This window comes from Panthera pardus, unplaced genomic scaffold, assembly GCF_024362965.1.
Source record: "Panthera pardus isolate Hobbes unplaced genomic scaffold, ASM2436296v1 HiC_scaffold_16, whole genome shotgun sequence".
In the NCBI taxonomy this organism is placed as follows: domain Eukaryota; kingdom Metazoa; phylum Chordata; class Mammalia; order Carnivora; family Felidae; genus Panthera; species Panthera pardus.
The window spans coordinates 136,732,369-136,804,457 of NW_026526721.1; positions in this window are offsets into that span (position 1 = coordinate 136,732,369).

The window sequence follows — 72,089 nt, forward strand, 5'->3', positions numbered from 1 at the left end:
CGGGGGAGATGGCGCTGGCGCCTTTGTTCCCGCCAAGCTGAGCTCTGCCGTCCGGGGACTCAGCAGCTCTCCCTCCCTTTGTCCTCCAACCTTCCCGCTTTCCGAGCAGAGCTGTTAACTTATGACCTCCCAGATGCTAAGTCGCGCTTGCTGTTGGAACACAGTCTGTCCGGCCCCTCCGCTTTTGCCAGCCAGACTCGGGGGCTCTGCTTGGCCGGCGAGCCGCCCCTCCGCCCCGGCTCCCTCCCGCCAGTCCATGGAGCGCGCACCGCCTCGCCGCCCTTCCTACCCTCTTCCGTGGGCCTCTAGTCTGCGCTTGACTCCGGAGACTCCCTTCTGCTAATCCTCTGGCGGTTTTCTGGGTTCTTTAGGCAGGTGTAGGTGGAATCTAAGTGATCGGCAGGACGCGCTGTGAGCCCCGCGTCCTCCTACCACTCTGCATCTTTCATAGTTACCATTACTTTAACCAGGCTCATTATTAGTGCCCAATAAATATCTTTTAAATAAATGAATACATTGTTCAGGAAGTGTGTGTGTGTGTGTGTGTGTGTGTGTGTAAGTTTCTTGTGATCTCAAACATACATGTGTTGATGGTTGCCAAGTCTTTTAGTCTCTTGTGACAGAGGCCATTTGTCATGACTGATAGCTTTTAGGCCATGGCCTCTTCACCTTGTTTGATTTAAATTTTTAAATTTTATTGAAGTATAGTTGACACATGGGGTTAAATTAGTTTCAGGTACACAGCATGGTGATTTAATAACTCCATACAATATGCTATGCCCACCACAAATGTAGCTACCATCTATCACCATGCAACGCTATTACGGTATCACTGACTATATTCCCTGTGCTATACCTTTAATCCCCATAATTTATTCCATATCTGGAAGCCTCTATCTCGGATTCCTCTTAACCCATTTTGTATATGGTCCCATTCCCCTCCCCTCTGGCAACCATTAACCTATTTGCTATATTTATGAATCTATTTCTGCTTTTTGTTATTCATTTGTTGTTTTTAGATTCCACATATGAGTTAAATGACACAGTATTTGTCTTTTCCTTTTTTCCCTTAGTGTAATACCTTCAAGGTCCATCCATATTGTCATATAAGGTGAGACCACAATCTTTTTTATGGTGGGCAATATTCCATTGCGTGTGTGTGTGTGTGTGTGTGTGTGTGTGTGTGTGTGTGAGACATCTTTATCCATTCATACTGATATACATGAGTGTTGCTTCCATATATATCTTTGCTATCATAAATAGTGCTCCAGTTAACATTAGGGGCACATATATCTTTTCAAATTAGTATTTTTGTTTTCTTTGGGTAAACACCCAGTAAAGGAATTACTGAATCATATGGTATTTCTATATTTATTTGTGTGTTTATTTTGAGACAGAGCCCACATGCATGAGTGGGGGAGGGGCAAAAGGAAAGAAAGAGAATCTTAAGCAGGTTCCATGCCCAGTGAGAAGCCTGTTGCAGGGCTTAATCTCACAACCATGAGATTATGACCTGAGCCTAAATCAAAGTACCAACTGAGCTGCTCAGGTGTCCCTTTAATTTTTTTTTTTAAGGAACCTCCATACTATTTACCAGTGACTGAACCAATTTACATTCCCACTAACAGTGCATAAGGGTTGTTTTTTTTTTTCCCCTCAACATTGTCATGAATGCTTGTCATTTCTTATCTTTTTGTTTCTATCCATTCTGACAGGTATAAGGTGATATCTCATTTTGGCTTTGATCTATAGGTCTTCTTTCAAAAAATGTCTATTCAGGTCCCTATATTTAATTGAATAATTTTTTTTTATGTTGAGTTGTAGAAATTCTCTATGTATTTTGGATATTAGCCCCTTATCAGATACATCATTTCAGATATCTTCTCCCATTCAGTGGGCTGACTTTTTATTTTGTTGATTTCTTTCACTGTGCAGAAGCTTTTTATTTTTATGTAGTCTCAATGGTTTATTTATGCTTTTGTTGCTCTTGCCTGAGGAGTCATATCTAGAAAAATGTTGCTAAGGTCAATGTCAAAGAGACTACTGCCTGTATTTTCTTCTAGGAGTTTTACGATTTCACGTCTTACATTTAGATCTTTCATCCATTTTGGATTTGTTTTCGTGTATGATATAAGGAAGTATTCCAGTTTAATTCCTCCACATATGGCAGTATAGTTTTCCCAGGACCATGTTTTGAAAAGACTATCTCTTCCCCGTTTTATATTGTTGCCTCCTTTATTGTAGATTAATTGGCCATGTTAGCATGGATTATTTTGGGGCTCTTTATTTTGTTCCATTGTTCTGTGTCTGTTTTTGTGCCAGTACCATATAGTTTTGATTTCTACAGCTTTGTATTGTATATTGAAATTTGGGATTGTGATACCTGTTGTTTTGTTCTCTTTTCTCAAGACTACTGTAGCTATTCAGTTTTTTGTGGTTCCATGAATATTTTAGGATTATGTGTTATAGTTCTGTGAAAAATGCTTTTAGTATTTTGGTAGGGATTGCATTTTTAATCTGTAGATTGTTTGGGTAGCATGAGCATTTCAACAACATTAATTCTTCCAATCCATGAGTATGGAATATCTTTCCACTGTTGGTGTCCTCTTCAATTTCTTTCACCAGTGTTGTATTGTTTTCAGAGAACAGGTTTTTCACCTCCTCAGTTAAAGTTATTCCAGGTGTTTTGTTCCTGTTGATACAACTGTAAATGTAATTGTTTTCTTAATTTCTCTTTCTGCTACTTCATTGTTTGTATATAGAAACTCAAACAATTTCTGTGCATTACTTTTGTGTCCTGCAACTTTACTGAATTCATTTATTTCTTCTGTTTTTGGTGTATATCATCTATTAGTTTTTGGTGTAGTCTTTTTGGTGTAGCGTCTTCTATGTATAGCATCCTGTCATCTGCAAATACTGTTTAACATCTTCCTTACCAACTTGGATGTCTTTTATTGCTTTTTGTTGTCTGATTGCTGTGGCTAGGACGTCTAGTACTATGTTGAATAAAGGTGTTCAGAGTGGATATCCTTGCCTTGTTCATGATCTTAAATGAAATTAATTTTTTTCACATTGTGAATGATGTTAGATGTTTCCTCTAAACCTACTTTGTTGAGAGTTTTTACTGTAAATGGATGTTGAATTTTGTCAAGTGCTTTTTCTGTATCTATTGAGATGATCATGGAATTTTTATCCTTCCTTTTGTTAATTTGGTATATCACATTGATGTGTGAATATCAAACCATCCTTGCATCACCAAAAGGAATCATAGTTGATTGTCATGAATAATCTCTTTAATGTATTGTTGAATGTGGTTTGCTAATATTTTGTTAGAAGAATTTTGCACTTCGGTTCATCAGGAATGTCTGCCTATAGTGTCTTTTGGTTTTGATATCAGTAAAGCTGACCGTATAAAAATGGAAGCTTTTCTTCCTCTTCTATTTTTTGGAAAGTTTGAAGAGAATAGGTATCAACTCTTCAAATATCTGGTAGAATTTATCTGTAAGTTTGTCTGGTCTTGATTGTTTTCTTGTTGGGAGTTTTTAAAATGACAGATCCAATTTCATTACTAGTAATTGGTGTGTTCAGATTTTCTATTTCTTTCAAATAGGAATTTATCCATTTCTTCTAGGTTGTCAAATTATTGGCATAAGTTATTTTATAGTATTTTCTCATAAACATTTGTATTTTTGTGGTGCTGGTTTTTCCTTCTCTGCTTTAATTTCTAATTTTACTTATTTGTGTCTTCCCTGTTTTTTTATTTCTTGATGAGTTGGCTAAAGAATTATCAATTTTGTTCAACTTTTCAAAAAGCCCTACTCTTTTCTTCATTGATCTTTATTTTGCCTTTGTAAAAAGTCTCTATTTTATTCGTGTCTTTTTTTAATCTTTAATATTTTTTTAAGCTCATCTTGGGCTTCTTCTTTTTCTAGTTCTCTTGGAAATAGGTTAGATTATTTGAGATTTTTCCTGTTTTTCTAAGGTATGCTTATATTGCTATGAATTTCCCTCTTAGAACTGCTTTCACTGCATCCCAAATATTAAACTGTTTTGTTTTGATTTTCATTTATCTTCATGGTTTTTTTTATTGCCTCTTTCATTGTCATTGACCAATTCCCAGTTGAGTAGCCTGTTGTTTAGCTTCCATGTTTCTATTTTTTTCCAGTTTTTTTTTTGTGATTGATTTTTAGTTTGATACTGTTATTTTCAGAAAGGATGCATGATATGATTTCAATCTTCTTAAATGTATTGAGACTTGTTTGGTAGCCTAAAATGTGGTCTGTCCTAGAGAATGTTTCATGTGTTCAATATACATTGAAAAGAATGTGTATTCTGTTGTTTTGGATAAAATGTTCTGTATATATCTGTTAAGTTTATCTGGTCTAATGTGTCATCAAAGACACTTGCCTTATTAGTTTTCTGTCTGAATCCATTGATGTAAACAGGATGTTAAAGTCAATTTCTCCCTTTAAGTCAGGTAACATTTGTTTTATGTATTTAGGTGCTTTCATATTAGGTACATAAATATTTACAATTGTTAGATCCTCTTGTCAGATTGACTGTTTGATAATTATGTAATGTTTTTCTTTGTTTCTTGTTTTTGTTTTAAAATTTTTTTCTGGTATAAGTATTGCTACCTGATTTTCTTTGTTTTTTTTTTCTTTCTCTTTTCTTTCTTCCTCTTTATTCTCCTCCTCCTCCTTTTCCTTCTCCTTTTCTTTCTTTTCTTCTTCTTCTTCTTATTGCTTCTATTTACATGGTATATATTTTTCTATCCTTTCACTTTCAGTCTCTATGTGTCTTTATGTCTGAAATGAATTTTTCATAGGAAGTATATAGATGAGTCTTTTGTTGTTGTTGTTCTTAACATTTCACTACCCTAGGTCTTTTGACTGGGGTATTTTGTTCATTTACATTTAAAGTAATGTTAAGTAAGAACTTACTCTTACTTTGTTAATTGTTGTCTGGTTGGTTTTGTAGTTGTCTGGTCCTTCTTTTGCTCTCTTTCCTTGTGTTGCTAACTTTCTGTAGTGTTATTTTTGTCCTTCTTTCTCTTTATTTTTTTGTATCTGTTATAGATTTGAGTTTGTGGTTACCATGAGGTCATATATAATATCCTAAAGATACAGCAGTCTATGTTAATTTGATGGCTATTTAAGTCAAACAGATTCTGAAAGAACATTTATACTACATCCTCCACATTTTATGTATATATTGTCATACATCTTCTTAAAAATTTCTTACTTCTAATTATGACCTTTTCTTTTCCACTTAAAGGAGTTCCTTTAAGATTTCTGGTAAGAATTTTTTAGTGTTGATGAACTCCTTTAGCTATTATTGGGACTCTTTATTTCTCCTTTCAATCTGAATTATAATCTTTACAGGTAGAATATTCTTAAGTGTAGCTTGCTTGCTTTCTTTCTTTCTTTCTTTCTTTCTTTCTTTCAAATATATCATGTCACTCTCTTATGTTCTGAAAAGTTTGTGCTGAAAATTCAGCTAATAGACTTAGAAGGTTTCCTGTGTGTACAACTTTTTCTACTTTCTTCCTGCTGTTAAAATTCTAACTTTATCTTTAAACTTTGATATTTTAATTATTATGTGTTTCCATGTGGACATCCTTGAGTTCATTTTGTTTGAAACTCTCTATGATTCTTAAAACGAGATATCTGCTTCTTTCCCTAGTGTATAGATATTTTTAGCTATTATTTCCTTAAATGAGTTTTCTACTCCTGTCTGTCTTCTTCTGGGAACCATATGATGCAAATGTTACTTTGTTGGATGTAGTCCACTAGATCCTTTCAACTATCCTCATTTTTTTTTTCTGGTCAGCTTGGGTGTTTTCCATTACACCCTTGGGTGTCTTCCCAGATCACTCATCCATTCTGTATCCTTTAATATCGTGCTGATTGTCTCTAGTGTATTTTTTATTAGTTATTTTATTCTTCAACTATTACTGGTTCTTGTTAGTATTTTTCTCTTTGTTGAAGTTCTCACTGAATTCTTCCACTTCTCTCTCTAGTCCACTGAGCATCTTTATGATCATTACTTTAAACTCTTTATGAGGCATATTGCATATCCATATTTCATTTAGTTCTTTTTCTGAGGTTTTGTCTTGTTCTTTGGAACATATTTTCTGTCTCCCCATTTTGCTTGACTTTCTGTACTTGTTTCTATGAATTAGGCAGAACAACTACTTCTCCTAAACTTGAGGTAATGGTCTTGTGTATGGTCATCCCATGTGTATACTAGGTGTACTTAGTGATTCTGCCTGGCTAGAGCTGTTTGGTGTGGGCAGGAGGTCATGAAGGCACTTCATGCTGAGGCCTCCCTGGTGGGATGGTTGGATCTGAAATGGGCATAGGCCACCATGGTTTTGGGGCTCTTTTTACAGAGGAAACTCTGGCAGGATAGCTAAGGTCCAAGTAGGAGCAAGCTGGGATGCCCAGGGTTCTTCAAATAGAGGCCATCTTGGTAGTGTACCTGCTAGCTAGGGTGTCCCAATGTGTTCTTTGTAAAGAGCATCCTGGTTGGATGACTGGAGCAAAGATAGGGCATGATCCTGTGTATCTCTATATGTCCTGCACAAGAGGAACCCAGGTAGGACAGCTCAAGCTGAAATGGGTGCAAGCTGGAACGTCCAGGCATGCTAAGCACAGGGGTTGCCTTGTGGGAGTTATTGGAGGCAAGGGTGGTGTGGGCCAGGGTTTCCCAGCACACTCCACATAGGGGGTCCCCTGCTAGGCAGCTGGAGCCAAGGTGGGCTGTGAGCTAGGGGTCTCAAAGTGCTGTACACTGGAAATACCCTGGAAGCATGGCTGAAATCATGGGAAGCATGGGCTGGGGGTTCCTGGGGTATTCTATGTAGGGGACACATTGGTAGGGTAGATAGAGCTGAAGGAGGTATGAGCCTGAGGGTCTGAGTGCTCTGTACTGGGATGCCTTACCAAGTTGTCTGGATCCAGAATGGCGCTATCCTTGAGTGTTCTGGGGTGCTTTCTACCTATGTCATCTTGTTGTGATGGCTGGAGCTGTGGTAAGTGCTTACCAGAGGTATTCCAATATGTGCCATGCTGAGACCACCTTGCACTAAATGGGGCTGGTGTGAGCTAGGGGCCCAGACTCATTGAGGGGTCAGACCAGCTATGATACACAGAACTCTGATTCTATCTATACTGTCAGTATGGAGAAAGACTATAAATCATGGTGCTTGCCAGTCCCTGCAACCTGCAGAGAGTTCTAGCAGCTCACTTGCTATTTGTTGGAGCCCTAAGGATGGATCTTTTACACATTAGTTGTTTTGTTTTGTTTTGTTTTTTAAACACAGCTGTTTTTATGTGCCCCTGGGCAGATGAATCTGCTCACAGTACTCCAGTACTATCCCTCTCCACTGCAGTTTGCACCATTGGGGGTGGGACTTTCCCACCATCTCTGTCTCTCTTTTCATTCTCTATGTGGTTTCTCTATCTATTATTGTGCAGAAGCTGTTTCATCAGCCCTCAGTTCTTTTTTATGAGGAATTGCTCTATAAATGGTTACAGATTTGGTAACCATTCATGGAGGAGGTGAGTTCACAGTCGTCCTGCATCACCATCTTGGACTGGAACTCTTCTCTTTACCTTTATTTTAAAGCCTGTGCTTCCAAAGAAGCCCCCCCGCCCCAATCCATTTCTAGGAACTACACCCCAGACTGCTCATCATGAAACTGTTGTTTTCCAAGAGACAATTAGAGGCTTCCACTGACAGAAAAAGTATTTTCAATGTCCCCTTGCACTTGTGTTGACTTTCTTTCAGCTCTCTATTAGGGAATATCTTAAGACACTCTGCTACCCTACCCACATAGACTGGTCACAGGAGACCTAGCTTTTGGGGCTCATCCGACATCAGAAGCTAAGTTACTTACAAAGCTGTGAGAATAAGCTGGCTGAGTGCTTGACTCCAGTGATTTACAGGACTTGATGGGGTCTCTGACTGGCCTCATGTTTTCAGCTCCTCCTGACTTAAGCAGACAGCTTTATTGCAAAGGATGCACTTTCCAATATAAAGCACCATGCATCAGAAGCACCTCCTCATTCTTACACATACTGGGTCTCTGTAAGGATTTCCAACTAAGTTCTCAAAGTTTGCTTTTAGAGTAGGTCTCTTAAAACCAGTTACAAAAATTGACAATGTTTGACCAAAAGCCTAGGCAAAATAATTAAAATGTTTCTGCTTTGATTTCTGCTCAACAGAATGTCAGACTGGAATTAATTAGAAAAGCAAAAAAAGATACACTTTTGGCTCTGAAACCAGTCTCTTGATCCAAATGTATCTACCAACATTAAATCTAGGGGTTGTTAACAGTGCCCTAATCTGTATGTTGCCAGAGTTTTCATTATAATCTTGTAGAAAAATTAGATGTCTGTGTCTATCACTTCTTGCCTGCACGGACTATTTGCATGTTTAGCCACTTCAGGCCCAGGGACAATGAGCTATCTGGTGAAAGCTCCCAAATCTACACTGGGGTTTGAAAGTCTTATTGTCTCCACAGAGTGTGTTATAGGAGTGAACCTGGCCCATCAGGTGTGCAGCCTCCTTATTTAAACTTCACTTGATATGGATAGCTGGTTTCTGCTTTGATTTCCAATGACCTCTTCAATTTTCCATCAGTAATCTGTCTGAATTGAGGCATAGTCACATAAGACCTTATCTCCCTGGCCTTTTTTTTTCCTGCCAATTCCTTCCCCTGCCCTGGATCTAGACCATGCTTTGGTATGTTTTGCATCAATACAGGTAATTTCACCTTTCATAAGATGACATTCAACCTGTTTGTGGGAAACACAACCAATATATTTAGCACTGCTTAAAACATCACCCTGAATTGCAGTCAAATTAGTTTTGGTATCTGTTCTGTGGCTCTTTTTGTTACAGACTCCACCATATGCGCTGCCCCAACCTCTAAGAAACAGATCCCAACATTATGCATGACTTGAAAAACACAATGTAAAATAGAGTAAAACCGAGAATTCAATTACGCTGCTAAAAATACAGGTTCATGGTTTGAGTGGCCCTAGAAGTGATGATAATAATTTTAAGTAATCCTAAAGTGATTCAATTTTCCTGACTTCAGGAAAGGAGGAGAACTGTTTCCTTTTTTTGGCCTGCATGACTCATTTATAGAAAAACAAGCTTTTTAAAGAAAAGAAATGTGGCCAAGAAAAGCCTTTGGTATTTCATCCTGCATCTTGCCCTCCAATTGCTCAAGAAGTAGCTGCTGGTGAAGACAAGGCTGCTCTCTCCCAAGGGGCCAGTTAGAACCCCAAATATTAGAGCTAAAGAATGCCTCGTCCTCCATGTATTGGCAATGAACTTCCCATCATGAAGAAAGGCATAATTTTACTTTATAGTTTTTGGAGTTCCGGTGACTGAATCCATCTGGTTAGAATAAAACCAGAGGAAAAAGGAGAGAATGAAATAGACAGTTTTTTTTTTCCCTTCCAGTCAAGAGAAGAGTTTTAGCCAATGTGATTCCCGTGGTTTCCAGGCTGTTTTGAATGAAAATCAACCTTCCAGCTAACTCATATGGGTGCAATATCGATCAATAAAAGAGCCCATGAAACAGTTAGTTGGAGTCTGAGTGAAAAGAATGCAACAAGTTTCCCACAGATTCCTTCTCCAATGGATAATGAGCATGAATACACGGAGAAGCAACCAGGCATTTAAGGGAAGTGTTCAAACAGTGCCTGCCCAAGGAGTTCACCAGAATTCTCCCTATAGCCAAGAGCTCCCTGTTGTGAGCAAGAAAGATTTTTGACTATGTCATTTCAATTTGTCCCACAAAACATGTCTCAAAGAGAAAGAAGTGTTTACTCCATGGATGCTAGTTGTTGGCCCAGATCTGTTTTTTTTTTTTTTTCTTGTTCTTTTTAATTTTTTTTTTTTAACTAGAGAGGTCTCCTGAAGCTTTATTTCTGTTCTCACCAAAGTGTCTTATGTATCATGGAAGACACAAAATTATCATTGAAGAAACAGGGAAATAAGAAATAATAATTTATCACTTTGAAGGAAGTCCAAGTCTCCTATTTCTTTTGTATTCAGGTTGCAATTTCTGATGCATACAATCCATGCTGTATATTTTGGGTGAGTTACTTGTCTGTATATCAGAGTGAGTTGAATGCAAGAAGCTACTAGGCCAAATCATAGAAGTGTTTCGTAGGGCTGCTAACAAAAGGCGAGCTTGAGCCTTGACACTTCCTGCAAGTTAACTTGTCAGCTATTTTCCTGCTGACAGATAAAAAGTCTAATTGGTCTAAGAAAATGGTGACTTGTAGTTTTTAATAAATTTAATTTTAGCAACTGGTAGGCCTTCTACTTAGGCAAAAATTAAAATAATTGGTTGAGAGACGATGTTCTTAAAAATAACAATCATCATCATTGAAGATAACTCTTTTGGTACTCTAAGTAGGAATATACATTTTTATTTTTATTTTTATTTTTGTTAACATAGAATCTAAAATGGAAAATTGATTCTGCTTTGACATTTTTCTGATTTCATTCTCTTTGCTAAATTTGGTCCGTGTTGCAGTTGACTGACCTTGGGAAAGTTACATAGTCCTCTATATCTCAGTGTCCTCATCTGTCAAAGGGGCTGATAATGGTATCTATCTCATTGCTTTGTTAAGATATTAAATGAGGGGCGCCTGGGTGTTTCAGTCGGTTAAGCATCTGACTTCAGCTCAGGTCATGATCTCACGGTTCGTGAGTTCAAGCCCCACATTAGGCTCTGTGCTGACAGCTCAGAGCCTGGAGCCTGCTTTCGTTTCTGTGTCTCCCTCTCTCTCTCTGCTCCTCCCCTGCTTGTGCGCTTTCTCTCACTCTCTCTCTCTCTTGCTCTGTCTCTCTCAAAAATAATAAACATGTAAAAAAAATTTTTTAAAGATATTAAATGAGATATTGTGGTAGGTACAAGGTGAGCTCCTGCTGCAAGAGGCTGGTGAAATGTAACTTCAGGAGAATTCCATAAAATATGTTTTCTATACACCAGACACTGTTCTAAATGCTTCATGTAGATTAGCCTATGTAATGCTAACCACCCTTTGTATATTAGTCTACTTTTCGGATGAAGATAATGAAGCACAGAGAGGCCAAGTAACCTGCACAGTCTCACAAAGTTAGTAAATGTTGGTGCCAGGGTTCAAACCCAGATAGACTGAATTCAAATCCAATGTAGGCATTTGCCCTTTGGTGAAATAACACTCTATTGGTTTATCTGACTCTCCTCTCTCCTCTCTCTCTCTCTCTCTCTGTCTCTGTCTCTGTCTCTATCTCTGTCTCTGTCTCTATCTGTCTCTCTCTTAATTTACACTACTGCTATTAGGAGCTTCCTTGAGAGAAAATCTAACACTACTGTTCATTTGTTTGGAACCCTTCAAAGAATATTTTTATCACTTGAATATAGGTGACAGGATCTTTCACTATTCGATCCATGTCCAAGTCTCCAGACCCATTTGTCAAAGACCTGACCTTATATTTTATAATCTTCTGCCTTAATATATATGCCTTTAAACTCTCCCTAGCACCCAGCATGCAATTTAATACTCTATGTACCTATGAAATTTTGATTTATTTTTAAAAACTTGATTCAACTTTGCCTTTCCCATGATACTGTCTCTTCCCAAAACACCTTATTATTCCAATTCCTTTACTGCTTGTGAGAGATTGTATTTCACAGAGAAGCTTTGACAATATCTACCACCAATAGCAATTCTGTATTTGAACATTGTCATTGTCAATCCCCCATCAAAAGGTGAAATCTAGGGCCACCTGGGTGGCTCAGTTGGTTAAATGTCTGACTTTGGCTCAGGTCATAATCTCACAGTTTGTGGGTTCAAGCCCCGTGTCGGGCTTTGTGCTGACACCTCAGAGCCTGGAGCCTGCTTTGGAATCTATGTCTCCTTCTCTCTCTGCCCCTCCTCTGCTCACTTTCTCTCCCTCTGTCTCTCAAAGGTGAATAAATGTTAAAAAAAATCAAATTTTTAAAAAGGTATAATCTATTTGTCTACTCCCTTGAATCTGGTCAGGCCCTTTGACTATTTTGACCAATAGAACACAGCACAAATGATGTTATAATTCTTATAACATCTTATAACCCAAACTAGCCTGGCAGTTCAACTTCCTCCCTGTCACAGTTTTGAACCAGCATATAAAGTCCAGGCTACTCTGGTGGACACAGATATAATAACCAAGAAGGGCACTGAGGGATGAGGCATGTGAGTGAGGAAGCCATCTTTGATAACCAGCCTAGTTCTGCAGATGACCTCAGATGCAGCTGTTATCTGTCTGAAATCAAATAAAAGACTCCAACAAAGAAGTACCAACTGAGTGCAGTCAAATTGTAAAAGCATGAGAGAGAATGATAAATTGTTTAAAGCCACTGAGTTTTGAGGTGGTTTGTTATGTAGCAATAAATAACTATAATACAATTTATCTGGTTTCAGGTGACTTTTATTGCATGTGTCTACTCCATATATTCATTGCTTTGTATGTTTGTCTCCCTTACTAGACTATGAACATCTTAAAGATAGGTGCCTTGTTATATGTGTTTATAACATCAGTGCATGAAACACTGTAGGTTCTCAATAAGCATTTGTTGAATTGAAGTAAACGTACAGGGTGGATCTGGTTTTTTTTTATTTCTTAAATTTGAGAAGTAAAGAGACAGCTTTATAAAAACATGAAAGAATATTTATGCTACTACATAGGCCATATTTTTTGAGTACCCTGTTCTCTCCTCCATCCTCCTCTACCCACACCGAGGGGAATGAGAAGGCAAGATCCCACTTACATATCAAGATGAATTCAAAGCAGTGTAAATTCTTAAGGGAGAAAGATTGCCTTCACCAATGAAAAAAAACACTATAAACTAATTATCAGTTCCCTCCACAGAGGGGATAGAAATTGGCTGGGGGTGGGTCATAGTGGTGAATAGGATATCTGTCTTGTAGTCCATGAACATTCATAGTACTTGAGGATTTTTTTAATGTGCATATTTTAGTTTTAAATTTAAACAAACATGTAAAAATAAAACAGAAGATAGGAATAATCAAAGATTGACTACACACCCCCATAATAATATAGGGTGTTTGTTTTAATAGTTGTGCACTTAGGATTTCAGGGTCAAGCAGACTCTGCTCTGGGGGGCTTGGGCTAGGCACTTCTCTCAAAGATTTGGTTTATTCATCTAAACAGTACATGTAAAAATGAAGACCTACAGTTGATAAATAAATCAAAAAATAATATATGGAAGGGTTTAGCACAGTGCCTAGCATATAATAAGTGTTTAATTACTGGACTGAAGGAAGAAGGAGAAGGAGGAGGAGGAGGAGGAGGAGGAGGAGGAGGAGAAGGAGGAAAGGAAGAAAAGATGTCAGTGACAAGAGCCATTTTCCCTAGTATGAAGGATGGACTTTTTTATTCCATTCATCCTTTGCATTCTCCTCTTAGTTCAAACATTCAATATCCCACACTTGAATTACTGAAATTTACCTTGTCTTCCTGTTTCTATTCTTTTTCTTTTAATCCAACTTTATTGAGATACAATTGACATACATCACTACATAAGTTTAAGGTGTACAGTATAAAAGTTTAGTTTACATATATTGTGAAATGATTATTGTTTAGGTAGCATCCATCATGTCATATAAATATAATAAAAAGAGAAAGCAAAAAAAATCCTTTTTACGAGAATTCTTAAGATTTACTCTAACAATATATACATACAGCACTGTTAACTAAAGTCCTCATGTGCATCATGGATTTATTAATTATATTGTAACTACAAGTTTGTACTTTTTGATGACCTTCTTCCAATTCCCCCAGCCCTTTCCTACCTCTCTGTAAACCACAATTTGATCTCTTTTTCTATTATTTCTAAGTTATTTTAAGATTCCACATATAAATGAGATCATATACTATTCGTCTTTTTGGTATGACTTATTTCACTTAGCATAATGCCTTCAAGGATCATCCATGGTGTCACAGATAGTAGGATTTCCTTGTTTTTCTTATGGCTGAATAATATTCCTGTGTGTGTGTGTGTGTGTGTGTGTGTGTGTGTGTTTATACAAACACACACACACACACACACATATATATATGTGTATGCATGTATGCCACAACTTCTTTATCCACTCATCTATCAATGAACAACATTCAAGTTGTTTCCATGTGTTGGCTGTTGTAAATAACCACTGCTGTGAATACAATGGTACCAGGTTTGGTTTTTTTTTTTTTTTTTTTTTTTTTTTTTGAGTTAGTGTTTTGTTTTCCTTTGGATATATTTCTGGAAGTAGAAATGCTGGATGATGTGCTAGTTTCATTTTTAATTTCTTAAGGAGTCCCCATATTGTTTTCCACAGTGTCTGTAGAAGTGTACAATCCCGCCATCAGAACACAGAGGTTTTATTGTCTTCATATCCTTGCTAGCATTTGATATCTCTTGTCATTTATGTAGTATGTATGTGTTTATTTAAATTCAAGTTAGTTAACATACAGTGTAGTATTGGTTTCAAGAGTGGAAGGTCATCAAAAGGTACAAACTTGTAGTTACAATATAAATAAGAATTGTACCGGTCTGCATTCCCACCAACCGTGCAAGAGGGTTCCCCTTTCTCTGCATACTCACAAACATCTGTTGTTGCTCAAGTTGTTGATTTTAGCCATTCTGACAGGTGTGAGGTGGTGTCTCATTGTGGTTTTGATTTGTACTTCCCTGATGATGAGTGATGTTGAGCATTTTTTCACGTATCTGCTGGCCGTCTGGATGTCTTCTTTGGAAAATTGTCTTATTCATGTCTTCAGTCCATTTCTGAACGGGATTATTTGTTTTTTAGGCATCGAGTTTGGTAAGTTCTTTGTAGATTTTGGATACTAAGCCTTTATACAATTTGTCATTTGCAAATATCTTTTCCCATTCTGTCAGTTGCCTTTTAGTTTTGCTGATTGTTTCCTTCACTATGCAGAAGCTTTTTGCCTTGATAAGGTAGTTATCCCAGTAGTTCATTTTTGCTCATTTCCCTTGCTTCTGGAGACATATCTAGTAGAAGCTGATATGGCCAAGATCAAAGAGATGGTTGCTTGTGTTCTCGTCTAGGATTTTGATGACTTCCTGTCTTACATTTAGGTCTTTCATCCCTTTTCAGTTTATTTTTGTGTGTGGTGTAAGAAAGTGGTCTGGTTTCATTCTTCTGCATGTCACTATCCAGTTTTCCCAACACCATTTACTGAAAAGGTTTTTGCTTTTCATTTGCTTTTTTCCATTGGATACTCTTGCCTGCTTTGTCAAAGATTAGTGGACCATAGGTTTGTGGGTCCATTTCTGGGTTTTCTATTCTGTCCCAATGATCTATGTGTCTGTTTTTGTGCCAGTACCTTACACTCTTGATGATTACAACTTTGTGATGCCTCCAGCTTTGCTTTCCTTTTTCAATATTGCTTTGGCTATTCAGGGTCTTTACTGGTTCTATATGAATTTTAGGATTGTTCTAGCTCTGTGAAGAATGCTGGCATTATTTTGATAGAGATTTCATTGAATATAGAGATTATTTTGGGTTGTATAGAGATTTTAACAATATTTGTTCTTCCAATCCATGAGCATGGAATGTTTTTCCATTTCTTTATGTCTTTCTCCGTTTCTTTCAAACATTTTTATAGTTTTCAGCATACAGATCGTTTACCTCTTTGGTTAGGTTTATTCCTAGGTATCTTAGGGTTTTCAGTGAAATTGCAAATGAGATCAATCCCTTGACTTCTCTTTCTGCTGCTTCATTATTGCTGTACAGCAGTACAACCATTTTCTGTACATTGATCTTATATCCTGTGACTTTGCTGAATTGACATATCAGTTCTAGCAGTTTTTTGGTGGAGTCTTTCAGATTTTCCATGTAGAGTATCCTATCATCTGCAAAAAGTGAAAGTTTGACTTCTTCCTTGCTGGTTTGGCTGCTATCTATTTATTTATTTACTTACTTACTTATATTCTCTGATTAGTGAGACTAGGACTTCCAACACTATATTGAACAACAGTGGTGAAACTGGACATCCCTGTCGTGTTCCTGATCTCGGGTGGAAAGCTGTCATTTTGTCCCCATTGAGGATGATATTAGCTGTGGGCCTTTCATCAATGGCTTCTATGATGTTAAGGGATATTCCTTCTATCCCTACTTTCTCGAGGGTTTTATCAAGAAACAATGCTGTATTTTGTCAAATGCTTTTTCTACATCTATTGAAAGAATCATGTGGTTCTTACCCTTTTAGTAATGTGGTGTATAATGTTGATTGTTTGCAAATATTGAACCAACCACACAGCCCAGAAATAAATCACTCTTGATCATGGTGAACAATTCCCTTAATGTATTGAATTCTAGTATCTTGTTGAGAAGTTTTGCACCCATGTTCATCAGGGATATTGGTCTGTAATTCTCCTTTTTTAGTGGGGTTTCTGTATGGTTTGGGAATCAAGGTAATGCTGGCTTCACAGAATGAGTTTGGATGCTTTCTTTTAATTTTTAATTTTTGAAACAGGTTGAGAAGACTAGGTATTAACTCTATTAAAAATGTCTGGTAGAATTCCCCCTGTGAAGACATCTGGCCCAGGATTCTAGGTTGTTGGAAGATATTTTTTTTAATGTTTGTTTATTTTTGAGAAAGAGAGACAGAGTATGAACTGGGAAGGGGGGGGGAGAGAGAGAGAGGGAGACACAGAATCTGAAGCAGGCTCCAAGCTCTGAGGTGTCGGCACAGAGGCTGATGTGGGGCTCGAACTCACAGACCACGAGATCATCACCTGAGCCAAAGTCAGGCCCTTCACTGACTGAGCCACCCAGGTCCCCCTGGCAAATTTTTGATAACTGATTCAATTTCTTTGCTGGTTATGGGTCTGTTCAAATTTCCTATTTCATCTTGTTTGAGTTTTTGTAGTGTGTGAGTACTTAGGAATTTGTCCATTTCTTTTAGATTGTCCAGTTTGTTGGTATATAATTTTTCAAATTTTTCATAATATTACCTTACAATTCATATTTCTGTGGTGTTGGTTGTGATCTCTTTTGTTCATGATTTTATTTATTTGGGTCTTCTCTCTTTTTCAGAAGTCTGGCTAGGTATTTATGAATTTTGTTTATTTAAATAAAACTGCTTTTAGTTTCATTGATCTGTTCTACTGATTTTTGTTGTTGTTGCTGTTGTTTCTATATCATTTATTTCTGCTCTAATCTATATTATTTCTCTTCTTCTGTTGGCTTTGGGTTTATTTGCTGCTCCTTTTCTAGCTCTTTTGTGTGTAATGTTAGGTTGCATATTTGGGATCTTTCTTGCTTCTTGAGATATGCCTGAATTACAATATACTTTCCTATTAGGACTGCCTTTGCTGCATCCCAAAAGATTTGGACTATTGTGTTAACCCTGGGGAAAAAGCAGGGGGGAGAGCCTGATCCCATATGAAGAGAAAGGGAAAGGGAACAACAACAACAAATTAAACAGAGAATAAAAAACTATAAGGCGGATTTTAAAGAAAAAGAAAAGAAGGAAAAAAGAAAAGAAAAAAAGCCAAATTAAAAAAAAATATGAAACAAAATGACAAAAAAAATCAGAAACTATGAACCTGATTCCAAAAGAAATAAGGAAGGAGGAAAAAAAAGAGTTGTCTGTTGGTGCCTTGGGAGTTGGTGGCTGTGCTGTCTGAGTCAGTCTTGCCCCAGTAAATAAGCAGTTGCCAAGCTACGTTGTTGTAAAGGTTGCTATAAGCAAGTCCTGCCTCCACTGGGGGCTGCTGTGTTGCTCTCTGAAGTCCCACTGTGTGGATGTTGTGGGGGAAATGGCACCACCCAATCTCTTGTGCCGGGTCAGGGATCTCAACCCCTGCTTTTTTCAGGGTTATCATAAATAGCTACCATAAATAGCAAAGGCAGTCAGCTTACCCTGCACCACAACTATACTGGGCCTTCTCCTTGACCCACAGGTGGGGTTCAAAACCCAATGTCGTAAAGAGCCTAGCATGGTGCAGACCTGCTCCCCTCCTCCAGAGTAGAAGCCTCTCCACCCTGATGAAAGGCCTTTGGCTGGCACTTGGAGGGTCTTTTGACCTTAGAGATGCCATAAACCCTCTTCAAAAAGTACTCCAGGAAGAGGACTGTTCTCTCTCAGTGTACCCTGGGGATGTCCACACCACACTGTGTGCTCTGGGGCCATCTGCCTCCTCCCCAGGAGCATTTGCCATAACTCTGCTCCAAACAAAGTCCCTCACTTCCAAAACTTTGGAGCTTTAGCTCCAAAAGCTATTTGCAAAAGAGAACTAAGAAACTCATTCACTTCCAAAACCTCAGAATTGGAGCTCCAAAAACTGTTTGCAAGAAAGAACTGAGACACTCAGTACTTCTTGCTCCCCAGTCCATGGTTCAGAGTGGTTTTCCCCTTGTGCTAACTTGATGCCACACTTTCTCATCCCCATTCTTTTTGTCTGTTTTTTGTCTCTCAACCCAAAGGGTTCTCTCCTTTCTGCAGCTTCACTGTTTTCTCTCCCCCAATACACAGCCACATACCTCACATCTACCAAGCTGTCTCCTTCCAGCTGTGGAGACCCTTCTGATGCTCTGCAGATCTATTTCCTGAGTGTTCCAAGTCATCTGACCTCAATACAGCTATGTTTGAACACAAGGGAAGCTCAGGGTCTCCCTACTTCTCCACCATTTTAACTCCTCATCCCTTGTCTTTTCGACAGGTAAGACTTGATATCTCATTGTGGTTTTGATTTGCATTTCCCTAATGACTAGTGATGTTAAGAATCTTTTCAGGTATCTTTCATATATCTTCTTTGGAGAAATGTCAGAAAGGTCTTCTGCCCATTTTTAAGTGGATTATTTTCATTTTTGCTATTGAACGTATGAGTTCTTCATATATTTTGTATATTAAACCCTTAGAAGAAATATGAATTGCAAATATTTTACTCCATTCTGTAAGTTGTCTTTTCACTTTGATTTTTTTTTCTGGTGCCAAAGCTTTTTAATTTCATATAGTATCACTTGACTGTTTTTTATTTTGTTGCTTGTGCTTTAGGTGTCCTATCTAAAAACTCACACCAAGACCCATGTCAAGAAGCTTTCTTTCCGTGTTTTCTTCTAGGAGTTTTATGGTTTCAGGTCTTAAGTTTAAGTCTTCAACCTATTTTTTATTTAATCTTCATGAGTGGTAAAATATAGGTGTCTAGTTATATTTGTTTTACATATGAACATACAATTTTATGATTACCATTTATTGGTGATAGAGACTATATTCTATCAAGTATTCTCAACTCCCTTATCAAATATCAGTTGACAATCTTTACATAAGTTTATAACTGGACATTCAGCTGTGTTCCATTGGTCTATTTCTCTGAGTTTTAATTTTTTTGTAGTAGACCTACAATGTTACATTACTTTCATGGTAAAACATAGGCATTTGACAACTCTGTATGTTATGCTGTGCTCACCACAAAGTGTGGCTAACATCTGTCACCATGCAACATTATCACAATATTCCCTCTTTTGTACCTTATCTCACATCATTGTGACTTAGACATTTCATAACTGGATATTTGTAACTATCACTCCCATTAGCCCACTTTGCTCATCTCCCCAGTCTCCTCCCCCCTCACAACTAGTTTATTCCAAGTATTTATGGGCTTGTTTCTGATTTTATACATTTGTTTATATATAAAACCTAAAGATCTCCGTATATAAACATAATCATATGGTATTTCTCCCTTTCTGATTTATTTCACTTAGCAAAATACACTCTAGGTCCATCCATGTTGTTGCAAATGTCAAGATACCATTCTTTATTATGACTCATATTCCAGTGTGTGTGTGTGTGTGTGTGTGTGTGTGTGTGTGTGTGTGTACTTTTTATCCATTTATCTACTGATGAAAACTTGGGTTGTTCTCATATCTTGGTTATTGTAAATAATGCTGCAATAAACATAGAGGTGCATACATCTTTTTGAATTACTGCTTTTTGTTTGTTTTCTTTCATTAAATTCCCAGTAATGGAATTACTGGATCATATGGTATTTTTGTTTTTTAATTTTTGAGGAGCATCCATACTGTTTTCCACAATGGCTTTACCAATTTACATTCCTGCCAACAGTTCATGAGCATTCCCTTCTAATTCATGCCAATACTTGTTGCTTCTTTTTGAGTCTAGACACCCTGACAGGTATAAAGTAATATCTTATTGTGATTTTGATTGGAATTTTCATGATGGTTAGTGATGTTGAGCATCTTTTTATGTTTCTGTTGGCCATCTATATGTCTTTTTCAAAAAAATACCTATTCAGGCCTTCTACCCATTTTTAATTAAATTACTATTATTTGGTACTGAGTTGTATAAATTCTTTCTATGTCTTGTATATTAACCCCAATGGGATGTAGCATTTTTAAACATCTTCGCACGTTCATTAGATTGCCTTTTCATTTTATGGATGTTTCCTTCACTGCAAGATGTGTGTGTGTGTGTATACTCAAGAGTTTATTTTTGTTTTTATTTCTCTTGCATGAGGAGATACATCTAGAAGAATGTTGCTAAGGTCAATGTCAAAGAGATTATTGCCTATATTTTTTCCTAGGAGTTTATGGTTACAGGTCTCATATTTAGGTTTTTAATCTATTTTGAGCTTATTTTTGTGTATATTGTTAGAAAGGGGTCCAGTTTCATTCTTTCGCATATAGCTGTCCAATTTTCCCAGTGTTGCCTGTTGAAAAGACTGTCTTTTCCCTATTATATTCTTGCCTCTTTTGATATAGGTTAATTGATCATGTAAGCATGGTTTTATTTCTGGGCTTTCTATCCTGTTCTGATTTAAGTGTCTATTTTTTAAAATATAATTTATTGTCAAGTTAGCTAACATATAGTATATATAGTGTGCTCTTGGCTTCGGGAGTAGATTCCCATGATTGATTGCTAACATACAACACCCAGTGCTCATCCCAACAAGTGCCTTCTCCAGTGCCCAACACCCAATATCTCCTTCCCCCCACACCCTACCCCATCAAGCCTCAGCTTGTTCTCTGTATTTAAGAGTCTCTATGGTTTGCCTCCCTCTCTGTTTGAAACTATTTTTCCCCTTCCCTGCCCACATAGTCTTATGTTAAGTTTCTCAATTTCACATTTGAGTGAAAACGTATGATATTTGTCTTTCTCTGACTTATTTCACTTAGCATAATACTCTCCAATTACATCCACATTGTTGCAAATGGGAAGATTTCATTCTTTCTCAATGCCAAGTAGTATTCTATTGTGTGTGTGTGTGTGTGTGCGTATACACATATGTGTATGTGTGTGTGTATATATACATATATATACGTATCTTCTTTATCCATTCATCAGTTGATGGACATTTGTCTCTTTCCATGATTTGGCTATTGTTGAAAGTGCTGCTATAAACATTGGGGTACTTGAGCCCCTATGAATCAACACTCCTGTATCCTTTGGATAAATTCCTAGTAGTACTATTGCTGGGTCATAGGGTATTTCTATTTATAATTTTTTGAGGAAACTCCACAGTGTTTTCCAGAGTGGCTACACCAGTTTGCATTCCCACCAACAGTGCAAGAGAATTCCCCTTCCTCTATATCAGAGAGAGAGAGAGAGAGAGAGAGAGACCCCAAATGGATAAAATCATGAGTGGAATAGGGGATATCACAACCAACACCACAGAAATACAAACAATTATTAGAGAATACTATGAAAAAATAAATGCCAACAAACTGGAAAATCTGGAAGAAATGGACAAATTCCTAGACACCCATATACTACCAAAACTCAAACAGGAAGAAACAGAAAATTTTAACAGGCCCATAACCAGCAAAGAAATTGATTCAGTTATCAAAAATATCCCAACAGATAAGAGTCCTGGGCCAGATGGCTTCCCAGGGGAATTCGACCACACATTTAAAGCAGAGTTAATATCTATTGTTCTCAAGCTGTTTCAAAAAGTAGAAATGGAACAGCTTCCAGACTCATTCCATGAAGCCAGTATTACCTTGATTCCCAAAACAGACAAAGACCCCACTAAAAAGGAGGGTTACAGGCCAATATCCCTGATGAACATGGCTGCAAAAATTCTTAACCAGATACTATCAAATAGAATTCAACAGTATATTAAAAGGATTATTCACTGTGATCAGGTGGGATTCATTCGTGGGCTAGTTCAATATTCACAAATCAATCAATATGATATATCACGTTAATAGAAGAAAAGATAAGAACCATATGATCCTATCAATAGATGCAGAAAAACGACTTGACAAAATACAGCATCCTTTCTTAATAAAAACCCTCAAGAAAATCAGGATAGAAGGAACATATCTTAACATCTTAAAATCCATATATGAAAGGCCCACAACTAATATAATCCTCAATGGGGGAAAACTGAGAGCTTTCCACCCAAGATCAGGAACATAACCAGGATGTCCACTTTCACCCGTCTTAGCCTCAGTAATCAGATAACAAAATAAAAGGCATCCAAATTGGCAAAGAGGAAGTCAAAATTTCACTTTTCACAGATGACAGGATACTCTACATGGAAAACCCAAAAGAGTTCACCAAAAAACTGCCAGAACTGATACATGAATTCACCAACGTCACAGGATATAAAACCATTGTGCAGAAATTGGTTGCATTTCTTTACACCAATAATGAAGCAACAGAGAAAGAAATCAAGGAATCCATCCCATTTACATTTGCACAAAGAACCATAAACCAGGAATGAACCTAACCAAAGAGGTAAAAGATCTGTATGCTTAAAACTACAGAAAACTTATGAAAGAAATTGAAGAAGACACAAAGAAATGGAAAAACATTCCATGCTCCTGGATAGGAAGAACAAATGTTTAAAATGTCAAGACTACCCAGAGCAATCTACACATTCAATGCAATCCTAATCAAAATTGCACCAGCATTCTTCTCAGACCTAGAACAAACAATTCTAAAAATTTGTTTGGAACCACAAAAGACCCCAAATAGGCAAAGTTATGTTGAAAAAGAAAACCAAAGCAGGAGGGGCACAATCACTGACTTTAGCCTGTATTACACAGCTGTAATCATCAAGACAGTATGATATTAGCACAAAACAGACCTATAGATCAATGTAATGGAATAGAGAACTCAGATACGCACCCACAAATGTATGGCCAGCTAATCTTTGACAAAACAGGAAAGAATATACAATGGAAAAAAGACAGTCTCTTTAGCAAATGGTGCTGGGAGAACTGGACAGCAACATGCTGAAGAATGAAACTGGACCACTTTCTTACACCATTCACAAAAATAAACTCAAAACGGACAAAAGACCTAAATGTGAGACAGGAAACCATCAAAACCCTAGAAGAGAAAAAAGGGTACAACCTCTTTGACCTTGGCCACAGGAACATCTTACTCAACACATCTCTGAAGGCAAGGGAAATAAAAGCAAAAATGAAATATTGGGACCACAGTAAAGAAAACAATCAACAAAACTAAAATGCAACCGATGGAATGGGAGAAGATATTTGCAAATGACATATCGGATAAAATATTAGTATCCAAAATCTATAAAGAATTTACAAAATTCAACACCCCAAAAAACCAATAATACAGTGAGGGAATGGGCAGACAAAATGAATAGAGACTTTTCCAAAGTGGACATCCAGATGGCCAATAGGCACATGAAAAGATGCTCAACATTGTTCATAATTAGGGAAATACAAATTAAAACCAGATTGAGATACCACCTCACACCAGTCAGAGTGGCTAAAATTAACAACCCAAGTGTCTAGTTTTGGGCCAGTGCCATATTATTTCAATTACTATAGCTCTGTAGTATAGTTTAAAATCTGGGATTGTGATACCTATACTTTTGTTCTTCCTTCTCAAAATTGTTTTGGCTATACAGGGCCCTTTCAGTTTTATACAAATTTTTCTAGTGTGAGAAATACTACTGTGGCATTTTGAAAGGGATTGAATTGAATCTATAGGTTGTCTTGGGTGGTAGGAAAATTTTAACAATAGTAATTCTTTGAATTAATGAGCATGGTATACCTTTCCATTTATTTCTGTCATCTTCAGTTTTTTTCACCAATGTTACAGTTTTCAAAATACAGGTCTTTCCCCTCTTTGGTTAGATTTATTACAAAATACTGTTTTTGGTGTAATTCTAAATGCAATTATTTTCTTAATTTCTTTTTCTGTTATTTCATTAAGAGTATAGAAATACAACAGCTTTCTGTATATTTTTTATCTTGCAACTTTGCTGATTTCATTTATTATTTCTAATAGTTTTTAGGAAGTTCTAAACATATAGATATAATAATGTCATCTGAGAAAACTGACAGTGTTATTTTTCGTTACCAAGTTGATGACTTTTATTTTATTTTTTTTTTTGTTTGACTGCTCTGGATAGGAATTCCAGCACTATGTTGAATAAAAGTGGTGAGAGAGGATATCCTCATCTTGATCCTGGTATTAGAGGAAAAGCTTTCAGCTTTTCACCATTAAGTATGGTAGCTGTGGGTTTGTCATATATGGCCCTTATTATGATGAGGTATGTTCTCTCTATACCTACTTTGTTGAGAGTTTTTTCATGAATAGATGTTGAATTTTGTCAACTATTTTTTCTGCTTCTACTGAAGTGATCATACACTTTTTATTCTTCATGTTGTTACTCTGTTGTACTGCACTGATTTGTAGATAGTGAATTATCCTTGCATCCCTGGGATAAATTCCACTTGATGATAGTGAATAATCCTTTTAATGTATTGTTGACTTTAGTTTGTTAATATTTTCTTAACGATTTTTGCATCTATGTTCATCAAGGATATTGTTCTATAATTTACCTTTTTTATATATTTTTGTCTGGGTTTGTTATCAGGGTAATGCTCATCTTGTTTTTAAAATTTTTTTTAATGTTTATTATTTTTGAGAGACAAAGAGATGTGGTGTGAGCAGTGGAGGGGGGCAGAGAGGGAGTGGAAGACACAGAATCTGAAGCAGGCTCCAGGCTCTGAGCTGTCAGCACAGAGCCAGACGCCAGGCTTGAACTCATGGGCCGTGATATCATGACCTGAGCTGAAGTCAAACACTTAACCTACTGAGCCACCCAGGCCCCCCAATGCTCATCTGGTTGAATTAATTTGGAAAATTTCCTTCCTCTTCTATTTATTTTTGGAGTAGTTTGATAAGAATAGGTATTAAGTCTTTGAATATTTGTTAGAATTCACCTGTGAAGTTGTCTAGTCCTTGACATTTGCTTCTTGGGAGTTTTCTTAATTATTGACAAAATTTTGTAATTAGTAACTAGTCTGTTCAGATTTTCTATTTCTTCCTGGTTCAGTCTTGAAAGATCATATATTTCTGGGAATTTATTATTTTATTTTAGATTCCAATTTGTTGGCATATAATTTTTTTAGTCTCATAGTCCTTTGTAATTTTGGGGTGTCAGTTATTCTATTTCTGATTCACTTTTCTGAGTCTCCTCCCTTTTTTTTTTAAATTGTCTGCTTTTTTATGCCAGTACTATACTGTTTTGATTACTATAGCTTTATAGTGTGGCTTGAAACTAGAAAATTTGATACCTCCTGCTTTTTCATCTTTCTCAGGACTGCTTTGGCTACTGGTGATCTTTTGAAATCCATATAAATTTAGGATTTTTTTTTCTATTTCTCTAAAAATGTGCCATTGAAGTTTGACAGGGATTACATTGAATTTAGAGTTGGCTTTTGACACTGAAAATTTTAACAATATTGATTCTTCCAATTCATGAACATGGGATACTTTTATATTGATTTGTGTTTTGTTTGATTTTTTTCAACAGTATATGTAGTTTTCAGATTAGAAATCTTTCACCTACAACAGTGAGTTTATGCCTAACAAAATTTGTAGGGCAGATTTCAAAAGGATGTGAAATTATAGCAATTTAAAAACACAGTTAACCTACTTATAGGAATGCAAAATGTGCAATCATAGGGCTTTTTAATAGAAGAAAAATTAAATATATTTTAAAATTTCTTAAAATTACTGAGACAAAGCACTAGCTTGTGTTTTTATTTATAGCATATTCCATACTCCTATGTAACTTCTCCCTGCCCAAAAATAAAAGTGTCCAAAACCAAAGGTCCTGAAAAATCATGGTTTAATAGTGTGCTCAGCTTGTTCTAAAGCAAAATGAAGCCTGAAGTGATAATAACACAAGAAAGCCAGTATAAGGGAATGTTGCAGGCCCAATAATGTCCAAGGACATTAGTTAAAAGAGGAAAATATTTTTTAAAAAAGACATGAGTATACCGGAATAGTAATTTCTTCAGCCCAATACAAATGGCAGCAAATTGCTACTGAAAGATGAAATAATTATGCTAGGTTTTTGAAGACTGTAGATCTAGAGTTATTTGTATCCTTCCAATATAATTTTCAAATCCTCACTCATCTATTTGTTTTATATGTTATTATAAATGGGATTATTTCCTTTATTTCTTTTTCAGATGACTCATTGTTAATGTATAGAAATGCTACAGACTTTTGTATCCTGCAACTTTACTGAATTACTTGTTTAGATCTAACAGTTTTTGGTTAAATCGTGAGAATTTTCTCCCTATAAAATCATGTCATCTACAAATAGAGACAATTTTACTTCTTCCTTTGACTTTTGATGTGTTTTATTTCTTACTTAATTGCTCTAGCTAGAACTTCCATTACTATATTGAATGGGAGTTGTGAGAGTGGGCACTATTTTCTCATTCCTGATATTAAAAAAAATGATACTATAAGATTCTCATGTATGGCCTTTATAATGTTGAGATATGATCCTTTGCCTAATTAGTTAAGTGTTTTTCTTATGAACATATGTTGAATTTTGTCAAATGCTTTTTCTGCATCCATTGAGTCATATTCTTTTCTTACATTTTATTAATATATATCAAAGTGATTCATAAGCATCTGTTGAATCATCCTTCCATCTCAGGGATAAATCCTATTTGATAATGGTGAATGATTCTTTTGAATTTGGTTTGGTAGTATTGTATTGAAAAACTTTTGCCCCTGTATTTATCATGGATATTGGACTGTAGTTTTCTAGTAGTCTCCTTATCTGACTTTCGTGTCAGGATAATGTTGACTTCATAAAATGAATTTGGGAGTATTGTCTCTGATTTTTGAAAGTTTGAGGAAGATTGATGTAAATTATTCTTTAAATAATTGGTAAATTCACCAGTAAAGCCACCTGGTCCTGGGCTTTTTCTTCATTGAGAGATTTTTGATTACTGATTCAAAGTCCTTACTAGTAATTGGTCTATTCCATCTTTATATTTACTTCTTGTAGTTTCTAAGATTTTTTGCAACTTGTCTAAATTGTTAAGTTTGTTGGCATTTAATTGTTCAATATAGCCTCTCATGACCTTTTGTATTTCTGTTATATCAGTTGTAATATTTCCTTTCTCATAATTTTTGGTGTGGGTCTTCTGTCTTTTTCTTTCGTTAGTACAGCTAAAGATTGGTCAGTTTTGTTTATCTTTTCAAAGAACCAACTCATTTTGGTTAATCTTTTCTACTGTTTTCCTGTTCTCTATTTAATTTATTTCTGCTTTAATCTTTATTCTTTTCTTCCTTCTACTAACTTTGGACTCATTTTGTTCTTCTCTGAGTGGTTTATTAAGGCATAGAATTAGATTGTTTGTTTAATACTTTCTTATTAATGTAGGCATTTATGAATATAAACTTTCCTCTTAGAACTTTTTTTGCTTCATCCCATAATTCTGGTATATGTGTTTCCATTTTTGTTTGTCCCCAGAAACTACTTTATTTCCCCTTTAATTTCTTTTTTGATCCATTGGTTGTTCAGGAGAATGTTGTTTAATTGCCATGTCTTTATAAATTTTCCAGTTTTCCACTTATTACTGGCTTCTAATTTTATGCCAGTATTGTCAGGTACTTCATACGAATTCAGTCTACTTGAATTTTCTAAGACATGTTTTGAGGACTAACATATGATCTCTCCTAGAAAATGTCACTCGAGAGGAGTGTGCCTTCTCCTTTGTCAGATACAATGTTCTGTATATGTTAGGTCCATTTGGTCTACAGTGTTGGTTAAATCTGCTGTTTCCCTATTAAGTCTCTGTCTTTAAGATCTATCCATTGTTGAGAGTAGAGTAGTAAAGTCTCCAAATATTCTTATACTGTTATTTCTCCTTTTATCTCTGTTAGTTTCTACTTTATGTACTCAGGTGCTCTGGTGTTGGTGCATAAATATTTACAATTGTTATAATTGTTATATCTTCTTAATGTATCAACCCCTTTATCATTATATAATTGCCTTTGTCTCTTGCCATTTTTAGTTTAAAGTCTGTTTTGTTTAATGCAAGTATAGTAGGCTACCCTTGATATATATATACATATATATACATATATGTATACATACATATATATGTGTATGTATATTTTTTTTGCTAAACTACTTTAAGAGGGTTATTCTGCATTCTTGGACAATTTATAGATCTTCATTTACTTAAGGTCAAATATTACAGTTTTATTAGTTTCCTTTGGTGGTGTCATATTTACCTGATTTTTCATAATCCTTGATTCCTTACATTGTCATTTGACCATTTTATTAAGTAGTCTTCTCTTCAAGACCTCACAAATTTGCTTTGACAGACACAGTTTTTCACCAGTCAGTTCAGTTTGGATTTCTGGACATGTCTGCTGGCAATGTTCTAGGGCAGGTGGGACTTCTATTAGATTCTATTTGGGAACATGGCAACTATTTAAGCACTGAGGTAAGGAATGGGGTGTTCGTGTGCCACTAACTTATGACAGCTGGATAGAACTGCTGACTTGTTTCTTTGCCCAACTGAGGCTATAGGATGGGCTTCTGAGTTGCCTGGATTCTCTAGTCAGGCTTACTAAATGATTAGTACTGGATACTATACTCAGCTCTAGTTGGTGCTATGAATTAGCTCCCTGCCCTGGAAGGGCAGTAGGAGAAAACCCAGGACCTACACATCTCATTGTTTGGAACCCAAATCATACAAGAGTGTGCACTGAGTGTTTTGGTCAGGTGAAGAACTGTTTGTTTCTATAGACAAGAAAAGCCACAGGTTGTGTTCTCTGTTCAAGTGCCACTGTAAACAGGGCTGTCAGATTGGCTATGCAGCTTCCCATGTTCTCTAGAAAGGTGTTTTGACTGCACAGGCTGTATTCAGCAATAAGTAAGGCTATGATTTATTATGACTGTGCAGACATGGGGAAGGAGAAGAATGTCCACGGCCACTGCTACTTTTATTTGTGATGACTCAAGTCAACCCATGCTCACAGGCCCTCGTGGAATAGGGACACTGGCTTTGCTCTGGGGGCAATTTATCCAATTACTTCTCAGCTCAAGAGGTGCTATGTTATGCAGCTTCTGGGTATTCTCACCAGCCTTCCTTTTAGACACTTCATAGCAGGTGGCATTGTGATTCAGTTTCCTCACTTTCAGGTAACTCTGTCACAACCTTTCTGGTTGGGAGAGTCTGGGAACCATTTCCAAAGCATGTGGAGTCGTGACTCAGCAATTCTGCCTAGGTGTGGGGAGACCAGGCTCCAGGGACAATGAAACTCCTCATTTGTGGACCCAAATGAGGCAGAATTGCATCCTGCTATATTCTTTGCTCAAACTGTGCAAGTTAGTTCTGCAGGTGAACAAAGACACTGATTGAGACTACTACTTGGACAATGCAGGTAGGAATTTGGCCTGCCAAAATCCAAGTACTGGTTGTTGGAAGTTCCTCTTTGCTTTTCTATCACAATCAGATTCCCAGTGGTTAAACCCTGTAGATTCCCCTGCAAGTGTCATGGGTCGAAACCAAGATAGGGTCTCCCACAAAGCAACCCACAATGCTTGGAGGTACCAGATGTCATCCATGGGCTCTCTTTCCCCACCTCAGGAACTATAGTCTCAGGAGAGACTTCTCCACGTGATACTGCACTGGTCTGGGCAGTGTGGTCAGAGAGTAGCTATTCCCCATAGCTTTCTAATGTAGTCTGTATTTGTCTCTGTGGTGCACGAAGGTGCTTCAGCCTCACTGTCTTGTTTTAGGATTCTTTCAGTGGTGTCTTGCCAGGAATAGTTGTTAGTTCTTCTCTTGAGGGGGAACAAAGGTATAAAAAACCTATATCATTATCTTGGTGGTTTTATTCTATGCCTTTATTCTTCATTGAATATTGCATCAGACTAATCTGATCCTATTCCTACTCTATTACTATCAATTTTCATCACTTATATCACCCAAATTCCTTAGAAGTAGGTCTCTAAATAACTTTTTTATCAGTTTTTATTTAAATTCCAGTTAATAAACATACCATGTGACATTAGTTTTGGGTATACAATACAGTGGTTCAACACTTCCATACAACAAATGGTTTTCATCACAGCAAACACACTCTTTAATCCTCATCATCCATTTAACCCATCCCCTCACCCACATCCCTTCTGGTAACCATCAGTTTGTTCTCTATAGTTAAGAGTCTGTTTCTTGGTTTGTCTCTGTCTCTCTCTCTCTCTCTCTCTCTCTCTTTTCTCTTTGCTCCTTTGTTTTGTTTTTTAAATTCCACGTATGAGTGAAGTCATATGGTATTTGTCTTTATCTTACTGACTTATTTCACTTGGCATAATATTCTCTTGCTCCATCCATGTAATTTGCAAATAGCAAGATTTCATTCTTTTTTATGGCTGAGTAATACAAACACCACCTCTTCTTTATTCATTCATCAGTCGATGGACACGTGGGCTTTTCCCATAATTTGGATATTGTAAATAACGCTGCTATAAACATCAGGGAGCATGTATCCTTTTGAATTAGTATTTTTGTAGTTTGGGGGTAACCACCTACTACAGAAATTACTACAGCAATTGTAGACTATATCTAATCTTAATTTTAAAAAAATTTATTTATTTTGAGAGAAAGAGAACACAAATGGGGTAGGGGCAGAGAGAGGAAGAGAGAATTCCAAGCAGGGGCTTGACTCACGAATTGTGAGATCATGACCTGAGCCAAAATCAAGAGTTGGATGCTTAACCAACTGAGCCACCCACTTGCCCCTATTTTTTTTTAACTTTTTGAGGAATTTATATACTGTCTTCCAAAATGGCTGCATCAGTTTGCATTCCCACCAACAGTGCAAGAGTCTTCTCCTTTCTCCACTTACTTGCCAGAACCTATTGTTTATTGCGTTGTTGATATTAGCCATTCCGACATGTATGAGGTGATATTTCATTGCAGTTTTGATTTGTATTTCCCTGATGATGAGCGATGTTGAGCATCTTTTCATGTGTCTTTTGGCTATCTCTATGTCTTCTCTGGAGAAATGTCTATTCCTGTCTTCTGTCCATTTTTAATGGTATTATTTGGCTTGCGAGTGTTGAATTTGGTAAGTTCTTTATATATTTTGGATACTAACCTATGTCAGATGTGTCATTTGCAAATATCTTCTCCCATTTAGCAGGTTACCTTTCAGTTTTGTTGATTATTTACTTTGCTGTGCAAAGGTTTTTATTTTGTTATAGTACCAATAGTTTTTTTGGTATTTTGTTTCCATTGCCTCAGGAGACATTGAGAAATAAGTTGCTAAGGGTAATGTCAAAGAAGTTACTGCCTGTATTCTCTTCTAGGATTTTTATGGTTTCCAGTCTCACATTTAGGTCATTAATCCATTTAAAGTTTATTTTTGTGTATGGTGCAAGGAAGTGGTCTAGTTTCATTCTTCTTCATGTTGCTGTTCAGTTTCCCAGCACCATTTGTTGAAAAGACTGTCCTTTTCCCATTGGATATTCTTTCATGCTTTGTCAAAGATTAGTTGACCTTATAGTTGTAGGTTCATTTCTGGGTTTTCCATTCTGTTGCATTGACATACATGTCTATTTTTCTGCCAGGGCCATGCTGTTTTGATTGCAATGGCTTTGTCATAAAACTTGAAGTCTGGAATTGTGATGCCTCCAGCTTTGCTTTTCTTTTTCAAGATGGCATTGATTATTCTGGGTTTTTGTGGTTCCATATAAATTTTAGGATTGTTTGTTCTAGTTCTGTGAAAAATGCTGTTGGTACTTTGATAAGGATTGCATTAAGTCTGTAGATTTCTTTGGGTAGTGCGGACATTTTAACAATATTTGTTTTTCCAATCCATGAGCATGGAATGGCTTTCCATTACTTTGTATCATCTTGAATTTCTTTCATTTGTGTTTCATACTTTTCAGAGTAGAGGTCTTTCACCTATTTGATTAGATTTATTTCTAAGTATGTTATGGATTTTTGTGTAACTGTAAATGGGATTGATGCTTTAATTTCTCTTTTTCCTGCTTTATTATTGGTGTATAGAAGTCCAACAGATTTCTGTACATTGACTTTGTATCCTGCAACTTTACTGAACTTGTGTATCAGAACTAGCAGTTTTTTTTGGTGGAATCTTTCAGGTTTTCTGTACAGGATATGATGTAATTTGAAAATAATAGAAGTTTGACTTCTTTCTTGCAGCTTTCCATGCTTTTTGTTTTTGTTGTCTCATTGCTGTGACTAGGACTTCCAGTACCATGTTAAATAAAAATGATGAGAATGGACATCTCTGCCTTATTTCTGAGGGTAGAGAAAAAGCTCTGTTTTTCCCCACTGAGGGTGATATTAGTTGTGGGTTTTTCATATATGACCTTCATTATATGGGGGCATGTTGCCACTGAACCTACTTTGTTGAGGGTTTTGATCATAAATTGAAGTTGAACTTTGTCAAAAGCTTTTTCTGCATCTGTTGAAATGATCTAAGGTTATTATCCTTTCTTTTATTAATGTGATGGATCAAACTGATTGGCAAACATTAAATTACTCTTGCAATCCAGGATAAACCCTACCTGATCGTGGTGAATGATTTTTTTTTTTAATGTATTGTCAGATTCGGTTTACTAGTATTTTGTTGGGGATTTTTGCATCTATGATCATCAGGGATACTGGTCTGTAGTTCTTTTTGTGGTGTCTTTATCTGGTTTTGGCATCATGGTTAATTATGGCCTCACAAAATGAATTCAGAAGTTTTCTTCCTTTTCCATATTTTTTTCTCATTTTTTGAGAATAGGTATTAACTTTTTTTTTAATGCTTTGTATAGGCACATGGGTGGCTCAGTTAGTTAAGCATCCAACTTGTGATTTTGACTCAGGTCATGATCCCATGGTTCATGAGTTCGAGCCCCATGTCAGGCTCTGTACTGACAATGTAGAGCCTCTTTGGGATTCTCTTTCTCTCCCTCTCTCTCTGTTTCCCTTGCTCACTCTCTGTATCTTAAAATAATTAAACATCTTTAAAAAAATGGTAGAATTTGCCTGTGAAGCCATCTGGCCTTGGACTTTTGTTTGTTGGGACTTTTTTCATTGCTGATTAAATTTCTTCACTGGTTATCAGTTCAGATTTTCTATTTCTTCCAGTTTAAATGTGGATAGTTTATGTTTCTAGGAATGTACCTATTTCTTCTAGGTTGTCCACTTTGTTGGCATATAGATTTTCATAATAGTTTCTTTTTTATTTTTTTAACATCTTATTTTTTGAGACAGAGACAGAGCATGAGCAGGGGAGGGGCAGAGAGAGAGGGAGACACAGAATATGAAGCAGGCTGCAGGCTCTGAGCTGTCTGTACAGAGCCCAATATGGGGCTCAAACTCATCAACTGCAAGATCATGACCAAGCTGAAATCATAGGCTCAACTGACTGAGCCACCCATAATATAATATTCTCTTATAATTGTTTGTACTTCTGTGGTATTGTTGTTAATTTTCCTCTCATTTGTGATTTTATTTAATTGGTCCTTTCTCTTTTTGATAAGTCTGGTTAGAGGTTTACCAATTTTATATATTTTTTTCAAAGAACCAGCTCCTTGTTTTATTAGTCATTCATATTTATATTTCTATATCATTTATTTCTGCTCTAATCTTTGTAATTTCCTTCCTTCTGCTGGCCTTAAGCTTCATTTTTCTTTTTCTGGATCCTTTAGGTTTAAGGTTAGGCAGTTTCATATTTTTCTTGCTTCTTGAGGTAGACCTGTATTACTGTATACTTCCCTTTTAGGGTTACTTTTGCTGCATCCCAAAGGTTTGTTTGAACTGTGTGTTTTCATTTCATTTGTTTCCATGTATGTTTTTTTAATTTCTTCTTTTATATCTTGATTGACTCACTCATTGTTTAGTAGAATGTTGTTGAACTTCCATATATTCATGTTCTTTCCAAATGTTTTCTTGTGGTTGACTTCTACTTTCATAACATTGTGGTCAGAAAAGTTTCACAGCATGGCTTTGATCTTAATTTTGTGGCCCAATATGAGATGTTTTCTGGAGAATGTCTTACATGTGCTTGAAAAGAACATGTATTCTTCTGTTTTAGGATGGAGTGTTCTTAATATGTCTCTTAGGTCTGTCTGGTCTAATAGGTCATTCAAAGCCATTTTTTTGTTGTGGATTTTCTGTGGATTGTCTCTCCATTGATGTAGATGGGTTGTTAAAATCCCCTATTATTATTATATTATTATTGATTAAATTATTTGTTATGAATTGTTTTATGTATTTGGGTGCTCCCATGGTGTGTATGTATATTTCCAATTGTTATAGCTTCTTGTTGGATTGTCTCCTTTATTATTATATAGTGCCCTTGTTTGTCTCTTGTTACAGTTTTTGTTTTAAAGTCTAGTTTGTCCAATGTAAGTATTGCTACTCTGGCTTTCTTTTGATACCCATTTGCATGATAAATGTTTCTCCATTTCCTCACTTTTTATCTGCAGGTTTCTTCAGGTCTGAAATGAATCTCTTTGAGGCAGTATATAGATGGGTCGTTCTTTTTTTGTTTTTTTCCAATCCATTCTTACATCCTATGTCTTTTGATTGGAGCATTCGTCCATTTACACTGAAAGTAATTATTGATAGATATGTATTTATTGCCATTTTATTACTTGTTTTGTTTCTTGAGATTTCTCTGACCCATTTTTTGTCACTTTTTATTTCTCCTTTGCATTAAAAGAGGCCCTTTTAATATTCTTTGCAGGGATGATTTAGTGGTCAGGAGCTCTAATTTTAATTTTTCTTTTTCTTGGAAAAAGTTTATCTTTCCTTCTATTCTAAATGGTAGCCTTGCTGGATAGAGATTCTTGGTTGCAGATTTTCCCCATGCAGCACTTTGAATATATCATGCCACTCCCTTCTGGCTTGTGGTTTCTGTTGAAAAATCTCTAGCTAGGCTTGTGGGTTTTCCCTTGTAAGTTAAGTACTTCTTTTTGTCTTCCTCCTTTTAAGATTTTTTCTTTATAACTTGCAAGTTTAATTAAAATATTTCTTGGTGTTGCCCTGCTTTAGTTGATTTTGATGGGAGTTCTCCGCACCTTCTGGATCTGGATATCAGTTCCTTTCTCAGATTAGGGAAGTTTTCAGCTATTATTTCTTCAAATAAATTTTCTACCCACTTTTCTTCTGGGATGCATATGATATGAATGTTACTATGTTTGATGGAGTCACTGAGTTCCCAAAGTCTATTCTCATGTTGCTTTTTATTACTTTGTCTTCTATGTCATTAATTTGTTGCTCAGCTTCTTCCAGCCCACTGTTCATTGCATCAAGAGTAATTCTAATCTTGTTTTTTTAATTATTTTTTTGATGTTTATTTTTGACAGAGAAACTGAATGTGTATGTGGGGTGGGAGGGGTCAGAGAGAGAGGAGACACAGAATCCGAAGCAGGCTTCAGGCTCTGAGCTGTCAGCCCAGAGCCCAACGTGGGGCTTGAACCCATGAACTGCAAGATCATGACCCGAGCTGAAGTCATACACTTAACTGACTAAGCACCCAGGTGCCCCTATGAATCTAACCTTGTTTATTGCACTCTTCATCTCTGATTGATTCTTTTTTAACTCCTATCTCTATGGTAAGGGTCTCACTGAGGTCTTCTATTCTTTTTCCCAGTCTAGTGTGTATTCTTATGATCATTGTTTTGTATTCTCCATCAGGCATGTTAGTTCTATCTGTTTCACTTAGGTGTGTAGCATGGCCTTATCTTTTTCTTTCATTGGGGATAAATTCCTATATCTTTGCATTTTGTCTGAGTTGCTGCCTTCTCTGTATTTGAAAAGCCAGTTATGTCTCTTGCTCCTGAAAGTAATGTCCTTATGAAAAAGAGGTCATGTAGTATCCAGGGCCTGGCACTTCAGGGATTATCTCTGATGTGTGCACTCTGCTTTTATGTTCTGGCTGCTCTATCCTTCAGGCCAATTATCTAAAGAAGCTCTCCTTGCCTACTGTGGGAAATGTTTGGTCCCTGGCCTGAATGTGGTGACTTTTAAGTAGGTGTCCTCTGGTCTGCTTGTGAAATGAGACTTGTCACCTCCTCTACAGCAACTGGGACCATGCAGAACTCACTGGTTGGGAGACATGGTGTGGGCAGTGGTTTTGCTTATCTTCAGGGGTAGGTCCCACTGTGCTGGGACTGAAGCAATAGTGACTGAGAAGGGTAGTTGCACCGAGTGAAAGGGGGTGGGGCTTGGTGTATGCAAGATAGGAAGCCAGTGTTGGTTCTGCCCTATTCCCACAGGTTGCTCTGTATTTATGCTGAGGGGTGGGGGTGAGAAATGGTGCTCACCAACTTCTTTGTTCCCTGAGAGGTGTCTTCATGAATGCTTCCTCTCAGGGACACACTCTGAGAAGAGTGAATACTATCTCCCTGTATGCTCCAGGTGCTCTTCAAATAAATGTTTCCATGCTTTCTGCCCCTGAGTTGTTTGACTTCCTTCTTTCTAGGAGCACTGCATTGCCCTCTAGGCTCTATCCCAGCCAAGACCATTGACCTTTAATGCTTCAGGCTTTAAGCCCTGCTGATTTCAAGAACTCATAAAATTCAGCCCCTCTCATTTTCCAAGACAATGGCTTTGGAGAAATACTCTTTTTTGTGCATTCCCATGAGTGTGCCTCTCTTTATCACCCTTCTCTGCAACCATGGCTCCCTCCTGTCTGTACCACCTGTGATCTCTTTCTCCTCTAAACCACATTTGTGCATTTCCTACCTTTTTCAGTGTGGCCTTTTCTCTCCCTTTAATTGTAGAGTTTGTTTTATCATTATTCAGGTCTATTTCTAGGCTATTTAGGATGATTTGATAGTTATCTAATTGTGTTCACAGGGGCCTAGAGACCTCCTACTCCACCACCATCTTCCTCTACCCTGGTCTCTAGATTCCTTTAACTTCAGACAAATTCTTCCCCCAAATGCTTCTGCCTTGTTAACACCAGTTTCCCTTTACAATTGACACAAAAATTGATTTAAACCTTCATATATGGTTCATGTTTTGTCTACAACAAGAATGTCTTCTTCCTCTTTTTGGATGTTCTTATCTATGGTTTATCCTCAGGTGAGTCATTATTTCTGTATTATATCCTCTCTTTTTTTTTTTTTCCAATATATGAAATTTGTCAAATTGGTTTCCATACAACACCCAGTGCTCATCCCAAAAGGTGCCCTCCTCAATACCCATCCCCCACCATCCCCTCCCTCCCACCCCCCATCAACCCTCAGTTTGTTCTCAGTTTTTAACAGTCTCTTATGCTTTGGCTCTCTCCCACTCTAACCTCTTTTTTTTTTTTTCCTTCCCCTCTCCCATGGGTTTCTGTTAAGTTTCTCAGGATCCACATAAGAGTGAAACCATATGGTATCTGTCTTTCTCTGTATGGCTTATTTCACTTAGCATCACACTCTCCAGTTCCATCCACGTTGCTACAAAAGGCCATATTTCATTCTTTCTCATTGCCACATAGTATTCCATTGTGTATATAAACCACAATTTCTTCATTCATCAGTTGATGGACATTTAGGTTCTTTCCATAATTTGGCTCTTGTTGAGAGTGCTGCTATAAACATTGGGGTACAAGTGCCCCTATGCATAAGTACTCCTGTATCCCTTGGATAAATTCCTAGCAGTGCTATTGCTGGGTCATAGGGTAGGTCTATTTTCAATTTTCTGAGGAACCTCCACACTGCTTTCCAGAACGGCTGCACCAATTTGCATTCCCACCAACAGTGCAAGAGGGTTCCCATTTCTCCACATCCTCTCCAGCATCTATAGTCTCCTGATTTCTTCATTTTGGCCACTCTGACTGGCGTGAGGTGATATCTGAGTGTGGTTTTGATTTGTATTTCCCTGATGAGGAGCGACGTTGAGCATCTTTTCATGTGCCTGTTGGCCATCCGGATGTCTTCTTTAGAGAAGTGTCTATTCATGTTTTCTGCCCATTTCTTCACTGGGTTATTTGTTTTCCAGGTGTGGAGTTTGGTGAGCTCTTTATAGATTTTGGATACTAGCCCTTTGTCCGATATGTCATTTGCAAATATCTTTTCCCATTCCGTTGGTTGCCTTTTAGTTTTGTTGGTTGTTTCCTTTGCTGTGCAGAAGCTTTTTATCTTCATAAGGTCCCAGTAATTCACTTTTGCTTTTAATTCCCTTGCCTTTGGGGATGTGTCGAGTAAGAGATTGCTATGGCTGAGGTCAGAGAGGTCTTTTCCTGCTTTCTCCTCTAGGGTTTTGATGGTTTCCTGTCTCACATTCAGGTCCTTTATCCATTTTGAGTTTATTTTTGTGAATGGTGTGAGAAAGTGGTCTAGTTTCAACCTTCTGCATGTTGCTGTCCAGTTCTCCCAGCACCATTTGTTAAAGAGACTGTCTTTTTTCCATTGGATGTTCTTTCCTGCTTTGTCAAAGATTAGTTGGCCATACGTTTGTGGGTCTAGTTCTGGGGTTTCTATTCTATTCCATTGGTCTATGTGTCTGTTTTTGTGCCAATACCATGCTGTCTTGATGATGACAGCTTTGTTAGAGGCTAAAGTCTGGGATTGTGATGCCTCCTGCTTTGGTCTTCTTCTTCAAAATTACTTTGGCTATTCGTGGCCTTTTGTGGTTCCATATGAATTTTAGGATTGCTTGTTCTAGTTTCGAGAAGAATGCTGGTGCAATCTTGATTGGGATTGCATTGAATGTGTAGATAGCTTTGGGTAGTATTGACATTTTGACAATATTTATTCTTCCAATCCATGAGCAGGGAATGTCTTTCCATTTCTTTATATCTTCTTCAATTACCTTCATAAGCTTTCTATAGTTTTCAGCATACAGATCTTTTACATCTTTGGTTAGATTTATCACTAGGTATTTTATGCTTCTTGGTGCAATTGTGAATGGGATCAGTTTCTTTATTTGTCTTTCTGTTGCTTCATTGCTAGTGTATAAGAATGCAACTGATTTCTGTACATTGATTTTGTATCCTGCAACTTTGCTGAATTCATGTATCAGTTCTAGCAGACTTTTGGTGGAGTATGTCAGATTTTCCATGTATAATGTCATCTGCAAAAAGTGAAGGCTTGACTTCATCTTTGCCAATTTTGATGCCTTTGATTTCCTTTTGTTGTCTGATTGCTGATGCTAGAACTTCCAACACTATATTAAACAACAGCTATTGTATCCTCTCTTATCACTTCCTTTAACTCCTCAGGTTTTCCAGGATTCAAGTCTGACAGTGATTAATGATAGAACCTACTAGTTTTCATTGAATAATAAAGAAGTTCGTATATAATGGTGACTTTTAAATTGTTTTATTTCTAAATATATTGACTCTCCATTCTGCCTACTAGGTTGTTATTTGGATCTTTTGCTGCTTTTAGAAAACATTGTAGTAAATATTTTGCTAAATGTGTAAAACGTTTTCCATTTTGGTTGGGATGCTTAAAACAAAAGAATGACTTTGAGAATTATATTTTCAGGAAAGGACCCAGTGTGTCAGATTTCTGTCGGTTATTTGAGGACGAATGGATGTTGTAGGAGAAAACAAAATACACAGACTCAAATTATACCATGTAGACATTACATATTTCTGTTTTAAGAATGGATAAGGCAACATACGTTCACAAAATTTAAAGTGTCCCAGAGTTAGATATTTGTATATTTCCCTGGTTTAAAATCTTATTCAAAGAATCCTAAATATAAATGAGCCAAACACTCAGCCAATGAGATGCCCACGTGTAATTCATCTATTGTTTTAGATGTGAGTCATGTGCATTGGTACAAGATGGAGTATCGTATGTCGAAGCATATGCCTGCCACTGTAGCCAACTGCAGATAACATATGCTTGGAAGTAAAATATTTGTGAGCCTTATTGCTTATCAAAAATTAATGAGAGCAACTGTGTGTGTTTATACTATTTTGGGTTTATAAACAGATCAGCAGGGTTAATTGTAGAAACTGTTTTTGCAGAACAGTCATGTGTAGCTTTTTCAAGCTGTGATGTTTTCTTTCAACATCTCCACTCTGAAGTGCGCGCGCACACACACACCCCTCCCCACACAAGCTCACACATACCAACACACTTAATATGGGGGTGGGTGAGTATTGGAATCACTATTAATAGATACTGTGGTTCAGATTTTCTTTGCTCCATGGTGTAAGAGCTTAATCACTAAAAGTTCACTTGTGGAAATACATTTCCACTAAAAAATAACTGTGTGTAAATTTGAAATAGAAGCTATAAAAATGTACCATACATATATCTGTGTAAATCTCCTCATTTATAAGGTGTATTCACTTACGTGGCCTTGTGCAATTTTAAAGTATCTGGTGCCAGATGTGTTTATCTTAATTTTATGGGTGAAGGAATTGAGGTTCCATTAGGTAAAGTTACTTTCATAGTTGATTCAAAGCCTTGAACACTTACCTGCTGCCTCCACCTCCAGGGTAGTTTCCACTGCCTGTAGCTGTTCAGCATCATTTGAGGATGATATCATATTAGTAACCAGCTGATGTTTCTATTAAATGCTTGACAGAGTGTGAGAACTGGGATGGTTGTATATGTCATCAGCATCAGAATTGCTATTTATAGACTTCAAGAGCATGTTTGGTATAAGGAGGTTTGGTTGCACCATCAGGGCATGTGCTGATGTCTCTGGTCCTTGGAAAACCAATAATGTTGAACCATCAGGGCATGTGCTGATGTCTCTGGTCCTTGGAAAACCAATAATATAAGTAAGCTTATTTTCCAAAGCAATGACATTTCCTCTTTCTAAGCAAAACTATCTGAAACCTGAGTGCTCAATCTAACTTCATGGTGTGCTTCACAGCTAATAGATGGTGCCTCTTCTCTCTAAACCTCTACATTTATTCATCATCCAAACATTGACAATTCTATTTCCATAATATCCATTATACCACCCTCTGTTCTCTCTCCCACCTACACCATCTTAAGTCAGGACTCCATCACCTCTTTCCAGGACTCTTTCTAATGTCCTTTGATATTCTTGACTTCAATATGTCCTTTCTCAATTCTACTTTGCACACCGCCATGATAGTTCTTAGTGCAAATCTGAGCATGTCTCCTACAAAAACCATTTGTTCTCAAGAGTCTTCTGAGCACAGAGAATTATGGGTTTTTTTTGTAATGGGATCAGGAATAATCAGCATTTTTCTATATTAAGTTTGCTTTGATGTAACATTGTTTCATGTGCATATTGTATGTTTTAGGACCTGCCTAACTCTTTAAAGCAGGTACCATGTAGGCCGTACTGCATAAAGAAGGCTTATGGCACAATTGGCTATTTCATTCTTAGTCTAGAACAGCACTGTCCAAACCATGAATGTAATTTTAATGTGCTAGTAACTATATAAAACATTTCAAATAAACTGGTTAAATTAAGTAGTGTTTTTATTAAATTTAATATGTATAACATATTCCTACTGATTCAGTAGGTAATCAATTAAGAATTATTAGTGAAATATTTCCTATGTTAATACTATGTATCTGACATACAGTAAGTTGGTTTTTTACTTAGAGCACATCTCAGTTCAAACTAAAGAAATTCAAATGCTCAATAACTACATGTGTCTACTGGCTACCATATTTAACAGCACAAGGGTAATACTTATTTTCCAACTGTTCCCTCTTTCCTCACTTTTATGGCCAGACGTTTAGAACATGTCTATCCTTGCTTTCTGGACTTAATCACCATTGAATATTTTCAACTGCAGCAGTCTGACTTTTGCCCCACTTTTACACTGAACGGATTCTTGCTAAAGTCCTTAACAACTTCTTTGTTGCCACATATAATACCAATCCTTTTTTCTTTAGTAGGAATTCTGAATCAATTAAGTTCCAACCAGGAATACAAGAGCCATGCCAGTTATTTCAAATGGAGGAGATTTAATACAAGGAAACTGTTACAAAGATGTAAGAATTAAAATCTCAAATATGTTTGGGGTATTAATTTTAAAAGAGGAAACAGAATGGCACAAAATAAAGTTGGAAAATTATTCATAGAAGGATGATACGTAGTATTGTAAGCCATGTTTAGGAATTTGAGTATTTGAAGAGCTTAGGGAGCAAGAACAAAAAGCAAGTTAGTACAGGAAGGAACTACAGGAAACTTTAATAACCATCCCTAGGGTAGGGTAAATAAAGCAGGAGATAGTTCTGCCACAGCTCAGGAACACACTTGGAGCTGACACTGGTAGAAGTGAATGTTGCTATTGTTAAAACTACAGCTTGGGAACCTTTGACATTGGGAGAGCCCACAGTCCCCACCAGACGTGACCACTGGTAGAGACATTATCAGAAAGAGTGACAGAAAAATTCAGTAGTTTCTCCCTTTCTTACAGCTTCCAATTTCCAGTAGGCCTCTCTCATTGCCTAAACTGAAATGGAAGTCAACTAATAGAGTCTGGGGAATGTAGTTTGGAGTGGCTCACTCCCCTGTAATTCACAGCTGAGCACACAGAATGAGAATGAGCTGAATACAAATAGGTAAATGAAATCTGACCATTCTAGTAACATTCAGTACAGAAAATATTTTTCTCTATCTATGAACACTTCCACTCAATCTCCTTACTAGACTTTTCTTTCTCATAAATATTAACACTAAATATTATTCAAAGTCTTTTTACTAGGTCCTTTCCCTCTTCTATGCCTACTTCTAGTGGATGATTTCATATATTCTCCCTGGATCCCCATGCCAACAATTATTTTCTTTAAAATGATGATTCTCTAATCAATTCCTCTATTTTCGCTGAACTTTGGATTCAAACCAAACAAACTGCCCACCGGAGAACCTTACTGGGATGTACCATGTGTATATAAAATTCAGAACATTCAGAATGGAAGTCATCCTATCTCCTCTCAATAACTATCTTTATCCTGCATCACAGTTACTGCATCTTAGCCAATGAAGACATTCCATCATAATCCAGGCAGAAACTTATCAAAGCTCTCTTTCATTCCTGCATCTAATCAGCAAGTCATGTCTACTCTGCTAACTAAAGATCACCCAAAGTTGTCCCTTTCCAGAACCCACTGGAAGTTGAAGTTATCATCATCTCTCACTTGCTTACTGCATCAGTTTCCTATTTGGTCTCACTGTGTTCAATATATTTTCCACTTAAACCACATTGCAGTTTAAGAGACTGTCTTAATTTACAGATCTAATTTCATTCTTTTTCTGCCTACAACTTCTACTGGACCTGTAAGATCTTCTCAGCTTATATATCTAGCCACATTCCATGTCATTTCCTTCTCTCTTTGGATGTCACCACTTAGATAAAACTGAATTCCATTTCCTCTTGTTGCTTATTTCTTGACCTTGGGGCTTGGTCTTTCTTTTGGGTGGCACAAATCCCTCCCCCACTCCTTTGCTTCACTCCTCACTCTGCTCTTTACATGAACACTCCTACTTATATTGTAGATCTCAGAATTAAGTTTCTTTATCTAAGAAGATGACCCTGGTACCCTTAAATCTCAATCCATCATTGGAGAAAGTTTTTTTTTAAATGTGTATTTATTTTTGAGACAGAGAGAGACAGAGCATGAATGGGGAGGGTCAGAGAGAGGGAGACACAGAATCTGATACAGGCTCCAGGCTCTGAGCTGTCAGCACAGAGCCCAACGCAGGGCTTGAACTCACAGACCGCGAGATCATGACCTGAGTCGAAGTCGGCCGCTTAACCGACTGAGCCACCCAGGCGCCCCGGAGAAAGTTTTCTCTATCTTAAGTATTTGCTGTCATCATCCCCCTCTAAAATGCAAGCTCTTGTCAGTTTTCTTCCTTTATTGTACAATATGTGTCACTTAATAGATATTCAATAAATATTTGTAAATAAATGAATGGCTAAATAGAGACATGGATGTCTTCTCTAGCATCCTTTAATATCTTTGCTGTTTATACTCTGATAGATGGCTTCAACACAGATTGCTCATTATATTTTAGTCCATACTATCTTCTTGAACATAGTACGTGAATTTTAAAAGGGAATGTTCAATCAAGTCTTTTTTTTTTTTTTCAGTATTCCTTTTCTGAGTACTCAATAGAGAGACAGAATAAAGGACCAATAGGGGATTTATAACTTTCTTGATAATTGTGTTTCCCAATGTGTGGTTCTTCATTTCCTTAGTATTACTGATGACCGGGAGATTTCACTCACTTTTGCAGTTCTCAGAGCCCAATATTTAGTTGGTGTTCTGTGACTGTTTGGTAAGTGAAATAAGTGCATACATAATGAGTGAAAATTTGTGTTCTAAGGAAAAATCCTTGGTGTAAATTTTGCTCAAGAGTCACCTTCTTAAGAAAGAATACCAATATCAACATAAGAAAGCAGGTCATTGGGTTTGGGAGTTGTTGCAATTGCTCCACGAAAGCATGAGAGCATGGGGCTTATGCAATTGCCCTGAAAAACTAATGGTTCTTCACAAATGTTCATGAATTCAGCAAACATTCACTTTTCCTGAATTGGATGCTTAAGACAAACAATTAACAAGGGGGAAAAAACCCCTCTGAGAGCTCTATTTTTAATATTTATTCCATTTTTTAAAAACTTGGTTTAAGACTATTCGCAGACACAAATTAGCGTTAAGATGTCTCTCTCCCCATACAAGCATAAAATTGGAAAGGGGCAGTGAAAATTCTCTTTTTCAACCTACCCTCCAACACCATGACTTTAAAAACAGATAAGCAAATTGGTGCCCGGAAAAGCCTGGTGACTTTCCCAAAGTCACAGAGTTCTTAAGATGCTACTGGAACTTGGGGTGCCTGGGTGGCGCAGTCGGTTAAGCGTCCGACTTCAGCCAGGTCACGATCTCGCAGTCCGTGAGTTCGAGCCCCGCGTCAGGCTCTGGGCTGATGGCTCGGAGCCTGGAGCCTGTTTCCGATTCTGTGTCTCCCTCTCTCTCTGCCCCTCCCCTGTTCATGCTCTGTCTCTTTCTGTCCCAAAAATAAATAAAAAACGTTGAAAAAAAAAATTAAAAAAAAAAAAAAAAGATGCTACTGGAACTTAAACTTAAGTTTCCCTGGGAAAAAAAAGAGAGAGCAATAACTACCATACACTGAGAACTTGCTATGTGCAGTTGTCCCCCTTATCCATAGAAAATAACATTCCAAGACTCTCAGTGGATACCTAATATTGCAAATCGTAATACACCCTGTATATAATGTTTCTTTTCTATACATGTATAACTATGATAAAGTTGAATTCATAACTTAGACACAGTAAGAGGTTAACAATAATAGAACAATTATACCATATGCTGTAATAGAAGTTATGTGAAGATCATCTCTGTCTTGCAAAATACCTTCTTACACTATCCTCACCCTTCTTGTGATGATGTGAGATTATTAAATGCCTACATGATGAAATGAAGTGAGGTGAAGAACATAAGCATTGTGATGTAGCATTAGGCCACTAATGATGTGACAACAGTCATAAGGAGAATCATTTGCTTCCAGACCACAGGTGACTTTAGGTAACTGTAGAAAACAAAACTACAAATAAGGGGGAGCCACTATATTTGGAAATAGCTGAGCATTGTAGCTTTGGGCCTCCTTTCAACATATGCAGTTATCCTTAAAAAGACTGACTGTAACCTAAATTTCTGCCAAAATGTATTGGCATACATGAGATAGATGCTGAGCACTACTTGAAGTTATGAGATTGAAATGAAAAGGGTAAACTAAAAATAGTGCATAAAACAAACTGATAGAACTACCTTGTCTTCTTACCCTTAGAACCTCAAATTACAGTGACACATTTCAAGATAATTTTATTTAGCCTTTTCTCTAAGTGCCTGCTGAGGAAAAAGTGGGGGGGGGGGGGCGTTGATGGGAACCTAAACTCAGGCAGAAGAAAATTTGGGGAGAAAATTGGAAACGAAGTGAAAGAGGTGAGCTAGGATAGTAAATTTGCAGTTGAATGTAACAGTAAATTTACAGGAGACTGCAAAACAGTCTCCAATGGAGTAGTTATATGTATTGCATCTCGACTGATTTCTACCCATTTTTTCCTATTAGGACTAGTGCATGGTATCTGCAGTTGATCCATGCAGTGCTCCACCAGGTGCTAAACTGTCAGTTGGGCAACCACAAATCTTCAGTAAAGTCAGGAACAAATGTGTTTATTAGCATCTCCATTTATTGTCAAGGAATCCACCCACCTTACTCCTTGCCCACCCCTCCATCTGCACATTGCTGGCAAAGGGAAAAATGAAGCTGAAAATTCTCTTTGAGGCTCCTTCCTTCAACCAGTTTTCTGAGTGAAGATGCTCCTCCTGGGAGGGACATCTCAGTTCCACGGAAGGGTTAAATAATGCTGGGCAGGAACCCAGGCTCCTATGGCGAAGCCACACAGCCCTGAACTCTTCTGGGAAGGTGAATGCATCCCCTAATGAAGTGCAGCTGATGGGCTAATGCAGCAGAGCAGCTCCCTGAGCAATTCTCAGCCTGCAGTCACAGGGAGCTCAAATCCATGTTTTTAATTCACTTGCTCTGATTATGATGGATGGGGAGAAGATGCAAAGCACTCTCCCTTTTTCAGAAAAGCCTTGGAGGTCATCAAGTGTCCCAACCCTTTCAAGAAAATAGTAAACTTGGGTAAATCCAATTGAGGACAGGTTCCTGGGGTTTGTCCTTGGCAGAGGAGCTAGTACATTTGTATAAACTACTCAGATCTCAAATACTCCTCAGTTTCTGATGAAAAGAAATTGTTCGTGGATCAGATAACTTGTATTGGCCAACATTTGAGTGAGTAATCACAGAGGAGAATAGTCAAAATGATATGTGTTGCCCACTTGAAAGAACTAATATCTTCTAGGAAAAAATTTAGGCCAATATATAATATTTGGCTACACTTATTGAATAATTGGACACATTTTTTTGTTCACACATAGCCTTTCAGGGGATATCTGAAGGTTAAAAATGTATAAATTTCCCTTTCCTACTAAAAGAGTAAATTGGCTTGGTCTAGCAGTCACCTGAGTTGTATACTATATAGACTTAAAACTGGAATTCTTCCTTCCTTTCTTTCTTTCTCTTTCTTTTTTTCTTTCTTTCTTTCCTCTTTCTTTCTTTCTTTCTTTCTTTCTTTCTTTCTTTCTTTCTTTTTCTTTCTTTCTCTCTCTCTCTCTCTCTCTCTCTCTCTCTCTCTCTCTCTCTCTCTCTTTCGGAGGTGCATGACTGTCCTCTGAAGCCCCTGGAATCTCAGAAAAAGATGTGATCACACAGGCCCAAAGTCAGAGACCTGTAAAAGAGTGATGGTCCTCTTCCCTGCTCCCTAAATGACCCTAACACATGGGTTTTGCAATGATTTTGATCAGTTATGAGGTTTGTGATTTGAAATGATGAATTTGATATTATTCAAATAAATATTTATTAAGCATCAATTATGTTTCTTTGCTATCTATGGTGATATTTAAGACAGGAATCTTGCCCTCAAAATTTTTCTCAACTTACTTGATAATTTAAAATGCACTTGAAAAAGTTATAAAAAGTAGATTATCCTAAGTGGCAAAGATAGGAATTACACAAAGTCAGAAGGTGAAAAAAAATAAGGGGATGTATTTAGAAAGAGAATAGGGCTGCAGTCCCAAAGAATGAATGAACTATCAGCAGAGGAAGGTATGGATCAATTCAGTGCATGAAATAGAATATTATCAAATATATCAGGCATAGTAGTATAGAGAACAGTGATCTGTGAAGAATATTACTTTGTTAGTAATTTCTTGGAGATAAAGTTGGGTAGGTAATGTGATCCTGTTAACAGGCAGGTAAAAATGGGTTCTTAAGTTGCTGAGTGCCTAAAAACTATAATTTTTGAGAGAATTACTCTAGAATTTCTTTGAAATTGTTTTTAAGGTCATAAGAACACGTTTTTCTCATGGGTGCTCTCAGTACTTTCTTGCGATTAAAGTGTGTAGAAAGTTCTCCAAAGTTGTACTGACTGTGACCCAAATTCTAATCATCTTAGACTTACTCTGGCGTTCTTCCTCTACCTTTTTTCCCCACCCTTACTTTCATTCTAGGGACAGTTTCATGGAGACTATAGCACATGGAGATGAATGTAGCCATGTCCTGCCACTTTATTGAAAATTGACTCTTTCTATTCCAGTCCCAGTTCTCAAAGCCACCTCATGCATAAACAGTATAAGAAATCATATTTGAAGTAGGGCCAAATGAAAACCTCAAGAATAACCAGTTATTCTCCAGGATTAAAGCAGTTGCTAGAGGACTTCAGGTTGAATGCAATATGTTCCCTAATTCAGTGAACATGAATTGGATGGCTTCTCTGAGCCTTGGAATATACCGTAAGAGGTAAAGCACAAACCTACTAGCAACTAACCATACCTAGCATCTAGTTTTTCCCTTGAGTGAATTAATAACAGTGGCATAAAATCAAGCATTAGCCTCTTAGAATAGGAATTGAAGTCTGTAGGTGTGATTTATGAATGGTTGTTAAATGTCTTCTGCCATGATGCTATTAGCCAGGAAGGAATTGTAGGGTTGGTGGGTACAGTTCTAGAGAGTAGAACCCAGGGTATATGGAACAGTAGAGAAGGGGCACCTAAACAAAATTATTTATCATTACGTGTTTGATCTGAGGCTCAGTCTGCTCCCAGTACTGTACGGGAATAATAGTACATTCTTTCTTACATCTGATTCAAGGCCCAGTTGCAGAGTGTAAACACGTATGTCCTGAACATCCCAGAGGACCTTGAGAGTAGAACCTGTAAATGTTATTTTATTATAGATTAGGAGATCCTAAAATTACATGCAGCTATCAGGAAAGTTGGAAAGAGAAATTCTGTGTATGGGTCTGGCTACCCTTACCTGGAAGAATAGAAGTCAGGCAAAGGAGACTATGGGAAAAGAGAAAAAACCATTTCCCTTTCTTTCTGGGTTAGCATTGCCACAAAGGGAATATCAAAATAATTTCATCTGGCTGATGAAAACATGGAGTGAAATATCCCAGGCAGGGAGCTGCACTGCTCAAAGAGAATTAATTTTATAGTTTTCTGCCATTTTTTTTCTTTCCCTCCTCTCCCCATGGAAGTACTTCTGTCTTATTCACATACTGGTTGAATAAAATGAGCACATAGTCTGCTGTTTGGAGCTAGTGTTGTGCTGTCGTTTTCTTTGGAAGACAGTCTAGGACTAATTACGCATGCATCTTTCTTATCAAGCTTTGACAATCTGGATATTTGGTGGCAGCACAAGAAGAGGTTGGCTGATGGAGGCTTTGAGTACAAGGGATGCTTTTCAAGGCCAAGAGCCTTAAAGAGGCATCTGGTATTATTTGTCCTATTGCTTGCTCCCTGCTTCTCCTACATCAGTGCTATTAAAATATGGCTAATGATCAGATTTATTGGAGGAACATTTTTTCTTAAATGTGTGTTCTCCACCTCCACTTTAGATTTTGTGAATAAAAGGTTCTCAGGATAGGTTTGTATAATCTACAGTTTCAAAAATATTTCCCAAGTATTTCTAATTATCTAAATTTTGCATCTGTAATCTGAGATGATAAGACTTTAAACTAGTGGGGTAACCTAACAAGGGTAGAGCTAAAACAGAATGCTTCTTTGATGAATACCTGGAAGGTTCTAGAGCAAATGAGACCATTAGTCCTCCATTTATTTTAAGAGTGCCAGCAATCCAGCCACATACCCCTTGGAACAGCCATTAGCTGTTGCTTTGGTTATAAAAAATACTCATAAAAACTGCTCAACATGGTTGAATGCTCTTTCCTTTGACAACAAAAAAAGCCAGGGATTGAAAGAACTCCATCCTAGATAACGGAAGGGGACCTCTTCCCCTAGAAACACTGCAATTAGTAGACTGTTACATGCACAGGTAGAGAGGTCATTTGGATAATTTTTTAAGTTTTTTTTTTTCTAGTTTTACATTATCTACTATGGGCTATATTCCCTATGCTGTACTCATGACTTATTCATTCCACAACTGGAAGCCAGTACCTCCCACTCCCCTTCAACCTTGTTGCCTATCCTTCCACCCCATTCCCTCTGGTAATTACCAGTTGATTCTCTGTATTTATGGGTCTTTTTCTGCTTTGCTTTTTCATCCATTTGTTTTATTTTTTAGATTGCATACATAAGTGAAATTATATGGTATTTGTCTGACTTACCTCATTTGACAAAATATCCTTCAGGTCCATCCATGTGGGTTGCAAATGGCAAGACCTCATTTTTGGTGTGTGTGGGGGAGGGTGGGGCGGGTAAGTTATATTCCACTGTATACACACACACACACCAAATCTTTTTTATCCATTCACCATTGGACATTTAAGTTGCTTCCATATACTGGCTATTGTAAATAATACTATGATAAACATAGGGATGCATATGTCATTTTGAATTAGTGTTTCTGTTTTCTTTGAATAAATATTCAGTAGAGAATTACTGGATTCTATAGTATTTCTATTTTCAACTTTTTGAGGCACCTCCATACTGTTTTCCAAATAGTTTCACCAATTTACATTCCCACCAACAGTGCATGAGGGTTCGTTTTTCTCCACTTCCTCTCCAACTTGTTATTTCTTGTTTTTTTTATTCTATCCATTACAGGTATAAGGTGAAATCTCGCTGAAGTTTTTTTTTTCTTTTTAAATTTTTAACTTGTTTTTTTATTTAAGTTTACATCCAAATTAGTTAGCATGTAGTGCAACAATGATTTCAGGAGTAGATTCCTTAGTGCTCTTTACCTGTTTAGCCCATCCCCCCTCCCACAACCCCTCCAGCAACCCTCAGTTTGTTCTCCATATTTATGAGTCTCTTCTGTTTTGTCCCCCTCCCTGTTTTTATATTATTTTTGTTTCCCTTCCCTTATGCTCATCTGTTTTTTTCTCTTAAAGTCCTCATGAGTGAAGTCATATGATTTTTATCTTTCTCTGACTAGTTTCACTTAGCATAATACCCTCCAGTTCCATCCAAGTAGATGCAAATGGCAAGATTTCATTCTTTTTAATTGCTGAGTAATACTCCATTGTGTGTGTGTGTGTGTGTGTGTGTGTGTGTGTGTGTGCGCATCACATCTTCTTCTTCTGTATCCATTCATCCATTCTGCACAGCAAAGGAAACAATCAGCAAAACTGAAAGGCAACCGACAGAATGGGAGAAGATATTTGCAAAGGACGTATCAGATAAAGGGTTAGTATCCAAAATCTATAAAGAACTTATCAAACTCAACAGCCAAAAAAACAAATAATCCAGTGAAGAAATGGGCAAAAGACATGAATAGACACTTCTCCAAAGAAGACATCCAGATGGCCAACACATGAAAAAAATGTTCAACATCACTCATCATCAGGGAAATACAAATCCTTAAAGTTTTTATTTATATTTGCCTGATGATTAGTCACGTTCAGCATCTTTTCCAGTATCTGTTGGGCAACTGTTTGCGGTCTTGGGAAAATGTCTATTTAGGTCCTCTACCCATTTTTTTCAATTGGATTATTTTATTGTTATTGTTTAGGGTTGACTTGTCTGAGTTATTTATAATAATTTTGGATGTCAACCCCTTAAGGGATATATCATTTGAAAATATCTTCTATTTAGTAGATTGCCTTTTCATTTTGTTGATGTTTCTTTCTGCCATGCAAAACCTTTTAAATTTTTTGTTTTTGTTTTTGTTTCCTTGTCTGAGGAGACATGCCTAGAAAAATTTTGCTAAGCCTGATATCCAAGAGATTACTTTCTATATTTTCACCTAGACATATAATTCTTCATTAGATCTCATGTGTAGGTCCATTTTGAGTTTTGTGGGTTTTTTTGCATGGTATAAGAAAGTGGCCCAGGCTCATTCTTTTGCATACCTGTCCACTTCTCCCAGGACCCTTTAGTGAAGAGAATATCTTTTCTCTACTGTATAGTCTTATCTCCCCTTACCATAAAAGCATGGGTTAGCATGGGTTTATTTCTGGGCTCTCTATTCTGTTCCATTGATCCATGTGTCTATTTTTGTGCCAGTACCATACTATTTTGATTACTACAGCTTAGTAATTTATCTTGAAATTTGGGATTGTGATACCTCCAGCTTTGTTCTTCTTTCACAAGATTACTTTGGCTATTCAGGATCTTTTGTGATTCCATACAAATGTTAAGATTACTTGTCCTGGTTCTGTGAAACATGCTATTAATATATTGATAGAGACTACCTTGAGTCTATACTTGCTTTGGGTAGTATGGACATTGAATAATATTATTCTTCTAATCTATGAGCATGGTATCTTTTCATTTGTTTGTGTTGTCTTTGAATTTTCATCAATGTTTTATAGTTTTCAGAGTACAGATCTTCCACACCCCTTTTGAAAGTTTATACTTAAGTATTTTATTCTTTTTGGTACAATTGAAAATGGGATTGCTTACTTAATTGTCTTTTGGCTACTTATTAATGTGTAGCAATTCAATAAATTCTTTATATTAATTTGTATCTTGAAACTTTACTGACTTCATTAATTCCTTCTAGTAGGTTTTTTTTTTTTTTTTTTGGTGAGTCTTTAGGGTTTTCGATGTATAATATCATGCTGTTTGCAAATACTGACAACTTAATTTCTTCCTTACCAACTTGTATGGCTCTCCTTTCTTTTTCTTGGATGACTGCTGTTACCAGAACTTGCAGTACTATGTTGAGTAAAAGTGGCAAGCATAGACAGCCTTGCCTTGTTTCTCATCTTAAAGTTTTCAGTTTTTCATAATGAATGTGATGTTAGCTGTGAGTTTACATATATGCTCTTAATTATGTGGGGTATGTTCCCTTTAAACCCACTTTGTTGAGAGTTTTTATCATAAATGGATGTTGAATTGTCATATTTTTTTTCTGTATCTATTGAGATGATCATAAGGTTTTTATCCTTCATTTTATCAATGTGGGGTATCACAGTGATTGATGTGTGAGTACTAAACCATCCTTGAATCCCCAAAACAACTTCCTCTTGATTGACTGTGGTGAATTTTTTTTAACATTTAATGTGGTTCACTAATAATTTTTGTGAGGATTTTTGTATGGATTATTATCAATGATCTTGTCCTGTAGTGTTCTTTTTTTGAAATGCTTTTGTCTATTTTTGGTAGCAGGGAAATGCTGGCCTCATAAAATGTATGGGGAAGATTTCCTTCCTCTTCTATTTTTGGAATAGTTTGAGGAGGACAGGTATTAACTCTTTTGTTAATTTTTTTTAATTTTTTTAATGTTTTTTATTTAATTTTATTTTTGAGACAGAGACAGGGCATGAATAGGGGAGGGTCAGAGAGAGAGGAAGACACAGAATCTGAAGCAGGCTCCAGGCTCTGAGCTGTCAACACAGAGCCCAACGCGGGGCTCGAACTCACAGACAGTGAGATCATGACCTGAGCCAAAGTCGGAAGCTCAACTGACTGAGCCACCCAGGTGCCCCTCTTTTGTTAAATGTTTGATAGAATTCACCTGTGAATCCATCTGGTCATTAACTTTTGCTTGTCCATCTGGTCCTTTTATTTATGAAATATTTTCATTCATAAATTTTTAACTATGGCATTGTCATTCATAATTTTATTCTAAGTATGGCGTTTTATTTTCTACTTAAATCCCTTTAACATTTCTTGTAAGGCCAATTTAGTGGTAATACACTCCTTTAATTTTAGTTTGTCTGAAAAATTCTTTAACTCTTCTTCAATCCTTATTGATATCCTTGCCAGGTAGAATATTATTGGTTGTAGGTTTTTTCCTTTCAGCATTTTGAATATACATAATGCTACTCTCTTCTGGCATGCAGTTTCTGCTGACAAAATGGCTGATCACCTTATGCAGTTTCCCATGTACGTGACTAATTACTTCTCTCACTGCTTTTAAATTCTCTTTATCTTTCCCATTCTAATTATTATGTGTCATGGTGTGGATATCCTTGGGTTTATCATCTTTGAAATTCTCTCTGCTTCTTGAACTGGGACGTCTGTTTCCTTCCCCAGATTAAGGAATATTTTAGCTATTACTTCTTCAAATAATTTTTCTGTCCCTTTCTCTCTCTACTTCTCCTGGGACCCCTATCATGTGAATGTTTGTTTGTGTGATGTTTTCCATGAGATCTCTTAACGTATCTTCTTTGTTTAAAATCTTTTTGCAGTTCAGCTTGGTTGCTTTTCATTATCTTGTTTTCCAGATCACTGATCCATTCTTCTGCAGTCTCTACTCTGCTGTTGATTCCCTCAGTGTATTTTTCGTTTGAGTTATCATATTCTTCACTGTGATTGGTTCTTTTTAGTATTTCCATCTCCTGTTTTAAATTCTTGCTAAGCTCATCTTTTTTTCTAGTCTGATGAGCATCTTTATGACCATTACTTTGAAGTCTCTATCAGGTACACTGATTATCTCCATTTCTTATAGTTATTTTTCTGTGGTTTTGTCTTGCTGTATTGTTGGGAGCATATTCCTATCTTTCCTCATCTTGCTTGATGTTCTATTTTTTTTTTCCCCATAAATTAGGCAGTACAGCTACTTCTCAAACTTGAAGGAATTATCTCATGTATGGTAATTCCCTGTGTAGGCGGTATGTACTTGGTAACTTTGGGTGACTGGCTGGAGCTATGGCTGGGGTGCACACGGGGTCCTGGGGCCCTCTGTGCTCGAGGTACCTTGTTGGGATAGCCAGAGCTAAAGTATAGGCTGGGTATGTCCCAAGGTTCTCCATGAGTGAGTATCCTGCCAGAAGAGCTAAAGCTGAGGTGGGTACAAGCTGAGGTATCGTGGGGCTCTCTGCACAAAGTGCACCCTGGTAGGGCAATCAAAACTGAAGTGTATGGAAGCAAGTTGGTCCTAGGACTTTCCACGTAGACGGTATTCTGGTAGGATAGCTGACACTGAAATGGGTGTAAGCCAAGGTGTCCCCAGATGCTCAGTGTACAGGGCACCCTAGTGGCTGGAGCCTAGGTGGGGTATGGGCTTGGGGTCCCAGGGCCCTGTGTGCACAGGTGCTCTGGTGGGGGGCATCTGGTGACAAAGCAGGGTGTCAACCAGCGTATCCCCAGTGTGTTCAGTGCAGCGAGCATCCTCACAAAGCAGCTGAAGCAGGGTCTGGCTAGGTGATCCTGGGGTGCTCCACCCAGGGGGTACTCTATTAAGATAGCTAGAAACTAAGACTAGGTGCCTGTGATGGACCCAGGGTGCTCCACAGGAGGGGACCACCCTGGTGAGGTGCCTGGAGCCATGTCAGGCATGAGACAGGAGGTCCCAGAGTGCTTTGCACCAAGGATTTCCTAGCAATTCATCTGAGTGAAGTGGTGGAGGCCTGGAATGTTCTGGGGGTAATTTGCATCTGTATCACCTTGGGAAGACAGCTGGAGCTGTCTGAGCATCTATGAGGCTGTCTAGGTATGTGCCACACTGGGGCTGCCTTATGGGGATGGCCATAGCTGGTGTGGAGTAGGGGCCCAGGGCTCACTGAGGTAGTAGGCCAGATAGGGCACTCAGACCCTGCTCTCATCTGCACTGTCAAGGTGGAAGGGGAACATAGGCAGTGGTGTTTGCCAGGCCCTCCTTCCTGGAGAGAATCCCGTATCTCCCCCAGTGTTTGGTGAGGTTCTAGGGCTAGATCCTTTGCATTCTAGTTGGTATTTTAAACTGTGGCTTTTAGTAGGTGTGTCTCAGGGCATTTGGGGCTGGTATAGACTAGGGGCCCAGCTATGGCAAACAGACCCTGCTCCTATCTGCACGTTCAAGATGGAGGTGGAATACAAAGAATGGTGCTCAGCAGCCCCTGCAGCCCAGTGAGAGTTTGAGCAATTCCAAGTCATTTAGCAGAGTTCTAGGGCTGATTGCTTTATATTCTAGTTGCCCTTTTAAACCACAGTTGTTTTTTTTTTTTTTTTTTCTGTGCCCAAGGCAGACAAATCTGCTCACAGTGTCTTAGTACTACCTTTCCCCTCTGCAGTTTGCAGCATCAGGGAGCGGGGGTTCCCTTTGTTTCCATGTCTTCATCTCTCTTGCCATTCTCTATGTGGCCTATCTTTCATTGTGCAGAAGCTGTTCAGTCAGCCCTCAGTTCTTTTTCAGGAGGAATTGCTGTATAATTGCATATAGACTTGGTGTGCCTGTGGAGATGATGAATTCAGTCTTCCTGTGTTGCCATCTTGGATCAGAAGATCACTCTTTTTTCGATGTTACTGAAAAAATAATTGACATACATCACTGTGTAAGTTTAAGGTGTATACCACAACGGTTTGATTTATGTATGTGGTGCACAGATTACAATAGACTTAAACATCCATCATCTCTTACAGGTACAATATTAACAACTTTCCTGTATGTCATACAGCAGTGTTAATTATAGTTATCATGTTGTACCTTATACCCTTAGTACCTATTTTTCTTGTAACAGATGGTTTGAACATTTTAACCACCTTCCTCCAAATTCCCCTCCTCATTCCCCTGGTCTCTGGTGAACACAACACAAATCTAATACACACACACACACACATACATGTACCCCACAACTTCCGTGTCCATTCATCCATTAACAGACAAAGATGGTTTCTATATCTTGGCTATTGTAAATAATGCTGCTATGAATATGGGGGTACAAATATCTTTTCAAGATAGTGTTTTTGTTTCCTTTGGATATATTCCCAGAAATAGTACTGCTGGATCACATGGTAGTTCTATTTGTTAAGAAATCTCCACACTGTGTTCCACAGTGGCTGCACCAATTTAAAATCCCACCAACAGTACACAAGTGTTACCTCTTGTCCACATCCACACCAGCATTTGTTATCTCTTGTTTTTTGTTTTTGGGTTTTTTGATGATGGCCATTCTAATAGGTGAGAGGTGATATCTCATCATGCTTTTAATTTGCATTTTCCTAATGACTATAGATATTGAGCATCTTCTCATGTACTTCTTGGTCATTCATGTATCTTCTTTGGAAATATGTCTATTCAGATCCTTCACCCACTTTTTAAAGTTGGATTATTTGGGGGTTTTTGCTATTGAGTTGTATCAATTCCTCATATATTTTGGATGTCAGCCTTTTATCAGATAGATGGTTTGTGAACAATGTTTCCCATTTATTAGATTGTCTCTTTTTTGGTTGATGGTTCCTCTTGCTGTGCAGATAATACTTAGTTTGATGTACTCCCACTTGTTAATTTTTATTTTATTGCTTGTGCTTTAGGTATGATTTCTAAAATTCATTACTAAGACACATGTCAAGAAGCTTTTTTCCTACATTTTTTTTTTCTAGGAGTTTCATGGTTTCTGGTCTTACATTTAAGTCTTTAATCCATTTCAAGTTAATTTCTGTAAATGGTATAATGTAGGGGTCAGTTTTCATTCTTTTACATGTGAATATCCAAATCTCCCAGCACCATTTGCTGAAAAGACTGTGTTTTATCTACTGAATATTCTTGGGTCACTTGTCAAATAGTTGTCTGTGCTTGTGTTTATTTCTAGGCTCTCAATTCTGTTACATTTGGTCTATTTTCTTTCATGCCAGCGTCGCACTTTTTTAATTAGTATAGTTTATAGCATTGTTTGAAAGTGTGATGATTAGGAAGTGCGATGCCTCCTGCTTTGTTCTTTCTCAGGATTATTTTGGCTGCTCAGGATCTTTTCTAGTTCCTTATAAATTTTAGGGCTCTATTTCTCTATTTCTGTAAAAAATGTTATTGGAATATCAATAGGGATTGCATTCCATTCATAGGTGGCTTTTGCTATTATGGATATTTTAATAATATTAATGTTGCCAATGAATGAGCATGAGATATCTTTGCATTTCAGTCATTTTCAATTTCATTCATCAATGTCTTGTGGTTTCCGGAGTACAGATCTTTAACCTCCTTATTTAAATGTATTCCTAAGTATTTTATTGCTTTTGATGCTATTGTAAGTCAGATTATTTTATTTCCTTTTCAGAAAACTTGTTAGTGTATAGAGGTGGTACTCATTTTGCAAGTTAGTTTTGCATCCTCCAACATTATTGATTTATTAGTCATAACAGTTTTTTGGTTGAGTTTTAGGATTTTCTATATGTAAAATCATGTCATCTGCAAATACAATTTTTACTTATTCCATTCCAATTCTGATGGTATTATTTCTTTTTACTGCTTGATTGCTCTAGCTATGGACTTGCAGTACACTGTTAAACAGGAGTGGTGAGAGTCAGCACCCTTGTCTTGTTCCTCATCTTACGTGAAAAGTTGTCAGCATTTCCACTGAGTATGATGTGAGCTGTATGCTTGTCATATGTGGCCTTTATTGTGTTGAGATATGTTACTTCTATGCCTCATTTGCTGTGTTTTTATCATTAATGGATCTTAAATTTGTCAAATGCTCTAATGCATCTATTGAGGTGATCATATAGTTCTTTTCTTTCATTCTGTTAATGTGATGTATCACGTTGATTTTGAGACCATCGTTACATTCCAGGGATAAATCCGACTTGATCACAGTGAATGGTTCTTTCAGTGTGCTGATGAATTTGGTTTGCTAATATTTAGTTGAGAATTTTTGCACCTATATTCATCAGAGATATTGGTCTATAGTCTTTTCCAGCACTGTCCTTATCTGGCTTTGATATCAGAATAATTTTCATTTTAAAAACTGAGTTTGGGAGTGTTCTCTCCTCTTTGTTTTTTGGATGAATTTGAGAAATACTGGTATAAATTATTTTTTTAATTGGTCAAATTCACCAGTGAATCCACCAGATCTTGGGCTTTTCTTCATTGGGATTTATTATTACTGAATCAATCTCCTTACTTGTAAAACTGATCTACTCATTTTCTTTCTTAACTCGGTCTTGGTAGTTGGTACGTTTTTACGAATCTTTCCATTTCTTCTAGGTTGTCCAGTTTTGGTGGATAGTTGTTGATATTAGCATCTTATGATTCTTTGTATTGCTGCAATATCAGTCATAATGCTTCTTTTTCATATATACTTTAGTTAATTTGGTTCTATCTCTTTTTTCCTTGGTCAGTCTAGGTAAAAGTTTGTCAATTTTGTTTTTCTTTTCAAAGAAATAACTCTTAGCTTTTCTATTGGTTTTCTTTTCATTCGTTAATTTCTGCTCTAATCTTTATTAATTTTTTTCCCTTTTGCTAAACTTGGGATCAGGTCTTCTTTTTCTAGTTCCTTAAAGCATAAAGTTATGTTGTTTGTGATCTTCTTTACCTCCTAATATAAGAGTTTATTGGTATGAACTTCCCTCTTAGAACTGCCTTTGCTAAATTCCTAAGTTCAAGGATGTATGGTTCCATCTTTGTTTGTCTCAAAACTTATTTTCCATTTAATTTCTCCTTTGATCCCTTGATTGTTCTAGATAGTGTTGTTTAACTTCCATATATTTCTTAATATTCCAGGCTTTCCTTTTGTTATTTCCAGTTTCATGCCACTGTGGTCAGAGAAGATACTTGGTATGATTTTAATCTACTTGAATTTGCTAAGACTTCTTTTGAGACCTATGATTTATCCTAAAAATATATGTTCCATGTGAACTTGAGAGGAATGTGTAACCTGTGGTTGTTAGAGTGTCTATGTCTGTTAGGTCCATTTGGCCTACAGTATTGTTTAAATCTGCTGTTTCCTTATCGATTCTTCATCTAGATGATCTATCCATTGTTGAGAGTGGGGTATTAAAGTCCCCTGGTATTACTATATTGCTGTGTATTTCTCCTTTTAGTTCTGTTAGCTTTTGCTTTATGTATTTAGATGCTCAGGCACGTATATATTTACAACTTTTTTGATATATTGACAAGTTTAACATAATATAATGACATTCTTTGTCTCTATCATTTTTAAAGTCTATTTTGTCTGATAGAAGTATAGTTACCTCTACTTATTTTTTGGTTACCATGTGCTTGAAGTATCTTTTTCCATCTCTTTTCTATTATAGAATCTTTTACTACATACTTGCCATTACCATTGAGTTTTACACTTCTTTATGTTTTTATGATATTAATTAGCATCTTTTTTATTCTAACCAAAGAATTCCCTTTTGATTTTCTTATAAGTCAGTCTAGTGGTAATGAACTCCCTCACCTTATTTGGGAAATCTTTATCCTTCCTTTGTTTCTGAAGGAAATCTTTTCTGGGTATAGCAATTGGTTATGCTCTTTCTTTCTTTCAGTAGTTTAACTATGTCATTCCATTTTTTTCTTGACCTGAAAAGTTCTGTTGAGAAATACACCAATTGTCTAATAGTAGTTGCTTCGTATGCAAACTTTTTTTCTCTTGATGTTTTTATAATTGTTTTTTACTTTTGACAGTTTAATTATAATAGGTCTTGGTGTAGTCCTATTTTATTTTTTAAACGTTTATGTTTGGGAGAATGCACATGTGAGTGAGCAGGGGAGGGGCAGAGAAAGGAGAGAATCCCAAGCAGGCTCCAGGCTGTCAGCACAGAGCCTGACATGGGGCTTGAACTAAAAAACCATGAGATTATGACCTGAGCCAAAATCAAGCCAACAAAAGTCAGATGCTTAACCAAGTGAGTCACCCAGGTGCCCCAGTGTAGCCCTATTTTAAATCAATTTATTGGGTTTATGTGTGTTTCATTAATCTGGATGTTCATTCGTTTCACAGGTTTGGGAAGTTTTTAGCCATTCTGCATGGTTGAATCTGCTTCTGAAAGTCTTTCTCTTTTAGTGGGGCAAGCGCGTGATGTCTTTTATTTCTTTGTTGAACCCATATTGTCCATGCATTGTTTTTCTAATTTTGTTTAATATTTGTGTGTTCTCATAGTTTGCTAAACTTCTTCAGGAGGATTATTTGAATTTTTTGACAATACATACATCTCTATTTCTTGAGAGTTAGTTGTCACAACCTTATTTCCTTTGATGGCATCATACTTACTGGATTTTTGTGATCCTTGATTCATTATGTTGGTATCTGTTCATTTGAATAAGTAGTTTTCTTTTCTAGACTTCATAGGTTAGCTTTGGCAGACATAGTTCTTCACCCCCACCAGGTCAATTTGGGTTTCTGGGTATGTTTGCTACTAATGTCCTTTAGCAGCTGGGGCCTATGATTAGGGTCTGTTTTTGAGCAAGGCAACTCTTTGAACTCTGATTTTGGGGATGGAGGAGTGTGCCACTGGTTAAGAACAGTTGGATAGGACTACTGGCTTCATTTCCTATCCAAGTAAGGCTTTAAGATGGGCTCTGCAGTTGTCCAGTGGCCTTAATTGTTCTGTTGATGCTTACTAGATATTTGGGACTATTATATTCAGTAGTAGATGGGATTATAAATTAGCTTTTCTGCCCTGATAGGAAAGCAGGATGAGACTCAGGGTTTGTACAGATCTTTGGGGACAGAAACTGGGCAATAGTGCACTGACTTCCCCAGTCAGGTAAAGAAATAAGTTGTGTTCTACAGATGGGCAAAGCCATAGGCTGTGCTCCTGGTAAGCAGGGCTGTTGGATGAACTATGCAGCTTCCTCTGTGCTCTGATTATATTCCCTTCTCAGGCGGGCTAAAGACTGCATTCAGTAATGAGTGGGGCCATAAATAGTTTTACTGCCTGGGCACAGTGGGTGAAGCAGGTCTTAAGCTGGTAATGCTTTTTATCTTAACTCAAGCTGACATGTGTGGCCCAGGTTCTCTGGACGAACACAACTACTGGCTTTGCCTGCCTGTCTCTTGGCTTCAGTGTTTCTGGCTTATGAACTTTTTAGGTCAGATGGGGCCTGAGAGTCATAGTGGGTATGTTTTGGCTTTCTTGCATAAGTGTATTAGGCCGCTGTCAGTCTAGGCAACTTTGAGGTTTTTTTCAAGGCTTTTGGTTCAGATTGGCCCAGGAGGGTACCCTCAGCCTTGATGATAAATTAATCCTGCCGCCAGGGTGTAGCAGAACACAGGAGGAGGCCTGGTACTGGTTTTGCTCTGTGTGGGGTTGGGGTGGGGGGGCAGGGGGGACGGTATTATCTCTTCCCTCTCTCAGCTTAAGATTTACTGGTTACATAGCTTCCAGGTATTGTCACAAGTCTCTCTGGCCAGCTGGAGCCAGGAGACACTGTCCCTAGTGGGGGTGGCTATGACTTAGCCCCTTGCCTGGGCATAGGCAAACCAGGCTCTGGGACCAGCAAAACTTCTCATTTGAACATCTGAATTAGGCAGATCCATACCCCAACAAATTTCCCGGTCAGATAGCACCACCAACTTGGTTCTGTAAATAAGCAAAACCACTGGTTGGTTTTACTAGTAGGATATAGCAAGAAAGAATTTGATCTGCCAAGATCTGTATGCTAGTTATTGCAAGGCCTTCATAATTCTCCGTCACTGTCAGATTCCTAGTGTGTGAGACCTGCAGATTTTCTTGCCATCTCTGTCAGTCAAGGCCAGATTTGGGGCTCCCATGAAGCAACCCAAAATGTTGGGGGATTGGAAGCCCCCTGGGCTGCTTTTCCACTGCAGGAACTGGAGGCTCATAGGAGACCTCTCCATGTAGTGCTGCACTGACCTGGACAGGGGACAATACAGTGTGTAGCTATTATTTCTCCTACCCTTGAAATGAAGGAATTTTTAGTCTCTCTGGTTCAGGAGAGATGCTTCAGCCTCCCCTCCACATTCTAAAATTCTCTCAATGGTGTCTTGTCCATGAATATTTGTTAGTTCTTCTTGTCAGGGGGGAGCAAAATCAGGAATGACTCCTGTCACTATCTTGGTGATATCACTCCTACATCATTTTTCTTATTTAGAAGCTATGTTGATGATTTATTATAAAGGGATATAACTCAGGAGCCGCTAGATGGAAGAGATACATAGGCAAGGTATGTGGGAAAGAACATGGAGCTTCCCTGCTCTAAGTGGGCCACTCTCCCCAGATTCCCATGTGTTTACCAACCCAAAACTTCTATTGGATTTATTTCGATAAGGACAGCTTATGAAGACTCTGGAACATACCTCTGTAGGAAAAGGAGCAGCCCTCTAATTTATGTTGAGGTCTAATCTGTGTCTGTGGTGTTTGATTGCAGAAGGATGCTCATCCTTCTACAGGGAAAGTCCTTGTTTTCCACAAAGGGTCTGTAGAGCTGGGATCTAGAGGCAGGGTTTGTGGCTTGTGGTTCCACACACATGGAAGGGTACATCAGGATCAGAGCGCAAGAGTTCACTTCCTTAGAGAGCTACTTGCCATTTACCATGATAAGACCTTTCTCAGAGCTGGAGTTGCTTTGTTCAAAAACAGCCACTGCATTCATCCCAGTGTTAAGATTGTATCTGGAATGACTTCTGCTGACTTAGCCATTAACCCTCATCACAGCTCACCACCTCCAACCTTCTAATCCAAGGAGTCAGCAATGTAGGCAGCCATAATTATAATTAATGATGGAAAACCAGTGCCTATTCAAGTGTCAGGAGTCACTGTACCAAGAGGGCTGACCCTCACATGTTGAGAAATCAGTGCCTTCTTGGCAGAGACTGAAGTCTTCTGGACTTGCTCTGCTTTAAGCTAAGGCAGCAGCCACCTCTCAGTTTCTGGAAAAAAGCACTAGAGCTCCAGGGATTCTCACATCTTCTGCAGAGATGACTGTTCCTTCACGTTCCTACTTGGTAAGTATAAAGTATTAAAGGGAAAAGAGGCATGAAAACCAGTTAAAACAGTATGGGCAACAAGATGGATTTGGTTGTTCCTGATAGTAAACAATGAAATCTTGAATAAGCGTGGGGGAAGTCTGAGGTGATAATGTCACTGTAATTTAGAAGGATGATTAATTTTAATGGATAGATAGGCTGAACTGAAGATAGAATACTGGAGACAGTAAAATGACTTTCCAAAAGTGGAAAGAAAAAAAAAGCCATATGACAGCTACCTAGTCAAAAAGAATGAACATTCAATGTCACCTAGGCTCAAAATATCCAACATAAAAAATACTTTGCTTTTTGGCAATTAGCCACCAAATAATATAAACTTTGTATAAGATACATAACTTCTTCTTTGATCATGTTTGTTATTTTCACTTTTAATTTTTTTTGTTACCATTCTAATTCAGAAATGAACTGCATTTTGCAAAAACTACCTGATTTTTCTAGTTTGCCTGAACCAGTGATTCTCAAATTGTGTTCTCAATAGCAGGATCATTATCTCCTGAGAACTTATTAGAAATCTAAGAGGCATCATATATCCTATATTTTTTTTTATCAGTCATACAAAGTCTATTAGGGTGACCTCTTTAGTGCAGGACCTTCACAAATGGTGATTCACAAACTCAAACTTTCCATCATGTGGTTTCTATCATCTCAAAATTATTGTCATAATATTCAATAAATTTCATAATCTGTTTCCTCCCTTCTTATCCAATTATTACACTTAAACACACATTCATTTTTAGTTTTGATTAACTATGTTTTCCTTTTGCTTTCCCATAAACTCTTCATGAAATATGTCCCCCTCTCACTTCATCGGGCCTTCTTTTTTCACCATCTCCCTATTTACATATTTCATGTTTTCCAAGACTGAAGTGAGCAACTCTCAGCATGAATGTCAGAGAGACTGGAATTTAGAAATTTAAAATTTAGAAATGACCCTCAGGTGCCCAGAAACCATGTCTTCACTATTGACTGGTCCCTTGGTCATTGACAATTGAACCAGAGATAGATAGGTGCCTAACTGGGCCATTCAGATTTTTGTTGCAAATATATATCTATTACCCATAATACTGAAAACACTGAAAAAATGTCTAGTGATTATATACTTGGTATCTATTCCATAGAATATTCTTTTAGTAAGATGTCACTATAACCAGGTAGGTTTCTTAACAATATGGTAATATGTATGGGGGGGCGGGTAGTAGGGAGGTGTCAGTATGCAAGGTTAAATTCTGATTGAGCTACAGCTGGTTCTGGTTCTATATTATCTAGATATTTAGTATTTTGTCTGGAATAATAACAGAATTTTTTTTGGTACTTTAGTTTTATTTCTGTATAAAGAAGGGAGTTTAATCCTAGAGTTCATGGATCATTGGCTCTACTTCTTGAATAGGAATTGTTAAGAAACATATACTTACCAAATTTTATATTTATAAATAAAATTATATTGAGTTTAATATAGTGCCCTTTACAAGAAACACTATATATTTCATTGATTTTAACCTCATCATTTTCACAAAAAGGAAAGCTGTATTTTGATGTTAGAATCCACTCCTCTTAGAGATGTCGAAAGCTTCCCAGAATATTATTGGCTAGTTCTCCAGTTAGGAGAGAGGGGGGAAAAAACCAAAAAACAAAACACTTCATCACCTCCTTGTGTTTAATAAGACCAAGTAGTTTCAAAATCAATTCTCTAGTTCCCATCATAGAAATAATTCCTTTAATTAGAGTTTGCCATGTCATAGCTTCTGCTTGTTAGTCCATTATTTCCAACCTAAGTTTCGGAGAAGAGACTAATCCTCTAGGTCTGTTAATGAGTTTCCAGAATGATCTAAGATAGAGATAATTCTCTGAGGTTAAATAACTGAAATAGTGATTGACCTTCATCTTCTTCTCAAATTCAGGTATAATTAATTCCTCAGCTGCCTCCAACCTAGGTTGCACTATGGAGATTCATATATTTCTGACCTTGGTCGGACTTCATCTCTTTTTTGCATTAATTGACTATGTTGCCCACTTAGGGAACACCATCACCCCAAGTGAGGTTGATTAGTATATGCTTACATTGCAAACTTTCTCAAAAAAAGATTGGAATAAATTCAAGGTTATATGTGTGAAGAAAATTACCTTTGCTGTCTATGTAGTTCATCATATAGTTTATTTTTCATTAACTTTTTAACTGCATACTTTCATCGTTTGAAATTCTCTACCAGTTTTTGTTTATCTACAGTTAAAATTTGCAAGTTTTTTTTGTTCCTTTTTCCAGTAGTTTGATTATGACCTAGTATACTAAAAAGTAGGTATCAATTATAGAAGTGGTTTTTATAAAAATGAAAGTTATTTTTCCAAATATGATATGGGAAACAAAGGTAAATGAAAAATTAGATTTCCTTACAACTTACAGCCCAATGACAAGTCTTTGAGACAGGCAGAGTGACATTCCTCTAGGAGCTCAGCTGCCTGGATGATTACACTTTGCTAGGGGCAAAAGGCAATCTTAGCTTAAGGTTATCCTGACCCCCAGGATCCTGTAAGTCTACTTCAACATATAAAAATTCCTTTGGAAACTTCCTTTATATCTACCTTCCCAAGATATATGTTGGCAATCATACTCTAAGCTTATAGCCTCTTGATATACATCTGAAGGGTCTCATGACTGAGTTTTTACTAAATGATAATAAATGACCTTTTCCTAACAGCAGCTAGCACCTCAAGGTCCTGGAAACCTTGTTTCCAAAACACCTTAGAGACTTGCACTATCCCTAGCCCCTTCCCAACCTGAAGGTACATAATTATAAGGTATATTAGTCACCCAACACAACCCCAGTGCAGCTCTTTCTACCCACCGATCCTGTCTCCATGTTTTAATAAGACCACCTTTTTTGCACTGAAGATGTGTGGCTCTCAGAATTCTTTCTTGGCCATCAGCTCCAAACCCCAACATTTTCTATATCCTAGAACTCTTAATCAAAAAATAAGCTGAAATTAAAGAAGAATTGTTAAAAATGTGCTTAAAGAAAACTTGTTTGAATTAAAATTTTTAAAAAATAATTATTGAACAGAAAATTCAGAAAATAGTGACCAAAACAAAAGATATCCAAGCTCATTTGAATGTTTTGCTGCTGCTAAGATTGCCAGTTTAAAATGATTTTTCAAGTCTTTTGTCATACATATATATTTTATACAAATGGTGATAAGACCATATGTAAAAGTTTGGCTGTTTATTTTGGGTTTAAAAATGTTATATTCATTAATTATATTTAATGTTAATTTCTATATTATGTCCCAGTAGATGATGGTACCATAATTGTTACCCCATAATTTACAATAGTGAAAATTTGAAAATAATATAAATGTTAAAACTTAAGATTTTGTGTACTGATATTTTTCTCTATTTTGAATGACCTTCTTAGAAGAGAGTCTAGAAGTTTTACTGAAGGATTGGAAGATACAAACATTTTTGTAACACTTGTAATGCATTGTCAAATTGCTTAAGGAAAAAGAGCTATCAGCCATTATAATATGTTAAAGAACATGTCATTCCAATTGCTAATGCTACCATAATTCCTATTTCATCACACATAAGCTAATGTTATCAACACTATTTTAATTTTTATTTAACAGATAAAACATATCCTATATATATATATATATATATATATATATATATATATATATATATGTTCATATATAGAGATTTTATTAGATACAGATATAGATATTAGATGAGAGGGAGAGATTGATTTTAAAGATGTGGCTTATGCAATTGTGGGTGATGGCAGATCCAAAATTAGGATCTGGGCATCCAGAAGGCTGAACATTTTGGTAAGAGTTGATATTGAAGGGGAGCAAATCTAACACCCAAAAGTGCCTCTTTGGCATAAGAACTTTTCAAGCTGGATATTTTTAAGAAACTGCTGATACAGGAAAAGCTCTGAAAACCAAATAGAAGTTACCTTTTTGTAAGAGACATTTACGAGGGAAATCTTCATTTGTAAAGGTATTTCCCTGTCTCTACCAGGAAAAGGGGAGTTAAAAATTTCTGGAAACTCTTACCAGTGGAGACGACAGGGACTTAAATCTGCATAACAATCGTATCCTCATTTCCTGTGCTTTTCCATAACTAGACTCCACACACACATCTTCTGTCTTAACTAAAGATGGTATTTAAGGAAGTAACTTAGGTCAAGTCAGGGAGTTACTCAGTTTTCCTGGGAATTTAATATTTCCCATGTATAGGAGAAGAATACATATTATTATATTTATTTTCCCAGTATTTATATGTCTTTTACTACAGGAGGTCTCAACCAAGAACCTGTAAGGGTAAAGAGATAATTGGTTTTCCTCACCTACAGTTTAGTGACCCATGATGGAGCCTACTGAGACACTGTACTCACTTCAGAGCCTGCAGACAGGAACCTGGAAAACTGGCAGAAGCTGGCAAAGGGTAAGAATTACTACCGAACTCCGTTCTCCCGGATCTCACACTGTAGTGCCCAGTCAAGAGCAGAAGGTAAAAATTTAAACTTGTCCCTTCCCTTACAAGTGGGAGAACCAATTTGTGTGAACACTTGCCTTGGGTATAGTGACATTGGTAAAGATTTATTATGGGCACACTTTCCCCCAGTACTACTGAGAAATCATTGACCTACATTACTGTGTGTATAAGATGCACAGCAAAATTGTTTCATGTACAAATATTGTGAAATGATTACCACAAAAGCTTTAGTTAGTATCCAACATCTCATATAGATAAAATAGAAGAAAGAATTCTCCTTGTGATGAGAACTCTTAGAATATACTCAACTTTTCTGTATATTAGATAGCAGTAATAACTGTACTCATCATGCTGTACATTACAGGACTAGTAGTTATTTATCTTAAAACTGGAAGTTTATAACTTGTGACCACCCACTTCCAATTCTCCTTTTCCCCACTCCCTACTTCCGGTAACCAAAACTATGATCTCTTTTTCCATATGGGGTTTTGTTCTGTTTTGTTTTAAAATTACACATAAAGTGAAGTCATACCTTTCTCTGACTTACTTTGCTTAGCCTGCCTTCAGGGTCTGTCCATGCTATCACAAATATTATCATTTTCTTATTTTTATGGCTGGATAACATTTCATTGTATATGTATACAACTCCTTTAGCCATTCATGCATCAATAAACACTTAGGTTGTTTCCAGGTGTTGGCGATTGTAAATAATGCTGGTATGAACATGGTGCAGATTGCTGTTTTAGTTAGCATTTTCATATCCTTTGGATATATTCCCAGGAATGGAATTGCTAGTTCATGTGGTGAATTCTATTTTTAATTTCTTGAGGAATCCACATACCATTTTCCATAGTGGTTGTGCCAATTTACAATCCTGTCAAGAGCATACAAGGCCTCCCTTTTCTCCACATCCATGCCAGCATTTGTGATCTCTTGTCTTTTTGATAACAGCCATTCCAACATGTATGAAGTGATAAAATATTGTGGTTTTAATTTGCATTTCTCTAATAACTAGTGATACTCAACATCTTCTCATGTGCGTGTTGGCCATTCATATACTGTCTTTGAAAAAAATGTTTGTGTCCTTTGCCCATTGTTTCACTTGGATTATTTGTTTTATTGCTATTGATTTATGTAAGCTCCTTATAATCTTGGATATCACAGACATACTTGTTTTTTTGTTTTGTTTTGTTTTGTGCTTTTCTGTATTGCACTTGGCAGATACTGCAGTTTTTTTCAAATGTAGTTTGTGGAAACTCAGTGTTTAAGCAAGTCTGTTGGCTTCATTTTCCCAACAGCATTTGCTCACTTGCTTGTTTATGTCATTTTTTGGTCATCTCACAATATTTCAAACTTTTTTATTAGTACATTTGTTATGGTGATCCGTGATCAGTGATTTTTTTTAAACATTTATTTATTATTGAGAGACAGACCCAGAGCGTGAGTAGGGGAGGGGCAGAGAGAGGAGGAGACACAGAATCTGAAACAGGCTCCAGGCTCTGAACTGTCAGCAAAGAGCCTGACACAGGGTTCTAACTCACAAACTGAAAGATCATGACCAGAGCCAAAGTCGGTCCCCCAACCAACTGAGCCACCCAGGCACCCCATGTTATCAGTGATCTTTGTTACTCTTGTAAATGTTTTGGGCACTACAAACCATACTCACCTGGGACTGTAAACTTAATTGATAAATGTTTATGTGTTCTGACTGCTCCCCTCAGCAGCCACGCTCTCCCTCGGGCTCCCTCGCACTCCAGGCCTCCCTATTCCCTGAGATACAGCAATATTGAAGTTGGGCCAAATATTAATCCTACAATCGCCTCTACATGTTCAAATGAAAGGAAGACTCACACATCTCTCTTTAAATCAAATGCTAGAAATGATTAAGTTTGATGAGGAAGGTATGTCAAAAGTCAAGACAGGCTGAAATCGAGGCCTCTTGTCTCAAACAGCCAAGTTGTGAATGCAAAGGAAAGTTTTTGAAGGAAATTAAAAGTGCTACTCCAGTTAACACATGAATGATGAGAAAGTAAAACAGCCTTATTACTGATGTGGAGAAAGTCTGAAGGTCTGAACAGAAGATCAAACCAACCACAAAGAAGAGCAAGAAGAAGCAGCAAGTGCTGATGTAGAAGCTGCAGCAAGTGATCAGAAGATCTAGCTAAGATCATGAAGGAAGATGGCTACCCTAAAGACATTTTAAATGTAAATTAAATAGCCTGCTATTAGAAGAAGACAGCAGCTAGGATCTTCATAGCTAGAGAGGAGAAGTTAATGCCTGGCTTCAAAGCCTCAAAGGACAGGCTGACTCTCTTGGTGAAGACTAATGAATCTAATGACTTAAAGTTGAGGCCAATGCTCATTGGCCATTTCAAAAATCCTAGGGGCTTTAAGAATGATGCCATATCTACTCTGCCTGTGCTCTATAAATGGAACAACAAAGCTTGGATTACAGGACATCTGTTTATAACATGGTTTACTAAATATTGTAAGCCAACTGTTGAGACCTGCTCAGAATGAAAGCTTTATTTCAAAATATTAATGCTTATTACCAATTCATCTGGTTATCCAAAAACTGTGATAGAAATGTACAAGATTAATGTTATTTGCATACCTGCTAACACAATATACATTCTGCAGCACATGAACAGAGAAGTCATTTTGACTTAACATCTTACTTTTGCAAGGCTATTGCTACCATAGATATTGTTTTGATGGATCAGTAAATTGAAAACCTTATGGAAAGGATTCACCATTAGAGAGGTCATTAAGAGGATTTTTGATTTAAGAGAACAAAATATCAACACTAACAGAAGTTTGGAAAAAAGTTGATCTCAACCCTCATGGATGACTTTGAGGGGTTCAAGACTTCAGTGGAGGAAGTAACTGCAGATGTGGTGGAAACAGCAAGAGAACTAGAATTAGAAGTGGAGCCTGAAGATAGGACTGAATTGCTTTAATTTCATGATAGAAAGTGAATGGATGAGGAGTGGTTTTTATGGATGAGCACAGAAAGTGATTTCCTTAATTCCAGTATAGTTAACATTATTACGTTAGGTTATATTAGGTTTAGGTGTACAATATAGTGATTCAACAATTCTGTACTCAGGGTTTATTGTGTAAGTGTACTCCTAATCCCTTTTAACTATTTTATCCAACCACCTCCCCACCCCGCCCACCTCCCTTCTGGTAACTGTCAGTTTGTTCTTTATAGTTAAGAATCTGTTTTCTTGGTTTGTCTCTTTTTTTGTTATTTGCTAGTTGTTTCTTAAAGTCCACATATGAATGAAATCATATGGTATTTGTCTTTCTATTACTGACTTTATTTTGCTTAGGTTGATACTATCGAGATCCGTCGATGCCATTGCAAATGGCAAGATTTTTCATTCTTTATGGCTGAATAATATTTCATTATATATACATACCACTTCTTCTTTACCCATTAATTTATTGATGGATACTTGGGCCGCTTCCATAATTTGGCTATTGTAAATAATGCTGCAATAAACAAAGGTGTGCATCTATCTTTTTGAATTAATGTTTTCATATTCCAGTAATGGAATTATTGGATAATATGGTACTTCTATTTTTAGTTTTTTGAGGAACCTCCATACTTCACAGTGGCTGCACCAGTTCGATTTCTGCCAACTGTGCATGAGGGTTCCTGTTGTTC